This window comes from Pelophylax lessonae (genome assembly GCF_965119305.1).
Source record: "Pelophylax lessonae genome assembly, chromosome: 8".
Classification (NCBI taxonomy): domain Eukaryota; kingdom Metazoa; phylum Chordata; class Amphibia; order Anura; family Ranidae; genus Pelophylax; species Pelophylax lessonae.
Window position 1 is genome coordinate 39,969,046 of NC_138775.1, and position 71,882 is coordinate 40,040,927.

General features: G+C 46.5%; 2 protein-coding genes across 3 annotated transcripts; one reads left to right on the top strand and one right to left on the bottom strand.

Moving 5' to 3' along the window:
* Positions 1 to 1,148: 1,148 nt before the first annotated feature.
* GPR27 (G protein-coupled receptor 27) lies at positions 1,149 to 2,621 on the bottom strand. The gene has a single exon (XM_082264737.1). It carries the CDS (start codon positions 2,615 to 2,617, stop codon positions 1,523 to 1,525), a length of 1,095 nt encoding a protein of 364 aa, XP_082120863.1. The 5' UTR covers positions 2,618 to 2,621; the 3' UTR covers positions 1,149 to 1,522.
* An 81-nt stretch (positions 2,622 to 2,702) lies between these two features.
* Positions 2,703 to 60,007, top strand: EIF4E3 (eukaryotic translation initiation factor 4E family member 3). 2 transcript variants are annotated; one of them, XM_082264739.1, is made up of 7 exons: positions 2,703 to 2,851; positions 41,253 to 41,325; positions 46,284 to 46,378; positions 46,543 to 46,603; positions 49,236 to 49,302; positions 50,872 to 51,027; positions 59,106 to 60,007. In XM_082264739.1, exons 1-7 carry the CDS (start codon positions 2,772 to 2,774, stop codon positions 59,150 to 59,152), a joined length of 579 nt encoding a protein of 192 aa, XP_082120865.1. In that variant the 5' UTR covers positions 2,703 to 2,771; the 3' UTR covers positions 59,153 to 60,007. The 2 variants fall into 2 exon arrangements, with proteins under 2 accessions (XP_082120865.1, XP_082120864.1); XM_082264738.1 differs by lacking the exon at positions 2,703 to 2,851 and adding an exon at positions 21,322 to 21,548.
* The last annotated feature ends 11,875 nt before the right edge of the window (positions 60,008 to 71,882 follow it).

A 71,882-nucleotide genomic window follows, 5' to 3' on the forward strand; every position in this document is an offset into this window, starting at 1 on the left:
GTTAGGGACCCTAGATTGTAAGCCCCTTGAAGCTAGGGACTGATGTTACTGTACAATGTACAATATGTAAACTGTGTGAGTAAAATGTGGGTGCTATTTAAATACCCATAATAAATTAATAACAAGATAAGAAAGCCAACATGTTTCAGGGGTTCTCAAATTTCCCCTTATCAAGGTTTGTATGTTATGCCCTTCAGGAATGCCAAGTTGGAAAGTGTGTGTAAATGTTTTACATCCAATACTAGCACCAGCAGGTAATGCAGCAAGAGCTTATTGGATGTGAAATCCATAAACATGAGTACTAAAGGACATAACATACAAGCCCTGATGAAGGGGCAGTTTGCAAACCCCTGAAACGCGTTGACTTTTTAAAATGTTGATCCTCTAGTAATAAACAACTTAAGACTCTATCTCCATGGGTGTGGTGCCCTTACAGCTATCAACAGAAATAAAAATCTGACAGGGATTTTAGACTTTGCTTGTCTACTAACAAAAACAATTGCATATCTGTCTGTGCAGCCCTTGGAGATTTACCATTAGTTCCTGTCTGATTAAACAGTTATGAGAGGATATCTGGACAGCAGGAAAACCAGGCATGGGTTCTAATCCTTTTCAACTCTATTTGAAACAAGCAAAAAAGATGTCTGAACATACACTTTAATATCTCCCTTACCAGATTCACAACAGAGGCATGCGGGCATTAACGTGAGATGTTGCTGCCGCGTGCTACATTTTTACACGACATAAGGGACCTCATTCAACTGATTTGAATTGAATAATGCAGGCCAACGCATCAGAAATGCAAAAGATGTTTTTTTTTTTTTCTAATGCACAATATTGTAATGTGCTGTTGTTAATGCATGTCAATACATTCTACCTGTGTTGGAAAATACCACATACCACAATGCCACCATAGTGCATTGCAGCAAACATTTTGCGACATATTCGCTATCTGGGTCATTTTGGTTTGCCTGAAACAATTGACTTCAATGGGCTCCACTAATGCAATGCACTAACCTGTGACCTAATGCTCATTAAAGCATGTGCAATAATGTACAAATGTAAATAGGCCCTTAAACAATTACTTAAAATAAAAATAATTATGAACTTCAAATAAAATGCCTGGATAAATCTGGGACATGCATTAGATTTATGTGTCACTTTGCATCCAGTGCCTATTCTACATCATCTGGGTGACCCTGCCAGAAGAATATCTATGAATGACAGCTCAGCATCAGGAGGTGTCCAGCAGCAACACATACTATATATTAGCAACTTAAATTACTCTAAGGTAATTATGTTGGCTGATCTGCTCTACATTGAGACAATGCTGCTTGCATACAACACTGGCCACATTGCTAAAGAAAAGCACCCAATACATCATCAGTGCAAGATACAGTTGAATGTTGCTATTGTCTCACCTAAACCCTGGTTGCCTCTAATTGAAGAGGCATTCGATCTCCATGGCAACCAGAACTTTGCATATCCCAAGGTCCAGGTGTCTAAAAGGAGCTCCCAATAGTTAGGTGTCGATATAGGGCTCCCTTGGTGTCTGGGTGTTCCTGCAAGGCAGATGAGCCCTGAAAGACATCCTGAGCTCTTTGTTCAACATGAAGGACACAATAGGGTTCACACCTGCTTGAGCAAACGTCAGCCACACCGCAACAGTAAGGAAACCCTGAGGCAAGGAGGTTCTTGAGAAGATCCTCAGATAGCAAGTCACTAAGTAGGGGCCCCAAAAAAGGAGGAACAGAAAAGTGATGACATAGAACATCTTGCAGAGCCTCTTCTCCTGCTTAAATTCCTCCAACACCAGCAGCCTCTTGATCTGATGTTGGGTACTCTGCCTCATCCCCACCAAGGTGGGTGGTGTTGGTCCCCTTCCAAAACCTGCAATCCAGTTGGCAGCTGCTTGGCCAGCCGCCCCTGGCCCATGGAAGCTCCAGTTTTGGCTGATGGCTGGGGTCAACTGAGCTGGCTTCATTTTCCGGTGGTCATAGATGAAGAACAAAAGCTTCATGTAGATAAAATGGGTGGCAGCCACAATGAAGGCCAACATCAGCAGAAAGCCAAGGCTGTCGTTGGCTTTAACATAACGGTGCTCAAAGGTGCACTGGTCTTCTTCTCTGATGAACTTGTAGGTGCCCACCTCGAAGACAGGGGGCAAGGCCATAGCCATGGAGAGGATCCACGCCATGGAGATGACCAGGGCACATGCCCAGCCGTTCATCTTCTTGCAGTAGAACCTATGGTGGGCTATGGCCATGTACCTGGTCAGGCTGATGGACAGCAGCATAAAGGCGGCGTGGAAGCAGAGGAGCACCGTGCCAAATGCCATGACCCTGCAGCTCCTCTTGCTGTAGGTCCAATGGGAGCCGCTGCTGATGGATTTCAGCACCAGAGGGAAACAAAGCAATGAACGCATGAAGTCGCCTAGGCACACATCCAGCAAGAGATAATAGGGGGCTCTGTGCAGGCTTCGGTCTCGCAGGGTGATGAAGGCGAACAGGAGATTGCCAAGCAGGCTGACGCAGGCGATCATGCCCAGGGATGCCAACTTGATGAGGTCGGCGGGGAGAAGGGATGCGTTGCTTTTCTCCAGCTCCTGGCCAGCCATGGAGACAACAGCTGCTGCTGAAGCAGGATTCCCCTCCGACTCATGTGCAGATCAAGGATCTGATCAGACAGCAGCTCCAGTAATATATGCAAGGTGAAGGAACAGCAAGCTGCGTGCTACATGCACAGAGACCACGTCTGAATGCAGAGCTGCTATGACTTCCATCGCTGGTCTACGGAGAGCTGCAGTCTGTGCACTCATGAAGACAGTCTACAGGAGTCGGGCATACAGCAGGTACATAGATGACATATCAGGGATTTATCACCGATCGCTCAGGATGGGCGACTAATATCATTTATGGACAGTATATGCAAAGATTGGTGTGTACCAATCAAATCACAATATCTCATGTTAATTTATTCCTCTGTAAACCATACATATAAAAAATACTGAGCTAGAGATGACTAATAGGGCTAAACTGGGTTTGGTACTCAGGAGATTTCGGAAAAGATGGTTAAATAACATTCTTTCCTCTATTCAAAGCAGCCTTTCTCAACTAGGGGTCCTCCAGAAGTTGCTATAGGGGTTCCTTGAAAAATGAGCAATGCCTTCTGTAAAACAAATATATTTTTTAGGCTCCATAAGGAGGAATTTTTCCCACTGACCACCAATATAAGGGGCATTCTTCCCACTGACCACCAATGTAAGGGACGTTCTTCCGACTGACCACCAATGCAAGGAGCATTGTTTCAACTGACCACCAATGTAAGGAGCATTCTTCCCATTGACCACCAAAGTAAAGAGCATTCCCCCCCCCCCCCCCCACTACTAATGTAAGGAACATTCTTCCCAATGGCAACCAATGTAAGAGGCAGTCTCCCCACTGATGTAGGAAATATTCTTCCCGTTGATCAACATAAGGGGCATTCTCCCCCACTGACCACTAATGTAAGTACCATTCTTCCCACTGACCACCAATATAATGGGCATTTTTTCCCACTGACCACCAATGCAAGTGCCATTCTTTCCACTGACCACCAATGTAAGGGGCATTCTTCCCACTGACCACCAAAGTAAGGAAAATTCTTCTCATTGGCCACCAATGTAAGTGGCATTCTCTCCACTGACCACCAATCTAAGTGCCCTTCTTTCCACTGACTACCAATGGAAGGGGAATTCTTCCCAGTGACCAAAAATGAAAGGAACATTCTCCCCACTGACCACTAATGTAAGGAACATTCTAATTGAACAACAAAGTAAAGGGCATCCTTCCCAGTGACCGCCAATATAAGGGGCACTCTCCCCACAGACCACCAATGTAAGGTAAATTCTTCCCACTGGCCACCAATGTAAGAGGCATTCTTCTCACTGACCACCAATAAGGAGCATTGTTTCAACTTACCACCAATGTAAAAAGCATTGTTCCAACTGACCCAGTGACCACCAATGTAAGGAGCTTTCTTCCCATTGACCACCAATATAAGGATTATTCTTCCCACTGATCACCAATGTAAGGAATATTTGTCTTCCCAATAACCACCAATTTAAAGGGCAGTCTCCCCACTGATCTTCAATGTACAAAACATTCTTCCCATTGATCCACCTAAGGGATATTCTCCCCACTGACCACGAATATTAGTACTATTCTTCCCACTGACCACCAAAGTAAGGGGTATTCTTCTCACTGACCACCAATGTAAGGGGCATTTTCCCCACTGACCACCAATTTAAGTGACATTCTTCCCACTGACCACCAATGTAAGGGGCATTCATCCCACTGACCACCAATGTAAGTGCCATTCTTTCCACTGACTACCAATGTAAGGGGCATTCTTCTCTGTGACCATGAATGAAAGGAGCATTCTCCCCACTGACCACTAATGTAAGGAGCATTCTTCTAACCGACCACCAAAGTAAATGGCATGCTTCCCAGTGACCACCAATCTAAGGTTTATATTTCCCACTGGCTACCATTGTAAGGAACATTCTTCCCAATTTTTTAATAAACAGAAAATACATAAGAATATACATAAATTAATATATACATATTTACAACAAAAAAAAAGAAAAGAAATATAGCAAATTTTACTCTTAACAAAAGATGGCTTTACAGCAAAGGCAAAAATGACATAAATGAAGATATCATTACTGGGGTTACACCACTACATGAGACATCAAACCAGTGAGTTTAAGAAACAAACCCACCCCCATCATGCATGAAGCCCTTTTTTAAAAAGAAGATGCTAACTAACAAAAACGAGGGGAGTGAAAAGAACAGCATATAGAGCTCCCTGCCCAGAGATAGACTTTTCACCAAAGGCAGGTCTGTCTGATATTCCTTCATGCCCTTATCCAGACTGCCCTAAGCTCCCTGCCTTTCTCAAGACCATGAATCTTCCCAATCTTGCACAGAATATTGTGACCACCACCTCAATAGGGAGGACTTTCTTCTGCAGGGTAATCTGGCACCGTACATTCCACATGAGGTAACGGGCAACTATACTAACTAGAAAAAGTGTATGCAAATAAAACTCCCAGAGAGTCAGGAATGTCCCTGCATAACTCACGCGATAAAGGAAGGGGATGCTTATAACCCTACCTACCAATGTAAGGGGCATTCTTCCCACTGACCACCAATTTAAGGGGAATTCTTCTCATTGACCACCAATGCAAGGGGCATTCTCCTCTCTGGCCACCAATGTAAGGTGCATTCTTTCCAATGGCCACCAATATAAGGGGCATTATTCTCACCGGCCAACATTGTAAGAGGCATTCTCCCCACTAACCACCAATGTAAGGAACATTCTTCTCACTGATCACCAATGTAATGAACATTCTTCCCACTGACCACTAAAATAAGAAACATTCTTCCCACTGACCACCAATATAAAGGGCATTCTTCTCACTGACCACCAATGTAAGGGGCATTCTCCCCACTGACCCCCAATGTAAGTGCCATTCTTCCCACTGACCCCCAATGTAAGTGCCATTCTTCCCACTGACCCCCAATGTAAGTGCCATTCTTCTCACTGACCACCAATGTAAGGGACATTCTTCCCACTGCACGGGCACAGCAGCATATTCAATGGTCCATGTCCGAAATAGTGTGAACTGAGCCTCAATCTTTTTCAGTTTGACCTTTATGAATGGTATTCTCATTTATAATGTTGACAGTGTAAAACAAACACAAAGAAAGGGCGCACCAGCCTAGCGCATTATCCTCAGCAGGCTTTTTAATAACAGAAGTTAAAATCAACTACTCACAAACATGCATGGTTAATCAGCATATCAATTCCAAAGAACAGCATCAAATGGAAAAGTCCAATGTCTCATGTAGACGGAGGGCTGACGCGTTTCGAGGCCTTGCCTCTTCCTCAGAGCCTCTGATTTTAACTTCTGTTATTAAAAAGCCTGCTGAGGATAATGCGCTAGGCTGGTGCGCCCTTTCTTTGTGTTTGTTTTACAGTGTTTTTGACCACCCCGGTCATAGAGGGCAGCAAGGCGTACGGGATGCCAAGTGTGGGTTCCTAGATTGAAACAGCCTGAGGACCTGGTTTTGAGTGCAGGAGTAGGGTGCTTAGCATGACTCTTTTTTTCTGGATAATATTGACAGTGGCTAGGTAAACCCAAACTCATTTTAGGATGAACACTGTTTAGCTGGCAAATATTCAGATGCTGAACATTCCAGTGACCAGATATTTGTGCACACTTATTGCAAATACCGGGAGGATCTCCTGCAAGTGGTTTCCCTAGAAAATTTTATATATATATTTTTTTAAAAACAATATATGAATCATGTAAAAAGAAAAAAAAAATCATAAAAGCTTTGAGTTAATTTTAGAAGTTGTTTTTCATCAGCATGGTACTGCCAGCCTGGAGCACCTTAGATAATAGGCTGCATGGAGGAAGCCTGCTGGAGCGAGAAATAAGGTGAATATTACAGCTTACATCTCAACCCCCTAAGACCTAATAAGCAATTAACCCTTGCAGTGTGAAGAGCCCCCCCACAGCAAGGGTACTTTTTGTGAGTGCCTGGAGTCGGGCTGTAAAAAAGACCTGGTGATCCTGCTATTAAGTCTCTTGTTTAGGCACCTTCAGTTATATTATAATTATAATACATTTTCTGCTCTCTAAAAAAAATTAATTACCATTGAAATTTATAATAATTAACAAAGCCCCAGCTGATGCATTCAATGGTGCCAAGGCCTTTTGCAAAACAAGTAAAAATTTAAAATGATAAATGCAATGTTCTAATTCAACAGGGAAGCACAACCATCAAAATAGGAATATCCAATGTGTGTATCAAACTCTCCAATTTCAGAAATACATGTAACAAATGTGTTATATAAATAATATAAACTCCATATGTCAACAAATGCAGCCTTTATTGTATCCAGTGTATGTTTTGTTACAATTTTTGCAAAATGTATGAATCAGTCCTTCTGTTCAAGCAAGTCTTTTCCAATATCCAGTAAAGCTTCAATTTCTAGTGCCTTTTCCAATTACTCCACTCATAAGTGCTGGTTCACGCTGGTGCAATTTCTTATGTGACTTGAGTTGCACAGAATCACATGACAAGGGAAATCACATTATTTTCAATGGCGCTTCTTCACATAAATGAGACTTTTACTCTGTGTGATTTTGGAAAAGGTTCCTGTGTTACTTTGGTGCGATTTACAGTGCGATTTGGCCCCATAGAGCATGCAAATCATATCCAAATTGCAACCAAGGTTACATCAAAGTCACACTACATAATCGCATTGCATTATTGTTAACCATTGCTAAATAATGCTGATCCACCACCTATAATTGAAAACCACTCACCCCACTTTCTGTTTTAGCCTACGTTCACATTGTTGCACTTTCTCTGCAGCCACATTGGCGCGGGCACAACTTTGAATGGGCTGCTGTACCTAAGGAAAATGCATGTAATGCTCAAAATCGCAGCTGCATTGAAAGGTTTACAATGCTTAATGGGAATTGTAGTTCCTGAACAGCTGGAGGGCCATAGTTTGGACACTACTATGCAGCGCCCAGCATGGTAAAACTCACTGTAGGTTCCAGTGTGTGGGGGGCCATTAAGAAATGTTTTATTTTTATTTTTTGCTGCGGGAAAGTGGGCAATTACATGCAGTCCTGCACCTGCATATGCACTATATTACCAAAAGTTTTGGGGCGCGTAGGGTCCAATAGTGAGTTGGTCCACCCTTTGCAGCTATAGCAGCTTCAACTCTTGTTGGAAGGCTGTCCACAAAGTTTAGGAGTGTGTCTTTGGGAATGTTTGACCATTTTTTCAGAAGGAAGAATGTGAGGTTACGCACTGATGTTGGATGAGAAGGACTGGCTCGCAGTCTACGCTCTAATGCATCCCAAAGGTGTTCTGTCAGGTTTAGGTCAGGACTCTGTGCAGGCCAGTCAAGTTCCTCCACCCCAAACTTGCTCATCTATGTCTTTATGGACCTTGCTTTGTGCTCTGGGGCGCAGTCATGTTGGAACAGGAAGGGGCCATCCCCAAACTGTTCCTACAAGGTTGGGAGCATGAAATTGTCCAAATGTCTTGGTATGCAAATGCCTTAAAGTACATCTAAAGGCATCATATATTTTTTTAGTGAACCCAATAAAAGCTCATGAAAATGGTACATATTAACCACTTCAGCCCTGAAAGGTTTTACCCCCTTAATAACCAGGCCATTTTTTGTGATTCGGCACTGCATTGTTCTAACTGACAATTGTGTGGATGTGCGACGCTGTATCCAAATGAAAAGTATGTATTTTTTTCCCCACAAATAGGGATTTCTTTTGGTGGTAGTTGATCACCTCTGCGTTTTTTATTTTTTGCACTATAAACAAAAAAAAAGACCACAATTTTGAAAAAAAAAAAAAAAACAATATTATTTGGTTTCTGCTATAAAACATACCCAATAAAAAAACTTAAACTAAATAAAAAAATTTAAATCAATTTAGGGCAACATGCATTCTGCCACATATTTCTGTTTAAAAAAATCCTAATAAGTGTATATTGATTGGTATGCACAAAAGTTATAGCGTCTACAAAGGATAGATTTGGGATAAATTAGAGTGAAGACTGTAAGCCAGACCTTCTCATCCAACATCAGTGCCTGATCTCACAAATGCGTTTCTGGAAGATTGGTCAAACATTCCCATAGACGCACTCCTAAACCTTTTGGACAGCCTTCCCAGAAGAGCTGAAGCTGTTATAGCTGCAAAGGGTGGGCAAACTTAATATTGAACCCTACTGACTGAAGCTGGATACACACTATGCAACTTTTGTGGTTAGATTTCCTTTAGATTTACCTTCAACTATGTAGTGCAAGGGCCTGCCTGATTGCATACAAATGCTAAGTGTTTAGGTTTGACCTCATATTATATGGTTTTGGTAAATCTAAAGGAAAAAATCTAAAGACAATTGTATAGTGTGTATGGCCCATAAGACTGGGATGCCATTAAAGTTCATGTGCGTGCAAAGGCAGGCGTCCCAATACTTTTGGTAATAAAGTGAAGTGTGAACCTAGCCTAATGTAGAACTAAAGGCAAATTTTTTTTTTTTTTTTTTTCATTTTTGGATAGTCCCAAAGGGAAAACAGAAAGTGATAGGAAATCTCTCTAGAGTGAGGAAAACCTTTAATCCTTAAGGTCACCAGAACTAGTGTCTGCATTGGAAGATTTCTTCTCTGTTCCTGTTCTGGTGACAACCCAATGTTTGAGATTTTCTTTCACTTTAAAGTGGTTCTAAACCTAAACCATTTTTTGCCTTAACGCATTCCCTGCATTAAGATAAAAAAAGGCAGCCCTCCCCCACCTCCTTAAAGCGGAGTTCTACCCTAAAAATGATTTTTTGCTTGTCCGCTTGCTTTAAAGTACCTGAAAAAGAATTGGATAATGACAATTTTTTTTTTCTTTTCACTTACCTTGTTTTTAATGCAAATATACTTACCTTCCTCCCTCTTCCTCCCTCTGCGGACACGGCCCACGACGTCACTTCCTCCTTCGCATTGCGTCCTGGGAGATGAGCGTCATCAATCCCAGAATGTGATGGGAACGGCCGGCCGCTATTCATAATGCCGATCGCAATCTACAGTGAATGCGCGAAATTGCGATCGGCATTCTGGGTAGCCAGTTCCAGGAAGAAGGACACAGCGGCTTCAGACGCCCACAAAGGAGATGGCCACGCTCTCCAAGCTCAGTGGGCATAAGGAGATTATTTTATTTATTTACACTTGGGAATATTGTTACATGTGTTTCTGACATATGAGTGTTTTTTGCACACATTGGATATTTCTATTTTGATGGTGTGAAATGTGTTTCCCTGTTGAATTAGAGCATTGCGTTTATAATTTTAAGTTTCCCCTGTGTTGCAAAAGAGTTTGGCACCATTGAATGCACACATTGGATGTGCTGGCAAATATCAGCATTGTGGCTTTCTGATACAGTCTCCAGCTGGTGGTTGCTCCAGCATCCAAAACTCTAGAGCAGGGGTCTTCAAACTATGGTCCTCCAGTTGTTCAGGAACTACAATTCCCATCATGCCTAGTCATGTCTGTAAATGTCAGAGTTTTACAATGCCTCATAGGATGTGTAGTTCCACAACAGCTTGAAGGCCATAGTTTGAGGATCCCTTCTATAGAGCTTTCTCCAGGAATTTCTGCGATGGGAATATGGAGTACTATTTGGCTGAGGTTCCAGTTTGAATTTAAGTAAAAATTCACACCTGGATCGCACCTGAACCAGTGAAAAGAAACGACCTGGACTCCAGACTGCAAACTACATCCCCAGGAAGATGTCGTCTGTGACGAAATGCGTCGGGACCGGCGTGCTGACCTCACCACGCAACAACCCGGAAGGACGGGCGACGGTGTTTTCTTTTGCCAGCTGTTTTTTATAGCGCTTTTTATCTTCTCAAATGTGAGTTTACCTATATATTTTTTACAATAAACGGTGGTTTTTACTATATCATGCTTTTGGAGGCTGTGTTCCACATGGTAATCCTTGAGGACATCATTGTGGGCATACAATGCTTGAGGGCGATATACATATATACAGACCTCTCCAGCAATTGTTCCAGGTCCACCTATCCGATAGCCTTGACTAAGATTGATGTTATCAGGCTCTTTGTCTTATGATCTCTGGTAAGCGCATGAGTGTGTCTTTGTGTACTGAGCACCGTGGAAGAATATTCTACATCTTATTGGTGGAGGACACTCGTTATTCATTTCACTATCTTACACTCTGTCATGGTCTTACCTTCTTGCTGTTCTCCTTCGTTTGACATGTGCTGGCGGCCATCTTGGTTTCTGGGTTTCTTGTAGCCTACTGGGAGGAGCTGGATGCCTAGCTCATATATATAGGAGGTCTGTGGCTTCAGTTCCTTGCTTGGTCCTCCTGTGTTCACATGCTTCTAAGACTGCTGCTGCTTCTGGTCCCTGATCCTGGCTTCGTCTGACTACCCTGCTGGTTCCTGATCCTGGCTTCGTCTGACTACCCTGCTGGTTCCTGATCCTGGCTTCGTCTGACTACCCTGCTGGTTCCTGATCCTGGCTTTGTCTGACCACCCTGCTGGTTCCTGATCCCGGCTTCGTCTGACTACCCTCCTGGTTCCTGACCTCTGGCCTCGCAAGGACTCTGCCTCAGTTTCGCCATCCGTTTGGACTTTTGCTTTACAGCTTGATTTTCAATAAAGCCTTCTTATTTTCACTTATCTGTTGTTGTACGTCTGGTTCATGGTTCCGTGACATTAGGACCAAGCCATGAATTCTGACGGTACAGGGCCATCCTCGCTACCCACGCTGGTTGCCAGACTTGATCAGCAGGATCACCTGTTGGGTCGGTTCGCCGTGGCGTTGCAAACCCTGCTTGAACGCTCATTTCGCTCCCGTTGCCGATGGGTCGGTTGTTGCTCCTGGGCCCGCTCCTACTGTCGCTCCGGTTGTTGCGCCAGAGTCTACCCCGACACCTGTTGTTGCGCCTGCGGTGTTTCGGGGTATGACCGGTTCTGCCCCCCTTCCACAGCGCTTTGGGGGAGAGCCAACTCAGTGCCGAGGTTTCCTTAACCAGGTGGGCATTTATTTCGAGTTGCTGCCACATGCCTTTCCTACTGAGAGATCAAAGGTGGGCTTCTTAATTTCGCTGCTCTCGGACAAGGCCTTGGCCTGGGCCAGCCCTTTATGGGAGAACAACAATCCGGTGGTTGCCGAGTTTTCCGGTTTTGTTGCTTCTCTTCGGAGGGTATTCGATGTGCCGGCTCGTGCTGCCTCTGCTGCGAAGCTCCTTATGTCCATCAGACAGGGTTCACGATCCGTAGCTGAATACGCCATTGAGTTTCGTACCCTGGCAGCAGAGGTGGGCTGGAATAATGAGGCTCTGGTCGCTGCTTTCTCTCATGGTCTCTCGGATGCCTTGAAGAATGAGGTTGCAGCTAAGGACCTACCAGTGGAGCTCGAGTCTCTTATTTCTTTCTTGATTTTGATTGACACCAGACTCAGGGAGAGACCTTCCTTTAAGGAGAGTCTGCGGAGGCCTCCTAACAGATTGGCGCCTACCTTTGCTGTCCCACCCGTGCCTCCCTCTCCTCCCACGCCTCCTGGGGATGACTTGGCTGGGGGTGAACCCATGCAGCTGGGCTTTGCTCGCCTGTCCGAGGGGGAGAGGGTACTCCGAAGACGCGAGGGTCGATGCATGTACTGTGGTCTCGGTGGGCATTTTCGGTTGGCATGTCCGAACCGTCCGGGAAACGCTCGCACCTGAGATCCTGTCGGGGGCAGATCTTGGGTGGAGTCTCCTCGTCCCCGGTTTCCCGTGTTGACAAACCACTGATCACTGTTGTCCTCTCCTGGGTCGGGGGCTCAGTGACGACCCAGGCGTTGGTGGACTCTGGTGCTGGTGGTTTGTTCATTGATAGTGTGTTCGCTGCCGCCAATTCCATTCCTCTGCAGGCTCGAGGTTCTCCACTGGCTCTTGAGGCGATAAACGGCAGACCCCTTCTGCCGCCACACGTGACTCATGAGACCCTTCCAGTGGGGATAGCCATTGGTGCCGTTCACAGAGAGTCGGTCTGCTTCCAGGTTATTTCGTCTCCACACTACTCAGTGGTCTTGGGGTACCCCTGGCTCCAGAAGCATAATCCGACTTTCGATTGGAGATCGGCCGAGATCCTCTCGTGGTCACCGCAGTGTGGGGCTAGTTGCATCCATGGGCCTGTCAAGTTGCTGTGTACTTCCTCGGACTCTCTGTTGCCTCCTGAATACGAGGAGTACTGGGATGTATTCGATAAGGTGCGCGCGGTTGCCCTACCTCCGCACCGCCCATACGATTGTGCCATCGAGTTACAACCTGGTGCCGTTCCTCCTCGTGGCAAGGTCTATCCACTGTCGGTAGCGGAGAATGAGGCCATGGAGGAGTACGTGAAGGAGGCGCTTTCACGCGGACACATTCGCAAATCCTCGTCCCCGGCAGGGGCTGGATTTTTCTTTGTGAAAAAGAAGGGCGGTGAGTTGAGGCCTTGCATCGATTACAGGGGTCTCAATCGCATCACGATCAAGAACGCTTACCCGATACCCTTGATTTCCGAGCTGTTCGATCGCCTTAAAGGGGCCACGGTCTTTACCAAACTCGACCTGAGGGCGGCATATAACCTCGTAAGGATCAAGGCGGGCGATGAGTGGAAGACCGCGTTTAACACCAGGACCGGTCATTATGAATCCTTGGTTATGCCCTTTGGGCTGTGCAATGCGCCCGCAGTCTTTCAGGAATTCATCAACGATGTTTTCCGTGACCTGTTGCAGCAGTGTGTGGTGGTCTACCTGGATGACATCTTGGTATATTCTGAGTCCATGGAGACCCACATTCTGGATGTCAAACGAGTGTTGCAACGGTTACGAGAGAACAAGCTGTTCGGTAAGCTTGAGAAATGCGAATTTCACCGATCCCAGGTAACCTTCTTAGGTTACATCATTTCCGCTGAGGGGTTCTCCATGGATCCTGAGCAGGTTTCGGCTGTCTTACAGTGGCCCCAGCCCAGTGGTCTTCGCTCCCTGCAGCGCTTTTTGGGCTTCGCCAATTATTATCGGAAGTTCATCAGGGACTTTTCCATGCTAGCCAAGCCTCTCACGGATCTGACCAGGAAGGGCAGTAATTCCCAGTTCTGGCCGCTCGAGGCCATCCGAGCTTTTGAGGCTCTAAAGTCCGCCTTTGTGTCGGCTCCGATTCTGTCGCATCCCAACCCTGGGTTGCCCTTTGTCCTCGAGGTGGACGCGTCTGAGACGGGAGTAGGCGCCCTTCTGTCTCAGCGTAGAACACCAGAGGGTCCTCTGCTTCCTTGTGGGTTTTACTCCCGGAAACTGTCTTCCGCGGAGTGCAACTATCAGATTGGTGACAGGGAGTTATTGGCCATCGTGCAGGCCCTTAAAGAATGGAGGCACTTGCTCGAGGGTTCGGTGGTTCCGGTCCTCATCCTGACGGACCACAAGAATCTGACCTACCTTTCTGAGGCCAAGAGATTGACACCACGTCAGGCCAGATGGGCTCTGTTCTTGTCACGTTTTAATTACGTGGTCTCCTACCTACCCGGTTCCAAGAACATCAGGGCGGATGCCTTATCACGGCAGTACTCCGACCTGTCCAGGGAGGAGTCGATTCCGACTTCGGTCATACCTCCGAATCAGATCCTGGCCGCCATTCGCACCAGCCTGACCTCTCCCCTGGGTGAGCAGATTTTGGCGGCTCAATCTGGTGCTCCCTCTGGGAGACCCAACGGCAGATGTTTTGTGCCTGAGGAGTTGCGCACTCGGTTGTTGCGAACCTACCATAACTCCAAGACCGCGGGGCATCCTGGAAAGAATCAGCTGTCCTGGGCTGTTTCACGTCTGTTCTGGTGGCCTTCCCTACGTTCCGACATCGCCGCATATGTAGCGGCATGCTCCATTTGTGCCCAGAGTAAGTCCCCTCGGCACCTTCCGTTGGGCCTTCTGCAACCCATAGCCACCGGGGAGCGCCCATGGTCACACCTGGGGATGGATTTCATTGTGGACCTCCCTGCATCCCGAGGCCATACGGTCATTCTCATGATTGTGGATCGATTTTCCAAAATGTGCCACTGTGTTCCTCTCAAGAAGTTACCCTCTGCACAGGAGTTGGCCACGATTTTTGCCAGGGAGGTCTTCCGGTTGCACGGTTTGCCCAAGGAGATTGTGTCGGATCGGGGGAGTCAGTTTGTGTCCAGGTTCTGGCGCGCCTTTTGCTCCCAGTTGGGGATTCATCTCTCCTTCTCCTCGGCCTACCACCCTCAGTCCAATGGGGCCGCAGAACGATCCAATCAGGCCTTGGAGCAATTCCTTCGTTGCTATGTCTCCGATCACCAAGACAATTGGGTTGACCTCCTGCCTTGGGCTGAGTTTGCCAGGAACACGGCGGTGAACTCTTCCTCTGGGACGTCTCCCTTCATGGCCAATTATGGGTTCCAACCTGCCGTGTTACCGGAGGTATTCTCTCCCCAGGATATTCCGGCTGTGGAGGATCACCTTTCCGTCCTACGTGCTTCTTGGGTACAGATCCAGAAGTCCCTTGAGGTCTCTGCGCAGCGCCAGAGACTCCAGGCTGATCGCAGACGAGCGCCTGCTCCTTCCTACCAGGCCGGAGACCGTGTATGGTTGTCCACCCGCAACCTCAACCTTCGAGTGCCCACTCCCAAGCTGGCGCCTCGCTTTGTTGGTTCCTTTCCGAGTGCTTCGCAGGGTAAACCCGGTAGCCTATGCCCTTGCGCTTCCTCCTGGCATGCGGATCTCCAACGTGTTTCATGTCTCCCTGTTGAAGCCACTGGTGTGTAATCGTTTCACTTCCTCGGTTCCTCGGCCCCGTCTGGTCCAAGTGGGCAATCCTGAGGAGTATGAGGTGAGCAATATCCTGGACTCACGCCTGGTCCGCGGTCGGGTGCAGTTTTTGGTTCATTGGCGTGGTTATGGTCCAGAGGAGCGTTCCTGGGTTCCCTCGGCAGATGTCCATGCTCCTGCCTTGCTCCGAGCCTTCCACGCACGCTTCCCTCAGAAACCGTTCTTTACTCCGCGGAGGAGGGGCCCTTGAGGGGGAGGTACTGTCATGGTCTTACCTTCTTGCTGTTCTCCTTCGTTTGACATGTGCTGGCGGCCATCTTGGTTTCTGGGTTTCTTGTAGCCTCCCACCCTGCGGCTCCTCCTCCCCACTGGGAGGAGCTGGATGCCTAGCTCATATATATAGGAGGTCTGTGGCTTCAGTTCCTTGCTTGGTCCTCCTGTGTTCACATGCTTCTAAGACTGCTGCTGCTTCTGGTCCCTGATCCTGGCTTCGTCTGACTACCCTGCTGGTTCCTGATCCTGGCTTCGTCTGACTACCCTGCTGGTTCCTGATCCTGGCTTCGTCTGACTACCCTGCTGGTTCCTGATCCTGGCTTCGTCTGACCACCCTGCTGGTTCCTGATCCCGGCTTCGTCTGACTACCCTCCTGGTTCCTGACCTCTGGCCTCGCAAGGACTCTGCCTCGGTTTCGCCATCCGTTTGGACTTTTGCTTTACAGCTTGATTTTCAATAAAGCCTTCTTATTTTCACTTATCTGTTGTTGTACGTCTGGTTCATGGTTCCGTGACACACTCAGAGATTTGGGACTTTTATATTGTGTTATATTTTTTGCACATTTTCTCTATTGAGTATTTTTTTCATCTTCACTATATTTGGGATTAATTGTGTCACAATATTATTTGTACTCATTATTTATTGTCACTAATAATATTTTTTCAGTTTTTTTCATCCATATACACTGTTTCAATTTAGCGCAGCTTTATTTTTATTTGTCTATTTTTAGGTATTTCCCACATTTTAGCTGCAGCTTTGTTGTTGGTTGTATAGCGCAGTTATTTTATTTATACATTACAGCTGCATATGTGTGAACCCAGCCTTAAGCCTGGTACACACTAAAGTTTTTTTCCTGCAATCGAGCGGGGTTCCATGAAAAAATAAAACTGACATCTACAGTCGAAGGGAGTCACTGTACTAACCATGTGAGGTTAGTACAGCAATCTCCCCCTTTGACCTGTTGTGTTCTGACAGGGGGACAACTCCACCAGAATGCTCTGATCAGCGCTCTCTGCCATTGGCTGAGAGCAGGGGATGGCTGGGCCAGGGGGCAGGGGACAATTGCCCCCTGGGCCACTCTGATGCCCTTTAAACAGGCTGAACCACTTCTGCCACAGACATGCCTAAAGGATTCCTGGTGAAGAAAAGTAAAAAGTCTCCACTGCTGACCTACTGAGTGCAGGGTGAAGACAAGGACAGGACTCTCCCCAGCATGGATGGTGTAAACTGTGTCTGAGCAGAGGGCGGTTCCATGCCCCACTGGAGACTCTTCTCCCCCAGGCAGGCCGACTGAGCTGTCCTAGCTGTCCTAGCTCCCCCCAACTGCTTCCTGCTGGCCAGGTCGGGAACCCGGATTCTACCGGTGAGTAGAGAATACCTGCAGCCAAGCTTCAGCCTGGAACGGGGGTCAGGAGAAGACAGGGAAGAGGGAGAGTGGGAGGGGGGCTGACTTGCTGCACTGTGGGCCTCTGGTTTGTACTTGCCCCCGGGCCGAAAGTTGCCAGTCAGCCCCTGATCAGGAGTCGATCGGCTGCTGGTTTTCCGAACATCCGGCTTCTGTCGGACAGACCGACATACACACCAGCAGAAGGACGGACATTTTTTTTCGAACTGGCAAATGCCCATGTGTACGGGGCTTAAAGGGTTAGTTCACCTTTACCAAAAAACTGCCTATGTAGATAAGGGGTGTCTGTAGATAAAAATATACTGTGAAGCTCTGACTAAAACTGAATATTGCTTTTGCTATAGGTGTAGGCCATTTATGTACCTCATGAAGCCTAACTGGAAAACTTCTAGGATATTGCAAAGAGACTCCTAGCTGTTACTGTTACCCCCACAATCACTATAGGGAGTTCTTCTTTCTGATTCAGCCCTCTCATATGCTCCCTCTCCCCTGATGCAGCAGCTCTGAGCTCACCATTTGAGAGCTCATCCTGAAATGGTAAGCAGTAACAGCTGAGCATCTTTTAGCATGTCCTAGGATTTTTCCAGTCAGGCTTCATGAGATATGTAAGTGGCCTACACATACAGGAAGGGCATGATTCAGCTTTAGGCCCTTTCCTCACCAGTGGGCCGATTAGGTCTATGTAAAAGGGTGGGATGCGCCAACTCAAATTGGGGAGCAACAACTAGAACTACCTGAACTTGGGGAGAAGAAATTGGAATATATATGTGCTAGTGCGCTCTAAATAATGTTCACAACTTAACATATAATTAAAAAAAAAAACAGTAGGGAATGCAAGAACATTTGATTACAGTGAAATAAATAAAAATAAATATGGCATTGCATCAGTGTTAAGACTTTGTGCAAAAGTACAAAAAAATAAAAATAAATGCTGGGTGCTAAAGTGCTTGTGCACCAGTGCATATATTAATAATATTAAAAAGTGTCTGAATTCACAATTCTGCAGGAAACATGTGCAAGAAAAAGGTTCTATTTAATAAGACAGTCTTGAAGTCCTTATTCAATTAAATCTTGTGACAATGGTGATCTCTAAACTTGATCGGCTTCACACTCCATGCAATATGCGGTGCTGCATGCAACCCCAGGTGTTCACACATAAGACAGGTGGCTGCTTACCAGAAGGCGTCTTATAATCAGCATATATAACATAGGTCCCTTTCACACACTCCGTCCGTTGGACGGAGTCCGTTTTTCTCAGCGGGGGATCGAGCCGCCGATCCCCCGCTGAGCAGCAGGAGGACAGCTGTGTCTCCGCGCTGTGTGCGGAGACACAGCTGTCAGTTCCCCATGCATCTCTATGGGGGAAATCGGGTGAGAACGGACCGTCAGTCCGTTCTCACCCGATCCGATCCGCTGGACGGATGGAAAATAGGGTTTCCATCCGTCCAGATTTGACGGATCGGATCGGATCGGATTGGGTGTCAGCGGACATGTCTCCGCTGACATCCGATCCCCCATAGAGATGCATGGGGGGACCGTTCAGATCCGCCAAAAAAACGGACAGGCGGATCTGAACGGTCCGCCTGTGTGAAAGGGGCCAAAGAGAAACACCCAAATTGGGAGAAATCTTCACACAACAAGGAAACTCTCCAAAATAGTAGATTGCAGCGTGGACCGTGCAGAGTGACAATGCGGCTATTCCTCCATCGTCACACTGCATGATAGAGATTGACCGATTATCGACTAAACCGATATATATCGAGGGCCAATATGCACTTTCCCTGATATAGGTTACCGATATTACCGATATTTCGAAAAGTGCTTGTACCGGAGTGATGCCTGCAGCTAGAGGCATCACCCCGGTACCGGCGTCCATAGCCGACGGTCGGCTGTCTTGTAATGACAACCGATGCGCTGAGAAGCCGCTCGGCTGTCATTACAAGGAGCAGGAGGGGACGTCCCCCCCCCTCCCACCACCTTCAGCAGCTCTCCCATCCCTGCGGGGCTGCCTAAGACCTGATCAAGGCCGCATTCGGCTCTGATCGGGTCTCCATGCAAAAACCTGGAAGACGGAAGTGATGTCATGACATCACTTCCAGGTACTGGCACCAGATTCAAAAAAATGACAGCATTTAAAACAGCCAAATTTGGCGTTTTGAATGCTTTTAAGTGCAGAGGAGGGGTTTGGGGTCTTTTAGACCCCCAGATCCCTCCACAAGAGTACCTGTCAAGTAAAAAAAAATGAAAAAAATTTTTTTTTTAAGTGTACGAAAATATCGGCCCATATTGGCTGATACCCATACGCGATGACCAAAATATCGGTATCAGCAATGAAAAAACAATATCGGTCTGTCCCTACTGCACGGTCCACGCTGCAGGCGGCCGTGCACATATGTAACAAGCTGGATTTTTTGATCTTTTATGTAAGTGGAACCTTTTATCTTCAATAAACAGTTTTTAAGGGTAATACACTATCCAGCTTTCATTTCATCCACATGTAAATCATTACCCTATGGAATATACCGAGGATCTATAGAAGACGGGGATTATATGCCATTTGCATCAACCTATTTGAAAGCTCCTGCATTGATCTTGAATCTTGTGTCCTGATCAAGCGACTATTTTGGAGAGTTTCCTTGTTGTGTGAAGATTCCTCCCAATTTGGGTGTTTCTCTTTGCTATATTTGCTGATTATAAGCCACCTTCTGGTAAGCAGCCACCTGTCTTATGTGTGGACACCTGGGGTTGCATGCAGCACCGCATATTGCATGGAGTGTGAAGCCGGTCAAAATTAGAGATCACTGTTGTCTCAAGATTTAATTGAATAAGGACTTCAAGACTGTCTAATTAAATAGAACCTTTCTCATGCACGTTTCCTGCAGAATTATGAATTCAGACACTTTTTTAATATTATTAATATATGCACTGGTGCACAAGCACTTTAGCACTCAGCATTTTTTTTTTTTTTTTGTACTTTTGCACAGAGCCTGAACACTGATGCAAGGCCGATTAGGTCTGCCTGTCTGTTTTTCAGGCGGACCTGACTGCCCATTGATCTCTATGGCGAGGTGGATATAAACTGACACATGTCACATGCCTGCATCCGATCCGGGCCCCCAAAAACAGACAGATCTGGGATCTGTTCCCTATCGGTTAAGCAAATTGGATGCCAGTCGGATGGAAAGTTTCCATTCGACCGCCCAATAGAGAACAGCTGTGTCCGTATAAGTGGTTTAGACTTGTCATCTATCATGGATCAGCGGACAGATCCCATACTAAAGCCCCGTACACACGTACTGATTGTCGGCCAAACGGTCGGCCGTCTTTTGTCCAGGGCTGTCGTGTCTGTTGAAAACTGCAAAAGACTGCACATGAATTTTGTCGGCCAACAACAGCCGACTGCAGAAGTGATGTCATGTGATGGTAAACTTTCCGTGTGTTTTTTCTTTTCTGAGCATGCCCAGTCTTGCAAATCTGCTGTCTGTCGGCCGAAATCTGTACTGATTGGCGAACAATCGGCCGTTCTGGTGTCGGCCAACAAAAGTTTTAATGCCTGCACGACAGATTCTGTTCGGCCAAAAATGCGCTGTCGGCTGTCGGAAGCATCATACTAACAAGCCTACAATCGGCCGATCGGTCGTCGGCCGAATATTTGCGGCCGACAATCGGTACGTGTGTACGGGGCTTAAGCGGGGTGATCCGCTTGACGGAGTTGCACAATTTGTCTTTACCTACAGATGTCCCTTATCTGCATAAGCAGTTTGTTGGTAAATGTGACCCAATGTATCTCAACTCCGGTCCTCAGGACCCATTAACAGGCCAGATTTTAAGTATCACCTTGGGGAGATGCAGACTAGAATACTGCAATCACTGAGCAGCAAATGATATCACCTGGGAGGTATTTCAGTTTTCTTGCAAACCTGGCCTGTTACTGGGCCCTGAGGACCGGAGTTGAGAAACACTGAACTAACCCTTTATGTCTTAAAGTGGGATTATTGGGACAACACTCCACAGTTTGTGTTTACATTTATGTATTGGACTTTGTCCATGTTTATTTAGCCTAATTCCATTCCATGTTCACTGCTCCTTTAAATATGACATTCAGGCAGCCAAAGCAATGATGAGCAAATTTGCAGGTGACGTCAGAGCTCCTCCCGTCCAATCGTTAAGCGCCGGTGACGTCACGCGCCCGTGTTGCTATAGCTGCCGGGGCCGCGCGCGGCGTCAGGTTAATGAGTCAGCACGCGGCGGCCGGGTTGATGACGATGCCAGCGAGGGCGGAGCTGAAGCGGCGCGTCCACAGGAAGATGGCGCTCCCCGCGGCTGCGGACCGGCGGCTCAAGTCTGACACCGACGAGCAGCAGCTGCACCTCAACAACCACCGGAGCGAGCTGGGGGACCTGGAGCTGCCGCAGGAGGCCGAGAGCGAGGGCATCCCGCTACACACAACGTGGACCTTCTGGTTGGACAGGTAGCCGGGAGAGGCCGGAGGATTTCTTCCTCCAGTGACGTGTGTGAGCTCTGTTATGTCTGAGAGACAAGGCTGCTGTTCTACTCTCCTCACTGTGCTACCCCCCTAATGTTCCCCGGTATCCCCCCTCCCCCACTGTGCTACCCCCCCCCCCCCTGTGTGCCGGTATCCCCCTCCCCCACTGTGCTACCCCCCCCTGTGCCGGTATCCCCCTCCCCCACTGTGCTACCCCCCCTGTGTGCCGGTATCCCCCTCCCCCACTGTGCTACCCCCCCTGTGTGCCGGTATCCCCCTCCCCCACTGTGCTACCCCCCCCTGTGCCGGTATCCCCCTCCCCCACTGTGCTACCCCCCCTGTGTGCCGGTATCCCCCTCCCCCACTGTGCTACCCCCCCTGTGTGCCGGTATCCCCCTCCCCCACTGTGCTACCCCCCCTGTGTGCTGGTATCCCCCTCCCCCACTGTGCTACCCCTCTAATGTGTCCTGGTATCCCCTCCCCCACTGTGCTACCCCCCTAATGTTCCCCGTTATCCCCCTCCCCCACTGTGCTACCCCTCCTGTGTGCCGGTATCCCCCCTCCCCCACGGTGTTACCCCCCTAATGTTCCCCGGTATCCCCCCTCCCCCACTGTGCTACCCCACTAACGTGTGCCGGTATCCCCTCCCCCACTGTGCTACCCCTCCTGTGTGCCGGTATCCCCTCCCCCACTGTGCTACCCCCCCTGTGTGCCGGTATCCCCTCCCCCACTGTGCTACCCCTCCTGTGTGCCGGTATCCCCTCCCCCACTGTGCTACCCCCCCTGTGTGCCGGTATCCCCTCCCCCACTGTGCTACCCCCCCTGTGTGCCGGTATCCCCTCCCCCACTGTGCTACCCCCCCTGTGTGCCGGTATCCCCCCTCCCCCACTGTGCTACCCCCCCTGTGTGCCGGTATCCCCCTCCCCCACTGTGCTACCCCTCTAATGTGTCCTGGTATCCCCTCCCCCACTGTGCTACCCCCACTGTGCGCCGGTATCCCCCCTCCCCCACTGTGCTACCCCCCTAATGTTCCCCGTTATCCCCCCTCCCCCACTGTGCTACCCCCCCTGTGTGTCGGTATCCCCTCCCCCACTGTGCTACCCCCACTGTGTGTCGGTATCCCCTCCCCCACTGTGCTACCCCCACTGTGCGCCGGTATCCCCCCCTCCCCCACTGTGCTACCCCCCCCCCTGTGTGCTGGTATCCCCCTCCCCCACTGTGCTACCCCTCTAATGTGTCCTGGTATCCCCTCCCCCACTGTGCTACCCCCCCCTGTGTGCTGGTATCCCCTCCCCCACTGTGCTACCCCCCCCTGTGTGCCGGTATCCCCCCTCCCCCACTGTGCTACCCCCCCCTGTGTGCCGGTATCCCCCCTCCCCCACTGTGCTACCCCCCCTGTGTGCCGGTATCCCCCCTCCCCCACTGTGCTACCCCCCCCTGTGTGCCGGTATCCCCCCTCCCCCACTGTGCTACCCCCCCTGTGTGCCGGTATCCCCCCTCCCCCACTGTGCTACCCCCCCTGTGTGCCGGTATCCCCCCTCCCCCACTGTGCTACCCCCCCTGTGTGCCGGTATCCCCCCTCCCCCACTGTGCTACCCCCCCCTGTGTGCCGGTATCCCCCCTCCCCCACTGTGCTACCCCCCCCTGTGTGCCGGTATCCCCCCTCCCCCACTGTGCTACCCCCCCCTGTGTGCCGGTATCCCCCCTCCCCCACTGTGCTACCCCCCCTGTGTGCCGGTATCCCCCCTCCCCCACTGTGCTACCCTCCTAATGTGCCCCGGTATCCCCCCTCCCCCACTGTGCTACCCCCCCTAATGTGCCCCGGTATCCCCCTCCCCCACTGTGCTACCCCCCTAATGTGTCCCGGTATCCCCCTCCCCCACTGTGCTACCCCCCTAATGTGTCCCGGTATCCCCCTCCCCCACTGTGCTACTCCTGTGTCCCGGTATCCCCTCCTCCACTGTGCTACCCCGTTAATGTGTCCCCTCTGTCCTGAAATCCCCTCCCCCCCACTTTGCTACCACTTTTTGTGTCCTCACATCCTCCAGCCCCACTGTGCAGCCCCTTAATTTGTTCCCTCTGTGTCCTGACACCCCTTTCTTCCCCCTACCCATACCAGTTTCTGTGACTTGTCCCCCCCCCCCCCAATATCGAGCACTGTGTCCTGAAATCCCTCCATTTTTGTTCATGCCCCCTCCCCCTTGCTTCCTGTGCCCCGCTGTCTTTTTCTCTGCACGGTCCCCTTTCATGCTGACCCCCTTCCCATCCCCTTTGCGTGCTCCTTCCAGCGCTCGTCTTACTGCGCACCTATATTTGTTCCCTTTGCTGCTTATTTGCCCCCCCCCCCCCCCCCCGTGTGACCTCCTTATTCTGTCCCCCCTGTCACAGCCTGGTTATTTACCATCTTGTCTCTGGCCCTTTTTCCGATCACAGCTAGTTTTTCATATTTCCCATTCTATGCTGTTAATGAGCGCACACACAAATATCTGAGGTTATATTGTATATAAATGTCCAGCAAATTAGAAGTTTCTTGGAACAGACTCATAATTCTCACATTCCTGACACGGGCACTCAGCATCAACCCAGTAGAGCAGGAAAGTTGAGTTGGCTGCGGTGTGCAGAACTTTGCCGTTCTGCCAGCTGACGTGCCAGGCTGGCCGTAGATCATGCAATCTTCTCAACCTATGCACCGGCTCTGAGTACTGAAAATCAGTCCCAGTTCTGATTTGATCAGAGGGATTTTCCAGCATACTGTAAAATGGTTTACAGAATGTTCTGTCCCTCTACACTGCAACGTGTCACATCAGTCATATGCAGTAGCTGTGCTTTTTTTATAGGTGTTAAAAAGTGAAACTTTACTGTATCTGTGCACCATAACCTGAAAGCCATTTAATTCATTTTTTATTTTCATAGCAAACTCTCCATCCATCCATGTCTCTATTTTGTTATCACTTTTAAAAAATGTCAACCTAACATTTCTAGTCACAACCATCTTGAGTAAGGGCAGATGATTCATGTAGCATTTACTACTTGGAATCCATCTGCTCTTAGCTCAGGGACGCAGATGAGGTTATGCTTAGCTGAGCCCCTCTTCCAGGTGAAAAAACAATTGTATATGCAGGCTGGGTTCACATTGGTGCGATGCGGGAACCCTGTGAATCCACTGCTGGTTCCTGCATCGCATCCAACTCGCAGGCAGTTTACGCTGCTATATATGGGTGCTGGGAGTAGCAATACAAAGGTAATGACACCCCCAGATCGGTTCGCATATTGCAGTGCGAAATGTCATTTTGGACAGGAATCGGTTCACATAGTTGTGAACGCCCATACAATCAGTTTCTGGTGCGGACCAAAAAGGGTCCTGCACGTGTTTGGTGCGAATGTGATGAAAATTCAGCCAATCTGACTGAATTTGCATTGCATGTGATTTGCACAGCAGTGCGATATCAAATGTGATGTCATGCATCGCACCCATGTGAACCGAGCCGAAGACTCCTGGAATGTGACATTTTGACCTAGTCCAGAAACCAGGAAGTAGCTGAAGAAATGTAAATAGCATTTTTAAACCAATAAATATATTATATTTTCCTATCTTTTTTTACTAAGGCTAGCAATGTAAGGATTAAAATAGTTAATGCTGATTGAGAGTTTTTAGTTCAGCTTTAAAACCTAAATGAACTCACTAAGAAATGTAAAAACTGCTCTTGACCAGTTAAAAAATAAAAATCTCCCTGGCCTCCATATTTCCTAAAGTGATATTAAACCCACAGTGTTTTTAGTGTAACACACGGAGCACAAAAAAGCGTTCTTCAGTAAAACGATTTGTTAAAAGCGTTTACCCCAGCTCTTGCAAATCTCCACGCTGCTGGCTCCTGCTCTCCCAGTGCGGCTTCCCTGAACTTCCAGCCTTCACAGGAAAGAATAACTGGACAGTGCAGTGTCCAGTCAGCTTGAAGGAGGGATGAGCAGGGGAATGTGTCCGTATCCCAGTCTTTAGTTTAGTGTGTTAATGCGCAGTGAATACATGGGTGGGTCTATAGCAGTTGTCTCCAAACCGGGGCCTTTGCTTGCTCCTTTTTATCTGGCCCATGGGGCCATGGTTACCCCCCCCCCGTACCACCAGCGCAATGGGGCCACGGCTCCCCCCTCCACCAGGGATGCCAGTGCAATGGGGCCACTGCTCCCCCTCTCCCCCCCCCCCTCAGTGACTACCGCGTAATGGGCATTGTGTACTCCCAATGGCCAGTCTTGTCCCCCAAAAGTCTGCAGGGACAGTAAATGACCCTTTATTTAGGTTTGGAGACCCCTGCTGTAGGACTCTGCAGGAGAGGATCCATCCTGAAACCGGAAACTTGGGGCAGCCGTTATGGCACTGGCTTAAACTGGAACGTAGATAAGTATTAAAAGATAAAGAAGCTGCATACTCTGTGATTAAATCAGCTGCTTGACTTAAAAACAGAACATTTATTACTTTAAAGGCTAACCCCACCTTAAGGCCATGTTGCACCACTGTTTAGCAGATTTGCCAAAACTGCGAGCACCTACCTGAACAATTTTTCTTTCGTTCTTTCGTTCATTGACGGACACAACTCCTGCCATTCTTGACCATTGGGTTATGCTGCACCCTATAGGAGTAGGACACTAGGCAGAAAGAACTTCTGGCTACACCAATGGGCAGTCCCAGGGGCTATACTCCCTCTCCCTGCTATAGTCACTTGTTTTTTTTTTTTTCTGCCTGGTCAGGCATATGTCCCTTTTTCCTTGCTGGGATCTCTGGTCCTGGCAAAAAAATTTTAGATGGCAATTTTTTTTTGCCTATGAGATCTACAATCAACTGCAGGGACTAGGCAATGTGCTGGATAATCTAGATCCAGTTGTCACCCCAGTCTGGCTAGGGAGCACGCAGACGCCTCAGCTCTGTGCTAGGTCAGCCGTGACATGGCCGAACTGGATGGGGGCTGGCCCTGTGAGTAACAGTTACATAGTAGTTGAGGTTGAATAAAGAAAATTGTCCATCCAGTTTAACCTGTGTAGGCGCGTGTGGCCGTAATCACCTCTCATACCCCTTAATGTTCTGATCCTTGAGATGTATGTCCAAGAGTCTTTTGAAAGTAGCCATACTTCCTGCAGAAACCACCTCTTGTGGTAGAGAATTCCACAATCTTGTAGCCCTAACAGTAAAAAAACCCCTCTGTTGCCTGAGGTCAAAATGCTTCTCTATTCGCATTGTATGTCCTTGAGTCCGCATGCAATCCTTGCGACTGAATAGCTTTTTTTCTATGCTGAGATCACCATTGAGGTATTTGTAAATTGCTATCATGTCCCCTCAGGCGTCTCTTCTCCAGGGAAAATAGTTAAATGTCATGCGAGGTCGCATAAGACCGGGTCTCGGCCTGAGTTGCTGCGTTCCTCCTGGCCGACAGCCCCCCATTTAAATGGAGAGGGGCTCTGTCTGAAACGGTGCCCACCTGGTTCCTGGTATGGGTAGTAGCTGTCTTCCCCTCTACCTCTGGAGGGTTTTGGGGTGGACGTGGGCTGGAAGAGTCTAGATCAGGGGTTTTCAAACAATGGCCCCTCCAGTTCAGGAACTACAATTCCCATCACGCCTAGTCATGTCTGTGAATGTCAGTTTTGCAATGCCTCATAGGATGTGTAGTAGAGCTGCACAATTAATCGTTAAAAAAATCGCGATCTCGATTCACCCCCCTGACTATCTTAAACTGCATGTCCTCGATTCTTACTGAGCTGTTTTCTGCTCACTCACAGCTGTAAAAAAAAAAAGTCTTCGCAAATGTTTATCAACATTGTTAAAGCTGCTAGATAAGTATAAACAAAATGCTTTACAATGTATCTTTTCGTTCTTTAGATCAAAGGAATGAACTTCCGGCTGTAAGGGAGAGCAGTTTAACCTCTTAAAGTATTTTTTGCTAGAAAATTACTTAGAAGCCCCAAACATTATATATATTTTTTAGCAGAGACTCTAGAGAATAAAATGGCGATCATTGCAATCTTTTAAGTCACATGGTATTTGTGCAGAAGTCTTTCAAACGCAGTTTTTTGGGGAAAAAATACAAGTTGGCCCAATTGTTTTTTTATATAATGTAAAAGATGATGTTGCGCCGAGAATCGTGAGAGAATCGTGATCTTTATTCTAAGCAAAAAAATCGTGATTCTCATTTTAGCCAGAATCGTGCAGCTCTAATGTGTAGTTCTGCAACAGCTGGAGGGCCGTAGTTTGAGGATCCCTGGTCTAGATTAACAAGCAATGTCCTGGAACTCCGAGGGAATCAGACTGTGCCTGGATCATTGGAATGATCGTCTTCAGGGTTGTCCAGTGCGCATTCAATTGGACAATGACGTGGCTTATGTCAATCACCAAGGGGGCACAAGTGCCCTGGAGGTAGCCGGCATTCTGAGGTTGGTAGAACGGTTCGTTCAAGCCGTCCAACGTACACCTTCCCGGGGTTGAAAATTGGCAGGTGGACTACCTCAGTCGACAGGCGTTGGACTATGGGGAGTGGTCCATTCATGTGGAGGGGTTTCATCAGCTGTCTCTGGTGGGGCACTCCTGAGGTGGATCTGTTGGCGTCTCGATTTGGGGCTCTGTCAAGGGATCCGCTGGCAGATGCCACAGACGCACTAGTGGCCCCGTGGGGTCAGTATAGTTTGATTTGCACCTTCCTTCAGCTTCTTTCCGGACTTCTACGCAGGATCAAGGCAGAAGGGATTCTTGGTGGCCCTGGACTGGGCTCGCGGGTACGCTGATCTGGTGCGGCTGGTCACTGATATTCCTTGGAAGCTTCCCCTCAGGGAGGATCTGCAGTCCCAAGACTGATTTTCCATCCTGCTTTAGTCGCTGGCTTTGACGGTTTGTCTGTTGAACGCCAGGTGCTGAAGGTTAGGGTTTATCTAAGTCGGTGATTCCAACATTGATGAAAGCTAGGAAATCTATTTCGAGGAAGATCTACCATTGTACGTGGAAGACATACATTGCGTGATGTATGTTGTTTGGGGTGCATCTTCGCTCCTCGGATCTTAACCTCCCTTCAGTGGGGGGGTTGAACAGAAATTTGCATTGAGTACCATCAAGGGCCAGGTATCAGCCTTGGTGGTCTTATTTTTTTTCAAGGACCTTTGGCCACACACTACCTGGTGCGTACTTTTCTTCAGGGTGTCCGACATTTTGCTTCCTCCAGTGCTGCTCCGTTGCCACCATGGGATTTTTTTTTGGTGCTTTCAGCTCTACAGAAGCCTCCCTTTGAAAATATTCGGGAGATTCCCCTGCTTATGCTGTACCAGAAGGTGGCCTTTTTGGCGATCACCTCTGCGTGCATGGTGTCGGAACTGGCAGCGTTATCCTGTCCACCTTATCTGGTGATTCACAAGAATAAGGTGGCGCTTTGCCCCTGTCATTCCATACTAAGGTGGTCTTTGACTTTCATTTGTATGAAGACATTGTGTTGCCTTCCCTGTGTCCCAGTCCTAAACATCCGAAGGAAATTGCCTTGCATGTCTTGGATGCATTTTCGGGCAATTAAGGTGTACCTGGCAACTACGGAGTCTTTCAGGAAGTCATTCTTTGTGCTCACGGATGGACCTCGCAAAGGGTTGTCCACTTCCTCTGACCATTTCAGGCGTCAGTAACGCAGGATTGCAAGGGGGCCACCTGGTCGTCTGTGCAGTTGCACAATGTTTTATAAAGTGGATGTGTTGGCAACTGCTGCTTTTGGCCGCAAGGTTTTGCAGGCTGCTGTTTAAGAGGACCTGATCCTCTGAGGGTGAGGTTTTTTTTTTTTTTTTTTGGGCTCCAGTATGTTTAAGCTCCTGTTGCCTTAATGGCTAATGTTTAGCTTTGTGGAATTTTTTGTTCCCACCCCTCATGTTTAGAAAGGCATAGGACTAGTTGGCTGTATTGCCTGCAGCTTCTCTTTTCTTGATTTTACCATGTCTTATTCCACATCTTAAACTCTGTGGGATGATTAGTGAGGAGCACCTAGTACAATAATGTATATTGCCGAAAGTCTTTAAGAAACACTGGTTAAAGCATTTAATAAAACCAATTTATTTTAGGGGGGGGGGGTGGGCTCCCCCCTCCCCCTTCAGGGCTTGAACAGTAGATGTTCGACTCATGAGATGCAATAAAAACCTTGCTTTTTGTTTATTTTTGAGGCAGTGTCAACGACAACCGAAAGTACAATCCATACAATGCACCTATTGGCACGAAATACAAATTGTCTTTTATGGCAATAGGAATTGTCGACTGGGTTCCACACGGTCCTTGTGGTGTGGCAGACATCTTGGTAGCGGCGCATGCCTTTTTTTTTTTTTTGACATCCTCATGACTAATGGGATAATAAAGTATCCCCAAAGTGAGTGAAGCAGAACCTGGTAAATTTTTATCTAGAGGTGTTTTTCGTTTCCCTTCCAGTATGGATAACCAGGAGCAGCATAGTAGTGACTGCCTCTAATCTTACTCCAGTCAGTGGGGGAGATTTACTGAAACTGGTGCACAAAGAATCTTGTGCAGCTGTGCATGGTAGCCGGCTGGCTTCTAACTGGGTGCAATTAAGAATTTTAGAGGTTCCATAGAAGATAGCAAATCATTCCTTTTGGTTTAATGCCCACTTTAAAACCGATGGAAAGGTTTAAAATATTCCAGTGGTTACTAGCTATGTCTGCAATTTCAAGTTAGTCAGGAAGTGATTTCTGCACTTTTTCTGGCTGAGCCTTGGCTGGCTTTCTGTTTATTTGCACAATTATTTTGCCTTAGATCTTTGGTATTCCGGGCGATTTCATCACCTGACTGACATTCCATACTCATGTGTAAGCTTCAGTTTCTTGCGCTAATTTTACAAAACATTCCTTTATTTTATGTAATATCACATTTATATGTATATATATATATCTTTTTAGATGCCATTACCATGCCTGCTCCTGAGGAAGTGAAAAATGTAATTCACGAAACGCGTCGAGCCTATGAGGCAAACAATATACCCACAAGTTTCACCTGGCATACACAAATGTTTTGTAGTACCTCCTTGAATGTTTATTTATGTTGTTACAGTTTTTTACCAAACCTTATATATACATACCCCTTTTACCCTCATTGTACTGTATTTTTATATTATTATCAACTGCCATTTATACAATATTAAAAACACATGATGTTAATTGATTCTATACTTGTTTTGTGCTTACCAGCCCAGGTATATGCAATATCATATATAACACCATGTGCCCAGTGGCCACATCTCATACAAAGTCCCAAACATTTTTTGAGCACTATGTGCTCTACATGTAATAGTAGACATAGGGATGGAGACCCAAGGCAGGAGTCTCATTCAAAGTCCCACCAATCCTCTAATACCTTTCCTTTGTCCTTCATTTTTCCCTTCCCTCCCCCCTTCCCTTCTTCCCTTCCCTTTCCCCCCACCCCATGTTTTCCTCCCTTTTCCCTTTAATAATATTGATCCAGGGATGGAGATGTGAAACCAGTGGTTTTATCATTGTAATATAATGATGTATTATCCCAAATTGGCACCATATATACGAATTACATATGCATTGGGTATTGTATATTGATTTTGTATGTTTATTTAATACTGGTTCTCATTGTTTTACTTTTTTCACCCATGTCATTGGGTTGTGTGTCTCCCGTGTGGTCCCTTTTGGGAACTGCGATGCGCCCCGTCCGCGTCCGTCCTTCTCTCCCCCCTTCAGCCAGATACCGAGATGGGGGCGGGATCTTCGGCTGTGGGCGCGACGCATCGGCGTCACACCTCTCCGTGCAGGGTATTACGTCACACGCTTGTTGGCGTCCCTGCACGTGACTCCATCAGCGTTCATTTGAGGGAGACCGTCTTGGGCAACACCGGCTTGCCCGATGGACTCCCTCCGTACTGAACAGCTTTGTGACGCTGAGAGCTGCCTCCCGCCCGGTCCCAGCGTAGGTTCCATGACTCACTTTATTTAATTGTCCCAGCCTCACTATCATCCTCCTTTTCGTCACATTTTTTCAATATCCTCACCCTTGGGACTCTCCTTCCCTAATAATTGTGATTCTCACTTTATTTTTCATTTTTTAGCACTGTTTTCTTTGATGTTTTAGGGATGTCACTGGTCTTTATAGTTCAAACACTTTTCATGCATGTCCCACCCCTTTTTTTCTCTCTGCCTTGGTATGTCCATATAGTCACATACTTCTACCTCACACTTTGGTATACTGACTTGGATTCTTTTTTCATATGGTTTGGGCTCATCCTTCTTTACCATTCTATGCTTATGTATTTTATGTATGGATCACTGGTTTGATTTATGCATATATGCATATTTATATCCCTTTGTACAGTGTCATGCTATTACCAAATCGAGCCCTTCAATACCTCTTCCTGATTCCTTTACCACACCATGGATCTTGCGCCTTGGCTGTGTTTGTGGAGGCCGCTTTCTCAGTTCCCTTTGGGGACTCAATTCCGGGCGATTTCATCACCTGACTGACATTCCATACTCATGTGTAAGCTTCAGTTTCTTGCGCTAATTTTACAAAACATTCCTTTATTTTATGTAATATCACATTTATATGTATATATATATATCTTTTTAGATGCCATTACCATGCCTGCTCCTGAGGAAGTGAAAAATGTAATTCACGAAACGCGTCGAGCCTATGAGGCAAACAATATACCCACAAGTTTCACCTGGCATACACGAATGTTTTGTAGTACCTCCTTGAATGTTTATTTATGTTGTTACAGTTTTTTACCAAACCTTATATATACATACCCCTTTTACCCTCATTGTACTGTATTTTTATATTATTATCAACTGCCATTTATACAATATTAAAAACACATGATGTTAATTGATTCTATACTTGTTTTGTGCTTACCAGCCCAGGTATATGCAATATCATATATAACACCATGTGCCCAGTGGCCACATCTCATACAAAGTCCCAAACATTTTTTGAGCACTATGTGCTCTACATGTAATAGTAGACATAGGGATGGAGACCCAAGGCAGGAGTCTCATTCAAAGTCCCACCAATCCTCTAATACCTTTCCTTTGTCCTTCATTTTTCCCTTCCCTCCCCCCTTCCCTTCTTCCCTTCCCTTTCCCCCCACCCCATGTTTTCCTCCCTTTTCCCTTTAATAACTCCGCTTTTGTTGAATCATTCCCCTCTGGATGATCGCTGTACATTGCAATAATTATAACCTTTGTTGCAGATTCCTACCCTTTTTTTTTTTTTTTTTTTTTTTTTTTTTTGTTTTTTTTTTTTTTTTTTTTGTTTTGAAGAAATCCCAGTTTCTCTGCGCAAAATGAATCTTATTTGAGAATTATGAAACCACTCCATCAGCTGTGGCTCCTGCGGAACACTGAGAAAATCTGCTGGGCCTGCATCCCTTTAGGGTCTATTCACACTAGCACGACTTGTCAGGCGACTTGGTCGCCTGACAAGTCGCGGTAGGTCGCTCGCCATTCAATAGTACAGGACCCGTTCTAATAGGAGCGACACAAGTCACTCCGACTTAGAAAAAGGGTCCTGTACTACTTTGGGGCGACCTGGAGGCGACTTGCATTGACTTCAATTATATGAAGTCCGTGCAAGTCGCGCCGAGGTCGCCCCACAAAATCCTGTCGCGGCAGTGTGAATGGGTTGTTAAATGTGTTCCTATTGAGTATCTCACAAAAGTGACATTTGTGTTCTAGGGGATGCCTGAAATCTGACTTTTATCTTAGTGAAGACTTCTGGGTAAATCGGTGAGCCAATCACACAAGCAGGAAATGTTTCTGGGGTGTTTCTCTACTACCCCCCCCCCCAACCCATGAATGCAGGAAAGAAAATAATTCTGTCCATGGTAGGCCTTAGAGGGTGGCTATTTTTGTTCTTCATGGTCCCACTGTATGTAGCCACCCTTTTTTGCTGAGATGGACTATGTAGTGTGAATAGAGCAGTGTACATGACCACAACAAAAGCACGCTACTCGTTCCAAGCACATGGGGGGTGTTTGGGTGTTGCCTGAGAACATTACAAGGAGGCATAAAATCACAGTATCTATTTAAAACAGATCACATGACCAGAAAGTAGTGGGTTTGTTATGTATAGATTATTTTGGAGACAATAGTTTAATGTCACTTAAACCCTGCTCCCTTTCATTTACCGTAGTTGTGACATGCCGTAGCCTCTACTACCCATTGAGGGTCTGACGTTTGATGAGTGGAAAGGGGCAAGACTTGGCTTCAAGTTGAAACCTGGGCCTTTAATCCCAATGGGGCTCAAGGAAATCTGGTGGAGGCTGAACTCTTCCATAGGATTAAATGAGCGTGCATAGCACATGTGCAAGTCCAGTTCAGAAGATTTTGACATGCATCTGTGTGCTCTTGAGACCCTCATCCAGGTGCTTGGTGTTGCAAGGTAACAGAATTCTGGTGTTATCTTTAGTTTTTTTGCCGGGTCAGGTTTACTTTTAAGTGGTTAGCTTTGTGGTCTAGCAGCTAACGTGCCCTGGGTGCAAATTGCACTGGAGACATTGTTTGCTTGGACCAGCTATACCCAGTTTGAATCTCGGCTGATGCAGCAGGAACCGGCAGAGATCTGAACAATTAGTAGGCAGGCTGACTGTACTAGATTGATGGATCAGCTTTGGTACAACCAGCCTGCTGGATTCACTTGCAGTTATTGCAAGTGGCTGCTATAGCCGCTAGTGATCACTCTTCTCCCAGCGGGGGTGGCTTCCCCTTCCAAGAGAAGACAATTGCTCAGCAGGAGGGATTCCCTGGTAAACATGGTCTGTTGCTGGGGGAATCATGCTAATTTCTTTCCTGCAACCTGTGGTAGAATATTTGTTTTTATTCCAAGTATAGCTGGTGTTATATACAGGTCCATCTCAAAAAATTAGCATATTGTGATAAAGTTAATTATTTTCTGTAATGTACTGATAAACATTAGACTTTCATATATTTTAGATTCATTACACACAACTGAAGTAGTGCAAGCCTTTTATTTTAATATTGATGATTTTGGCATACAGCTCATGAAAACCCAAAAATTCCTATCTCAAAAAATTAGCATATTTCATCCAACCAATAAAAGTGTTTTTAATACAAAAAAAGTCAACCTTCAAATAATTATGTTCAATTATGCACTCAATACTTGGTCGGGAATCCTTTTGCAGAAATGACTGCTTCAATGCGGCGTGGCATGGAGGCAATCAGCCTGTGGCACTGCTGAGGTGTTATGGAGGCCCAGGATGCTTCGATAGCGGCCTTGAGCTCATCCAGAGTGTTGGGTCTTGCGTCTCTCAACTTTCTCTTCACAACATCCCACAGATTCTCTATGGGGTTCAGGTCAGGAGAGTTGGCAGGCCAATTGAGCACAGTAATACCATGGTCAGTAAATCATTTACCAGTGGTTTTGGCACTGTGAGCAGGTGCCAGGTCGTGCTGAAAAATGGAATCTTCATCTCCATAAAGCTTTTCAGCAGATGGAAGCATGAAGTGCTCCCAAATCTCCTGATAGCTAGCTGCATTAACCCTGCCCTTGATAAAACAGTGGACCAACACCAGCAGCTGATATGGCACCCCAGACCATCACTGACTATGGGTACTTGACACTGGACTTCAGGCATTTTGGCATTTCCCTCTCCCCAGTCTTCCTCAGGGTCCGGTCACCTCTTTCGTTGTGCAGCATTTTCTGCCACACTTTTTCCTTCCCATAGACTTCCCACTGAGGTGCCTTGATACAGCACTCTGGGAACAGCCTATTCGTTCAGAAATGTATTTCTGTGTCTTACCCTCTTGCTTGAGGGTGTCACAATATGCTAATTTTTTGAGGGACCTGTACATTCTTTAGGGATGGATCACCCAATAGTCCATAACAGATACTCTGGTTTGGTCCCAGGCTGACATGCTAGTGGTGGCTTCAAATTTGTAGGATTGGTAGTGAACACCGGAATCCCCATAGTAAGTCTATGGGTGAAATCCTTTCCAGTCATTTTCCCAGCTGTTGGCTTTCTCTTGCACACAGGGTGCTGCTGGATGGGGGTGGCTGTAGAATAGTAAACTATGGTGTGTGTTTTTTTTTTTGAGGGGAGAGTGTCTTTGAAATATCAGTAGACTAAACAGACCCCTAATGTCCCTTTTGAGACAGAAAATGCATTAGCTGCACAAATAGAACAGAAATGGCTTTGTACAGAGCTCCCTCTTAAAGAAGTCCACCATAACACTAAAATCCCTGCATCTATAGACCTCCACTATCTAGCTCTGGAAAGAAGAAATCTGTAGACATACCTGAGCTGTCAGCCATAGCTTTGCTGTGGAGGTGGTCGCAGAGGACCCAACCGATAACGGAAGCCCCATAGTAAGTCTATGGGTGACGTCCTTTCCCATTCATTTCACAGCCTTTGTCGGCTCTGTCCTGCAGAGCTTCTGCCGCTGGAGATAGGGTCAGATCTGCTTAAAAAAAAATCATGTATACTGATTTCTTTACAGGGCTATATAGGGAAGTGTTGGATCGTGCAGGTCTATAGATGCAGGGATAGTTTTGGGATGGACTTATCCTTTAATAAACAAACATTGTAAGCACAGTTCACTATTCAGTTAGGATTTAACAGTGATCAGTACTGTTCACGTAAACGTTTTTACCATCTCATTCTGCTTTCTTCTGCCTGAGAATCCCCCGCAGCAGCCAGGTGGATAGGGGGAGAAGGGTTGCCAACCCCTGCTTTGGACTTCTCTGGCCTTTTGCTCTGTATGCTTGTTGTATCATGTGTCGGTGTATTGAAATGGGGGCATCACCACAGCAACTAGCTTTTTGAAAATAATTTTTAAACAGTCTGTAGATGAGCTTTTGTCTATGGAGGCAGCAGACTTCACCTGGACAAATGCACTGGAGGAGTCATCAGTTGAACAGGTTTGGATACTTTATACTCAGAGTCAGACTGAACAGGTCTCCCTGTCCTATTTGGCATAAGCCTGTACTCCTGTGTGAGGCTACCAGACCGGTTTAGGGCACACGTAGACTTGTTGTGCTGACATTTGACACAAGCCAAGCGAAGAGCAGCAAATCTCCATTGACCTAAATGGAGTAATGTAGATGAGCGTTCACAGGCTGGGCTGAGTTTTACCTGCTTTTTTCTTTAGATGCAGCCTTTCCTATTGAGAAGTATATGTGCTGCAGAGAAAGCTGGTCATACATTGGTTATTTGCTCTGCACCTTTTGTTTTACATGTTACCGAGGTGTTTTTTGTCTTTGTAGTGTTCAGCTTGCATTTCTATTTTATCTGCGCTGAATATTTTCTCCACTGATATTTACCTATATTAGCACCCAAACCCTCTGGACTTCATCCAAGGGTATTTTTAGTTTTGGGTGGAGTGCTTAAATTGCCCGCCTGCCTTCAATTACAGTGCTAAATTAGTTTCTAAATGCCTATGTAATTTAGGTTTGCTCATTTTGAATGTATGATTCAGACAGCTGTAGGATCTGGGATGACACGTCTGTTATCAGATTAGTTCTTTGAAACGTAATCATTGTATACATGTGGGAATTGGTTTTAAAGCAGAAGTAATGTCTTTCAAAGAGTATTGAGTTTTTTAATGACTAGAGACTTTTTAAGGTTCCTTTCACATATGCATTTTGATCAGGTTCATCTGGCGGTCTTTCAGGCAGGCCTGATCAGAAGGTTAACTTGTTATCGTTTCACCCCACCTATCTCTGGGTCCAGTAACAGCAAAAGGACTGCATCATTTTTATTTTGGCAAACCGAATTGGAGGTAGCCTGATGTGAACTGACAGCAGTCTGTTTACACCCAGCCACCCTTAGAGTGCAGCCAGGTCTGCCCATGTCCACTTTGCATAGACTGGGTGGGCACAGATGTGGTGCATAGACAGGGTGGGCACAGGTGTGGTGCATAGACAGGGTGGGCACAGGTGTGGTGCATAGACAGGGTGGGCACAGGTGTGGTGCATAGACAGGGTGGGCACAGGTGTGGTGCATAGACAGGGTGGGCACAGGTGTGGTGCATAGACAGGGTGGGCACAGGTGTGGTGCATAGACAGGGTGGGCACAGGTGTGGTGCATAGACAGGGTGGGCACAGGTGTGGTGCATAGACAGGGTGGGCACAGGTGTGGTGCATAGACAGGGTGGGCACAGGTGTGGTGCATAGACAGGGTGGGCACAGGTGTGGTGCATAGACAGGGTGGGCACAGGTGTGGTGCATAGACAGGGTGGGCACAGGTGTGGTGCATAGACAGGGTGGGCACAGGTGTGGTGCATAGACAGGGTGGGCACAGGTGTGGTGCATAGACAGGGTGGGCACAGGTGTGGTGCATAGACAGGGTGGGCACAGGTGTGGTGCATAGACAGGGTGGGCACAGGTGTGGTGCATAGACAGGGTGGGCACAGGTGTGGTGCATAGACAGGGTGGGCACAGGTGTGGTGCATAGACAGGGTGGGCACAGGTGTGGTGCATAGACAGGGTGGGCACAGGTGTGGTGCATAGACAGGGTGGGCACAGGTGTGGTGCATAGACAGGGTGGGCACAGGTGTGGTGCATAGACAGGGTGGGCACAGGTGTGGTGCATAGACAGGGTGGGCACAGGTGTGGTGCATAGACAGGGTGGGCACAGGTGTGGTGCATAGACAGGGTGGGCACAGGTGTGGTGCACAGACAGGGTGGGCACAGGTGTGGTGCACAGACAGGGTGGGCACAGGTGTGGTGCACAGACAGGGTGGGCACAGGTGTGGTGCACAGACAGGGTGGGCACAGGTGTGGTGCACAGACAGGGTGGGCACAGGTGTGGTGCACAGACAGGGTGGGCACAGGTGTGGTGCACAGACAGGGTGGGCACAGGTGTGGTGCACAGACAGGGTGGGCACAGGTGTGGTGCACAGACAGGGTGGGCACAGGTGTGGTGCACAGACAGGGTGGGCACAGGTGTGGTGCACAGACAGGGTGGGCACAGGTGTGGTGCACAGACAGGGTGGGCACAGGTGTGGTGCACAGACAGGGTGGGCACAGGTGTGGTGCACAGACAGGGTGGGCACAGGTGTGGTGCACAGACAGGGTGGGCACAGGTGTGGTGCACAGACAGGGTGGGCACAGGTGTGGTGCACAGACAGGGTGGGCACAGGTGTGGTGCACAGACAGGGTGGGCACAGGTGTGGTGCACAGACAGGGTGGGCACAGGTGTGGTGCACAGACAGGGTGGGCACAGGTGTGGTGCACAGACAGGGTGGGCACAGGTGTGGTGCACAGACAGGGTGGGCACAGGTGTGGTGCACAGACAGGGTGGGCACAGGTGTGGTGCACAGACAGGGTGGGCACAGGTGTGGTGCACAGACAGGGTGGGCACAGGTGTGGTGCACAGACAGGGTGGGCACAGGTGTGGTGCACAGACAGGGTGGGCACAGGTGTGGTGCACAGACAGGGTGGGCACAGGTGTGGTGCACAGACAGGGTGGGCACAGGTGTGGTGCACAGACAGGGTGGGCACAGGTGTGGTGCACAGACAGGGTGGGCACAGGTGTGGTGCACAGACAGGGTGGGCACAGGTGTGGTGCACAGACAGGGTGGGCACAGGTGTGGTGCACAGACAGGGTGGGCACAGGTGTGGTGCACAGACAGGGTGGGCACAGGTGTGGTGCACAGACAGGGTGGGCACAGGTGTGGTGCACAGACAGGGTGGGCACAGGTGTGGTGCACAGACAGGGTGGGCACAGGTGTGGTGCACAGACAGGGTGGGCACAGGTGTGGTGCACAGACAGGGTGGGCACAGGTGTGGTGCACAGACCGGGTGGGCACAGGTGTGGTGCCTGTCCCTCTTGGCTCTGATCAGCAGGGGATATGTAAGCAGATTCCCTGCTGATCAGAGCGGACTCTGCTCCGTGTAAAAGGGACTAAAGTGACATAGATACTTCCTCTGCCTGTCAGCCTTCTCATTGGCTTGTATATACTGAGCCAGGTGTGTGCAGCCCAATGTTCAGTCAAGGCGCGGTTCTGTGCGGAGACAAAGTAACTCTGGTGTGCACATATTTGGCTGTTGTGAACCGGGTCTGGCCAGTCAAACAGTTTAAATCGGGGAGGTGGAAGTGTTGCTGACAGCACATCGCTGCAGGGGATCACCTTGGTCAGTAAGTCTTCTGTAATGTTCTACATGAAAAGGGGAAATTTTTGGCAAAAAGCTTCAAGGGGTCCGTTTTTTGTTGGGTTTTTTTTTTTTTTTTTTTTTTGCAGTTTGCTTCTGACCATTCAAAAAAAGCAATACTTGGAACACAATTCAGCCACTTCAGCAGGGACTGTTGAATTTCAATCCATGCATGGCCAATGTGATTGTACAGAAGTCTATTTACTGATCCTCTTCTGTACTACCGCCCTGTTTTTCCCTGCTTGATCAGTGCCACAAGCTATAGCTGCCTGAGCTGATCCCTGATAGCAGGGCAGTTGTCGCACTGTCAGAATATAAAAGCTCAGCGGGAGGATTCCCTTGAAAGTGTGGTTGGGGCAATCAAGTTCTATTTGTTTAAACCCATTGACTGAAAGACGGTATATGAGCTGCTTAAATTTGACATATTTTGTAATTGTATCGTTTTTTCATTTGGAGAGTCTCTCATTTCCTGTCTGAACACCCCATGGGTGGGGTATTTACTAGGACAGGAATGCAGACATCAATAAAAACACAAGTTCCAATTTGCTGGTCTTCTAAAAGTCTGTTTGCGCTGTTCTTGTAGCCATCCCATCCTTTTCTAGTCCCATATTCTACAAACACAAAGAATCATTGCCCAAGGGACTTTAATGAGTAACACCCCAACACAAAGAAAAGGGAAAAGTATATAAAATATACAAAGTTTGATTTGTCTAAACCAACGGTGTAAAATACATTTCAAAACATGGTCATTTACTTTTGCAAAACATATAGAACTCAAGAGTAGCCAACACCAGAACAATGAGACCTTTTACATCAAGAAGTAGTCCTCTGTGCTGAAAATTTGTTTCGTGTGATCTTGGCTCGCTTCCTTGGGAGAAGCACAGAAGAGGATCTTAAAATGACAAATTGGAAGCCAAAAGAAAAGGGGCGGGGGGAACTCTGAATCCGGACTTATAAATACTTGTGAAAGCTCTTAAAACCATGGAGAATCCTAAACATTGGGTCATGCTGGACAGAGCCAACCAAAGGTCAATCATTTCCCTCCTGGAGTTTTAGAAGGGGGGGGGATCCGTTGGATTCAGTCTCAGGGATTCCCAGTTGGAACCAGTGGAAAGTTTTTGGGAATCCTAGAATGGAGATGGTTTACTATGCAAGGGTGAAGAGCTTTCGCAAGTATTTGTAATGAAAGTCCGGATTCAGGGTTTTTTCTTTTCTTCTTGCTTCTAATTTGTCATTTTTAGATCCCCTTCTGTGCTTCTCCTGAGGAAGCGAGCTGTGACCTCACAAAATGCGGAGAGTTTTTTTTCAACACAGATTACTAGATGGAAAATGTCTGATCTCATTGTTTACTCTTGCATTCATTATGGTTGGCAATTGTAAATGACTGTTTTTAAATGCGTTGCACAATTGGTTTAGACAAATGGATTTTTCATATGTTGTATACAATACAGTATTTTCTCTTTTCTTTGTGTTACTCATTAAAGTCCCTTGGGCAATGATTTTTTTTTTGTGTTCTATGCTAACATCTCTCTCATTTTCTTTAGGTCTCTTCCTGGGACAACTGCTGCAGAATGTGAATCAAACCTGAAGAAGATATACACTGTGCAAACGGTGCAGGTGGGTATTAATAGGAAAATCTTGTACCACTGTCTCGCCACTGTGGTGTTTTTTTTTTTTTTTATATTGCATTCATCTTTTGGTGTTTTTGGGTGTCTGACTTTTCCTGAAATTTTGTTTTTCAAAAATACTACTTTTCTGGTACACTTCTGTCCAAGTTTGTAACTTTCCTTTCACATGAACAATTATCTTTTGGCCAGATTTATAGTCCAATTGGACCTTTGTTTTAATAGGCAGGTGCTGGTGTCTGGTGGGGTTCTTGCCCTCCCTGCTGAGGATCGCGTGGTGCTGCCAGCGCGGTGGGGGTTTTCCCTTTTGCAGTGTTAAAATTTTTGTGGGGTCCCCCTGGTGACTCATGGAGTTTTTAAAGCACATCTCCCCACCCGATCCCCTCTGAGGCTGCGGGGCCCCCTGGGTCCCAACCATCAGTCGATGCATTAATGGCGGTCCTGGAGCCCCTTGTGTACCAGATGGAGGTGGCTTTTGGGTGACGGGATAGCAAAAGGCCCCCTGCCTCGGTCTCCTCAGATCCTTTAATCTGATTCAGCTGCTGCAGATCTGGGTCACCCTGCTGGGTCTGCAACCAGGCGCCCGGGATCCTTTGATGGCTAGAATGATTCCTCCATCTGCAACCGTGCACGAAAAGCCGCGCTGGTGGAAGTACTGATTGTATCTGTGCGTGAGACCTGGAAGATGGGAGGATGCAGCTGTGACGGAGGCGCAAGTTCCCTTTGGCACTCCACAAGCCATCCAGAGTGGCAAAGGTGTTTCCTTTCCCTCGCCTATTTTGACAGAATTATCACTAAAGAGTGGGGCCGACCAAAGCATCCCCGTGGGGTCCCTAAGTGATTTTCTAGGCATTGCCTATAAGGAGTACCATGTTAAGAAGTGGACTGTTCCACCGGTGGTGGACCCTCTGGTCCAGATTGAACAAGGCAACCATGATTCCAGTTGAAGAGTCCCCAGCCTTTAAGGATCAGGCTGAGGCAGTGGCCCACGATATGTGCACTCTGGCTGGTTCGGCAGTGAGGCCGGTATTCACCATTGTGCCCTGGTGTCGCAAATTCTAACCGAGTGGGCTAAGCTTTTACGCCGTGGCCTGGAGGGAGAGCAGCTCCTTACTGCCTTTTCTGAGCTGGTGGACCAGCTGCTCCAGGGGCTGCAGTTTCTGTGATGCCGCTTTTTTTTTGGGATGCAGCTCCCCTAGTGGTTCGTCTCTGTTTTGGCAGTGGTCCTTTGGCATGTCTTTTAAATCAAATGCTGGTCTGTGCACCAGGCTTCAAAAAAAGGCCTCGACTATCTTCCCTTTCAAGGAGATTGCCGGTTTGGAGCTACCCTGGATGACATTAAAGGTCTCACAGGGGGAAGAGGACCTTTCTTCTGCAGGCTACTAAGGGCAAGGAACCTCGTAAACGTGGGCCCTCAGGGTCAACTGACAAGGGCTCATAGCCTTTCTGGAAGATCCAAATAAACCTAGTCTGGCAAGCCGAGAGCGGGCTTCTCCAGACCTGCAGACAAGGCTCCTTCAGCATGAAGGTGTGCCCTCACCCGTATTGGGGGTGGGGGGGACATCTTCGCTGGTTCCAGGACCTGTGAACTTCCCTGGTACAAGACAAGTGAATCCACAAAGTAATTTGGTCTAGCTAAAAGATCAAATTTCCCTCTTGTCCCCCGGCAAGGTTTTTTCCTCCCAATCTGCGCCTGTCCCCAGACCGCTTACAGGGTCTGTTTTGGGGCAGTACAAGACCTGTTGCTTCAAGGGGTGGGTGATCCGACTTCAGAACATTTTCAGGGTTTTTATTCAAACCTGTTTACAGTTCCCAGTAAGGCAACGTTCGTCCAATCCTGGACATCAAGGCGCTAAACTAAGTTCAGAATGGAGTGCGTTCGCACGGTGGTGGCATCCCTGTCAAAGGGATTTTCTTGCCTTTTCTTGGACATCAAGGATGCTTACCTTTTTCACATTCCAATATTTGCCGGTCACCAGTGCTTCCTCCCTATTGTTGTGGGAGAGAAGCAGCATCAGTTTGAAGTGTTACCTTTGGTCTTGCCTCTGCTCCACGGGTCTTCACAAAAGTGTTAGCCCCAGCGCTAGCTTTGTTACTGACGGGGAATCGCGGTACTGGCATCTATTTGACCACAATGAATTCTCTCTTCTGTCCGTTGTCTTTTTGGAGATTTCTCCTACATCCTACTCTTCCACATCGGAAACCTTCTCTACTTGACTTTTCTTTTTGTCAGGAAGTGGAACATCCTGCACCTTCTGTTGAATATCTTCGGTCAGCCATTGTTTTGCCTTGGCCAATAAATCATCAGAAGAGAGGATGGTTTTTATTGAGGATCCAAAAGACATGCAAGCACAACATTTTTATTCTCCTTATGCTTCTCAATGTTTGGCGAGGCTGTCCCTCATGGCCTGCCTACATGCTTTAATGCCACGTGTGTTGGGTCCTTCATTCTGTTGAAGCATCTTCAGCACTCACACTTGGAATGACAGAGGACACAGATAAGTTGTAATGACTAAACTCTAGTGTCACTTCCTCAATCGCTAGGAGGGTCTCAATGATGGCTACTATGTCCCACTGATCAGCAGTGGAACAACAATGTCCTCCATATTCCATAAGTCCATATTCACCAGAATATATGGTGAGAGCTCGCTTCTGTTCCAGCAACCTTTGCAGCATGTGTAGCGTTGAGTTCCATCATGTTGGAACGGCCTGTATCAAGTTGTTTTTGGGTAGGCCCAAAAACTGAATGCACCTCAGTGGCTGCTGGGCAAGGATAGAATGGTGGAAATGGCCTGCGCACTTCTTCATCATGCTAATGTCAAGCAAAGTTTCTGGTTTGACAGACCATCTATCACAAGTTGGAGGGTGTGTTCCATGCAACTGAGGTCTGACACTTTAAGTGTCATACCTTTAACCATGTTCTCTCCGCTTGTCTCGAATCTCAAACATCACTCGGTCTTTGGTGATTCCCCATTCTTCTAGCATGCCTAGAAACATTTCTCCAATGTACTCCCCAGTGTGGGATCCTTGCATCACTTTTGTATTCAACACTAAATGCCTTCTTGTCCATCCGCTGTCAATGAAGTGGCATATAAGACTCAGTGATTTTGTCCTGACCAGCAGTCAGTCGTGAATGAGTTGCCAGCATTCTCTGGTTGCAGCATAGCCTTTGCTTTCTCAACGACCTTTTGATGAATCTTTTCTAGCATTTCAGTTTGCTAAAATTTGTCACTCTTCAGTGACTCTTTGGCTCAAGGATGGACATCAACAGCTTAAAGTGGAGTTCCACCCATAAGTGGAACTTCCGCTTTAGGTAGTGCTAACCCCCTGACATGCCACATTTGGATTTTTTTGGGGGGGGGGGGGGGAAGCGGGTACCTAGTTTTGACAGGTACCCGCTCCCACTTCCGCTCGGAGCGCCGAGGCAGGTGTGTACTAACTCCTATTTAACAGGCGTTTGAATAGGATTTCTTCTGAACACAGCTACACCCCTTGGTTTGAGGGTGTGCACACTTATGCATCCATTTTATTTTTTTGTTTTTTGAGTTGGATGGTTTTGCAGTAATCAGTGTGTACACCTTCCCCCCTCACTTTACCTGAGCTTTATAATCACAAGAAAAAAAATCACAGCTGGGTGTCTCCACTCTCCATCCTCCCTCCCCATGTGCTTGCATAAGGAAAGATTTGAACACTGGGTGATAATTAAGAAGAAAGTTAGATATTGAGGGAGGTGTGATCTAGAGGTAATGCACTCCCTAGTCTGATGCAGTAAAGCATGGCATGATGTGAAATTACGTTTTCTGGATATCCTAGGAAGTCAGGGCTTACAAAGTATTTTCAATAAAACGCCTACCTGAGCCTGTCAGCGATCAAGTGCTGTCCCGGTTGCTGTCTTCCTGACTCGGCGTCCTATGACGTCCAGCAGGATAGGCTTCTCTGCACACCCCCAGGGGGCGCGCAGAGCGGCGATCGGTGGTGCGGTGTCACTCTGACACACCGCATCTCTGATCCCAGTAAAGAGCCTATGACATAGGCTCTTTACCATGTGATCAGCTGTGTCCAATCACAGCTGGTCACATAGTAAATAAGTGCCGTTGATCGGCTTTCTTCAGTTCGCGCCTGACAGTCGCGAGTAGAGGAGAGACGATCGGCGGCTCGCCTGACGGAGGGGGGGGAGGTCTGTGCTGGTAATCAAAGTGTTAATTACCAGTGCAGACCCTTGGGGATGCCAATCAGTGCTCTGGGATCCTGTCAGTGCTGTCCATCATTGCCATCTATCAGTGCCGCTCACTAGTGCCCATCATTGCCATCTGTCAGTGCCTCATCAGTGCTCATCATTGCAGGAAAAAAATGTATTATTTTCTAAATTTTATGACGTAAACTTTTTTTCACTTTTTAGGTCTTTGTTTAGCAAAGCAGAAACCTTGCGGTGATCAAATACCATCAAAAGAGCTCTATTTGTGGGAAAAAAAGGACATAAATTTGGTTTAGGTACAGTGTTGCATGACGCACAATTGTCATTCAAAATGCAACAGCGTTAAAAGCTGAAAATTGGCCTGGGCAGGAAGGGGGGGGGGGAGTGCCTGGTATTGAAGCTGTTAAGTCTCTTAAGCAAGCCTGCAAATGTAACACACATCCTTATTGTGCTACACAAGCAGTGTCGGGACATGGTCATCCAGCGCCAAGCGCAAGGATGCCAAACTGCGCCCCCCCTTCTCTTAGGGTTAGGGTCAGGGCGCCCCCACACCCCTGCAATAAACCATTGGGCCCTGGGCAACCGCCCCTCCTGCCCAGCCCTTCTCCAGGCCCTGTACGCAAGTCTACAAAAGTAGCATAATCTGGTAACTTCATTCTCATGTCAGTTTTTGGTGTTTTTTAAGATGGTTTGGTTTTTTTTTTTTTTTTTTTTTTTTGGTATTAAGATCATGAGTTATCTTTGTTCTGTTGCAGAGTTTCTGGGGTGTGTACAACAACATCCCTCCTGTGACAAACCTACCTCTAAGATGTAGCTACCACTTAATGAGGGGAGAAAGGAAACCACTATGGTAAGTGTTTACTGTTTTGTCACTTTGTCTTTGTCTGCACAGGACAGGTCTGGAGTTTAAAGAATTTATTTTACAAAGTGATGTCATTGTAGTTGGCAAATTAACTTTGGTTCCCTGCTTTGTTTGCTGCCTGGTGTCCCATCTCAATTTCACCTTTTTTTCAGGGAGGAAGAAAGCAACGCTAAGGGAGGGGTATGGAAAATGAAAATCCCTAAAGAAAGCTCAGTATGTATGATCTGTTTATCAAAATAGTTTGATTTCCAGTAAAGCCACGTTACTGTGAGTAAAATGATCTACAGAGCTTGTAGTTCAAAGGGGTCCAATTTTAACATGTTTTGTCATTGAATAAGAAACTCCTGCTACAGACATGCAACACCTAAGAAATATTAAAGGAATCCCAGAATGAGATGCATAAAGGCTGCCACTGATAACTTATTTTTATCTTTACCTGGATGTCTTTCTTGTTTTAGCTAGAAATCTGACGCCAAAACCATTTTATAGTCTTGGTTAAAAGCTCAGTTTTTATTTTTTCTCTGCTAGGTAGTTTCTTCGTAAAGGTGACTATTATCACTGGGCAGCCAGTGAAGGGAAATCTTAAAGGTTGTAAACCTCAGAATTTTTTTTTTTTTTTTAAAGTACACCTGTAAGGCAAACACATGAGCTAGTGTGCATCGCATACTAGCTCATTATGATATACTTACCTTAGAACGAAGCGCAGACCGCTCACCTCTTCCATGGGTGACCTGTTCTGTCACCCTTCTTCCGGGTTCGCGGCATCCGGCCATCTGATTGGCTGGACCCGCGATTGTCACTCCCGCGCATGCGCTGATGGTCACGGCACGGGGCTCTGAAGGAACGGCACCAGCGGCCGTTCCTTCAGCGCGCATGTGCCAGTGATGTCACTGGCTGCATTTAAAGCGGAGTTCCACCAGTGGAACTTCTGCTTTAGGGAGACCTGACCCCCCGACATGCCACATTTGGCATGTCATTTTTTGGGGGGGGGGAGCGGGTACCTAGTTTTGACAGGTACCCGCTTCCGCTCGGAGCGCCGCGGCGCCCTGAACGGAAGTTCTCCTCTCCCCCTCCCTCCCTGCAATCTTCTGGGACACGTCAGAGGTCCCAGAAGATTGCCGGCCAATCACGGCGCGCATTGCGACTCGCGCATGCGCAGTGGGTACCCGGCTGTGAAGCCGCAAACTGTCACAGCCGGGTGCCCACAGCAGTGATGCCGGCGCCGAGGGAGAGGATCGAGGCTTCGGGCGGCCGCATCGCTGGACCGTTGGACAGGTGAGTAAATGGCTGGAACTCCGCTTTAAGGTAAATATCTCCTAAATGGTACATGTTTAGGAGATATTTACAGTACCTATAGGTAAGCCTTATCATAGGCTTACCTATAGGTACAACTTGCAGAGGAGGGTTTACTTCCTCTTTGAGAGCTGCAAGTTCAATCTAGTTTTTGAAAATGCAAGTTTTAACATGCAAAATAACTAAACACCACACATTCCCTGACAATCTGGGGCAAGTATAAAAGAAAAAAAATGGCACCGATAACAGACCAATTAAGTGGATTGTACAAAAAATAAGAAATAAAAATATTCCAAAACGAGGACCCTTCCAAGGGGCTGTAAGAATGGTACAAAAGATAAAATGGGCCAGCATATAGGAGCTTGAACAGGAACATGACAAGTGTCAAAATGCGATTTTGACCCGGAGAAATAAAGTCTACAGACTGTCAGAAACCAGAAAGCATATAAGGCAGATATAGCTGTATCAAACTAGGCAAAGCCCCACTAAGGTCAATAAAAGGGCAGGGGGAGTTTTCTGCAAGAAATTGCAGGAGGGCGCTCTCATGCGCAGAAGAGATCGAAAACCGTTTAAAAGTAGAAAAGCTGCGTGCTCCAATGTTTACAAACTGAGCGGCCAGAATCTTCTGCAGCACTGATCACACCTGCAGAATAAGCCCTCATAGTTGTAGATCTATACTAAGTCCCCAAGGCTGAGGGCGCTCGGCACAGGTACAGCCAGCACCGATGAGGATTCATATGGAGTGGCTGTTACTGAGGGAAGCAAGATGTTGGTAATGGGAAGTTCTAGTACATTTTTTTCAGAGATGTGTAATGCAAATCAGTGTAAACATTACAGCTGGGAAACTAGATTTTTCAAAAAGGTTGAAGGCAGTCTCAACTTCATTCACGACAAGATTTGTTGAAGTTGACCCAAAACCAACTAACCCTAAACTTACAGCCACAATCTAAAAGAATCTATCTTGTCCTGTAAATAAGAAATCACTATACATTTTATTCTGAAACCAATCAGGTCTCCAGCAATGCTGTGTGCAGGAGAGAACGAACAGCTGGGAAGTGACGTCACCCATAGTTATTATGGGGCTTCCGCTGCTGGCTGCCTCTCCTGCACACACCTACACACTGAAGCCGCCGCTGACAACTCAGTGTGTGACCAGAGTGGCTGCAGAACCTGGGAACGTATAGCGATTTCTTCTTTACAGGGCTAGATTGTTATAATGTTGCTGCAAGTAGGTTTATAGTTGGGTTTTGGGTGAACTTCTACTTTAGGGTAATTTCTGCATATAGAATTTGATTTTTTTCTTTTTCCCGTAATGCAGTCCATGTTAAAGGAGTTTATCAACTTCAGCCTTTAAATCATTGCAGAGACTGTGGAAGCCACTGAAGGACCATTAGATAAAGTTGCTGTATAAGTTTATAATTTTTCCTTGGAGACCATGCAGCAATGAGCTCATATGGAATGTCAGCTGTTAGCACTATGCATCCTCTGTAATGTTTTTCCTCTATTTGCATATAGGTCTTCCTGGTTTTACTTCTACTCATTTGTTTTGCAGGCAGTGGTTTGGAAAGAACTGTTGCTAGCTACCATTGGAGAGCAGTTTACAGATCGCTGTTCAGCAGGTAAATAAGACTCGATTCTTGCTATGTATCTTAAATTATGACCATGTTTTGACACTACTGTTACTAAACCCACAACAGTAAGATCAGTCTCTTCATATTAAAGAATGCTTGTTATATTCACTGTAAAACCTGGGGGGGGGGATTAATCCTATGCATTGTGCAAAAAGGCTGTTTGATCTCGTCTTCTCTTAACCTCCCCTTCCACTGTCCCCACTCTCTCCGGGATCTGGGGGGGCCACCCTTGTTAAAGGGGGCTTCCAGATACCGAGAAGCCCCCCTGCCCGCAGACCCCCACAACCACCGGCCAGGGTTGTGGGGATGAGGCCCTTGTCCTCATCAACATGGGGGCAAGGTGCTTTGGGGTTGGGGGTGCAGAGCTCCCCCTGCCCCAAATCACCAACACCCCCCTCATGTTGAGGGCATGTGGCCTGGTATGGTCCAGGGGGGGTGGGACCGCTCGCTCATCCCATCCCCCTTCATGCCCTACCAGGCTGCATGCTCGGATAAGGGTTTGGTATGGATTTTGGGAGGGCCTGGTTTGGAACCTGGGGGGGACCCACACGCAGTTTTTATTCCCATTTTGGCGTGGAGTTCCCCCTCAAGATTCTCACAGTGAAAGTTGCACCACAAGTCAGATCATCCTGATCCGACTTGTGGTGCGCCTTCCATTCTAAACGTGGGTCGTCGCGTTTCGGTCGCGTTCGACCGCGTTTTTGCGTTTGAAACGCTGGGAAACACACGTTCGAACGCAAATAATTGCTTTACAAAAAACGTCACTGAACTCCACTGCCTGTAAATGACTGTAAACGACCCTGTGTACATGGACAGATAAGATAACATTGAGGTGGGTTCAGGGGCTTCTGAAAAAAACGCCCAAATGCTCCTAAACGGCCGTTTACAAGTTGCAGTGTACATGGACCCTAACAGTTTATATTAACTAAAATTTGCATTTTCGTGTTCTGTGGGAGAATAGATATAGTGAATGCGGGGTTTTGGGTTTAGTAACACCTTAAGCCAAAGCCACCTATTCCCAATGTCAGTACAGAAGTGACAGCACTACCTGCTTGTTCTTTGCAGATGACTTATTTCAGTAAGTATAGAGCAACATCTGTATCTGGGCATGCATTGCTAAACGGAATAACTGCTTTATCTGTAAAGTATACTTGCCTCTCCTGCAGAACTCCATGAATTTAGTCAGTCTGTAAATTGTGCTGGCATACTGTGAGTTAAGTCCAACGAGATGCATGCCATCTTGAGAACTTATTTAGTTTAACTTACATTTTACAGCTGAGCTCCAGGCACTTCAAATAACAATCGCTTCATTCCCAGAGCTCTTACAGGAGAGGCACATTCTTCTGAGAAGAGGGAGCGTGGCACGAATAGCATTCACTGAAAAGTTGAGCTGGTTCACGATTTGGTAGTATACAGTTCAAGAGTCATGATGGCACTTTAATTTTTGGAGGCTTCTGATGCATGTATCTTTGTGAACGATAACCTGTAAATTGCTCCCCGTGTAATCACTTTTTGTAATCTGCTTTTTTTTTTCGTTTTTGTGATTCTGCCTTTTAGAAGATGAGGTGATTGGTGTCAGTGTGAGTGTACGTGACCGTGAAGATGTCGTCCAGGTGTGGAATGGAAATGCTTCCGTAGTTGGTGAAGCCACAGTCCTAGAAAAGATCTACGAGCTTCTGCCAAACACGCCTTTTAAAGCTGTATTTTATAAGCGTAAGTGTGGTCTTCTAAGTTGGAAGATCGAATTTATTTGGCTGACAACCTGCTGTTCAGGTGTCCTGTTTTCAGTGACTGACCCATGTTCCACAAAAAATATAATGTATACACACATTTGGGATGGTGACTCACACTTCAGTTAAGTTGCAGGGGCAATGCAATCAAGCCATCCCAAGGCCATATACAAAACTATCCAGATGGGATTGCTGCACTCCAAAATGTATTGAAAAATGACATAACTACATGTTTCATAGAAGCGTCCTGATTTGTATGTAACATGTTTTTAGGTTTTCTTTTGTTTTTGAGTGCAGCAATCCCATCTGGATTTGGGTATGGTTGTTGTGGTGGTCACTGTAAAGGAAAGGGGGGAAAAAAGTGTGAAATTTTCAATATTGGGTTTTCTGCAGTAATTTGCCAAGTGTGATCTCATTGTGTCTGTTGTGACTTGAATGAGGATCAGGATGGTTTACTAAAACGAGATCTGGTGCAACTCTGCATAGAAACAATCCGCTTCTTTTTATTTTTTTGGTCAAAGCTTAATTGAACAAGCTGGCTACCATGCACAGCTGCATCTGATTGTGTGCACTGTCCTGAATCACCTAACTACTAATCTTTAGCTAGCAGACAGCCATCCTCACATTATCCTGTAGGATATTTTAGTAAACTTGGGAATTCATTTTCCCCTCTGGCAAGTGGTCCAGGCACTGTGGCAGCGAAGGAAGCCCAAATTATGATAATCCCTCTACCATACTTCCAACAATGAGATGTTTTCACTTTAAGCTGTGCCCTTGTCATACATTCTTCCTGAACAATTCAGCTTTCATCAGTCCACAATGTTTTCCCAGTAGTGTTGCAGTTTGCCAAGGTGCTCGTTGGCAAACTTCAGGCGTGCATTTTTTTTTTTTCTGGAGAGCGTTTTCCTCTGGTGTCTTTGCCATGGACACCTGCCTGTTCCACGGCTTATTAATGGTAGACTCATGAAGAGGGATATTTGCCAGTTCCAATGATGTCTTTAAGCCTTTAGCTGTTACTCATGTGTGATTTTTACCTCATTTAGGATTTTGCCTTGGGAGCCATTCTGGCTGGGCACCCACTTCTAGGAGAGTAGCCACTGCACTAAACTCTCCATTTATAGACAATATGTCGACTGAATGTCAAAACGCTTTTAAGATTTGCTTTGTATCCCTATCCAGCCTTATGCAGATCAATTACTCTTAACTTATCAAATCCTGTTAAGACATCTTAAAATTCTCATCACAGTAGCTCTAAACCACACCTCCAAACTCATTTCATTTTTTTTTAGATTAGATTTGTAAACTGCACCCGGTTGGCTTTCAATGAAGTAATTGGTCTATGGGTTCACTTTTTCCTCTAGCACTGTCAGTGATTGGTGTGTTCCAAAAAAAAAAACCCAAGAAATTAGAATCGTTTATCACCTAAAGCATGTTGTGGGTTATTTACTAAAACCGCGTGGTGCAAAGTCTGCTGCAGCTCTGCATAGAAACAAATCCGCTTTCAGGTTTTGCCAAATCCTAAATGAACAAGGTGAAGTTAGAAGCTGGCTATAATGTACAGCTGCACCAGATTCTGAGTGCAACCGTTTGGCTTCATGCAAAGGTTTTAGCGTCCTTGCTGTCATTTAGCACGTGTAAGTTATGTTTTAGTAGCTTCATCGTTAAGGAACGGGACTTCGGCATTCTTAACAAGTGGATAGCTGATTAAGAAATGGGCTGGGAAGCTGCCCGCTGTGTCTTTAATGGATGAGTCATCAGCTGAATGTAAAAAAATATTGCTGGAAAAAAGAAAAAAAAAAAAGCGTAGATCCCCTACCAGGCAATTTGAGATGTATGAGCAAGCCATACCAGGCCCTCAACATGGAGGGGGAGGACGTCTTGATGGGGATAAGGGCCTCTTCCCCCCACAACCCTGGCTGGTGGCTAATCTGAATCTGGAAGCCCCCTTTAACATGGGGGCCCTGATCCTAGCCCCCCTTAATGAAAAAAGTAAAAACTCAACACAAGTTTTTGACAAGTGCTTTATTAAAAAAGAAAAAAATCCCCAGGGTAGATCGAATAGTGCCGGGTCACACTTGTGCGATGCGGAAGGCTGCGAATTCGCAGCCTGTTCCCGCATCGCAAACGCACATTTGGCAGTTCACACTGCCATATGGGATACGCTGGGGGTGTCAATGAAATGTTAACACCCCCAGTTTGATCGCATATCGCAGTGCGATCTGACAGTTCACACAGGATCGGATCGCACAAGTGTGAACCACTGTACAATCCGATCCTGATGTGGCTAAAATAATGCCTCATGTGCGACTTTTGTGCGGGTGCAGTGCGAATTTAGCCATACAAAGTGTATGGCTGAATTCGCACTGCACATCCGATCGCATGTAATGAAGGAGCAGTGCGCTCCGATATTACATGTGATCGCTGCACACGCGGAAGTGTGAACCGGCATTCAATCACGATGCCCACCGCCGACCAGAAAAACCTTCCATTTTTTACCAGTAATGGCGGCGATCTGCGAATTTGTTTTTGTGGGACTGTGACATTGCGGCGGACAGATCAGACCCCTGACTTACATTTTTGACACTTTTGGGGGGGACCAGTGACATTACCACAGTAATCGGTGCTAAAAATATGCACTTACTGTAATGACACTGGCAGGGAAGGGGTTAAATGTGTAACTAGGGGCATGTTTCTAACTGTGGGGGGGGCGTGGCTTGTGAAATGATCAGAGACCTGTGTTCCTATATAGAAGGATCACAGGAGCTCTGTTATCATTCCAGGGAGAACGGTTGGCTTGGTTTACAACATCGGAGTCCCCGCTGCCTATTTCGGACACTTTTTGTTTACAAGTTAAAAGCAGTATTTTTTCCTAGAAAACTACTTGGAACCCCCAAACATTATTTATATTTTCTTAGCAAAGACTCTGGAGAATAAAATGGCGGTCATTGCAATATTTTTTGTCACGCGGTATTTGCACAGCGGTCTTTAAAACGCCATTTTTTTGGAAAAATTTTGAAAAATCACATTTCACTGCATTTAAAAAATACTAAACAGTAAAGTTAGCCCATTTTTTTTTTTTGTATATTGTGAAAGATGTCACCCCGAGTAAATAGATACCCAACATGTTATGGTTTAAAATTGCACCCCCCCGTGGAATGGCGACAAACTACGGTCAATAGAGATCTCAATAGGCGCTTTAAATTTATTTAACGGTTACCAGTTTAGAGTTGGAGTGTAGCTCTTTTTTTTTTAAATTATTGCTCACGCTCTGGCGATCGCGGCTATACCTCACATGTGTGGTTTGAACAGCGATTTAATTTGCGGCTCGACTTCCGTATACGTTTTTTTTGTGCGCGAGCTGACGGGGGCGGCTAAATTTTTTTTTTTTTCTTTTCCATTTATTTTATTTATTTAACTTTAACAGTTTAAAAAAAAAAAAATCTGATCACTTTTATTGCTGTCACAAGCAATTTTAACATCCCTTGTGACAGCCATATGCAGTGACAGGTGCACTTTATGGAGGGATCGAGGGTCTAAAAGACCCTCGACCCCTCCACTACACTTCCTTGTATGCAAAACGCCGAAAACTGCGTTTTTGCATACAGTCGTTTTTCAAATTTGGCGCCTTTTGCAGCACAGTAACCGGCGGACGCTGGGTGCTCGGGGCTCCTGGTGGGACGGGAGCCCCGGTAAAAGCCACGGAAGGCGGCGGGAGGGGGGGGGGGGGGGGATGTCCCCTCCCGCCCCCCCCGGGTAACGATCGAGCGGCTCCCGAGCCGCATCGGTCGGTACCGACGGAAAGCCAACCGTTGGCTCCAAACCACGGTACCGGGATGGCATCATCCCGGTATACCCCCGCAATGTTACGGACGTCCGCCCAGGGAGAAGTGGTTAAGCGCTTAAAGCCGCAGATATTTTTTCAATGGACTCAAAACTCAAGCAGACTGTGTTTAGAAGGTATTAAGAGAGGTTGGTAAAATGACTGGCGTTTTTGAGGCTCTTATTAACGTCATTGTACATGAGGCTCACTCAGACTGGTGCCACCTGATTGGTTGTGTGGTGTTGCAGAATTCCAGCTGAACAGAAATGTGGAATTACTTTGGCTAATCTAAAAAGGGGAAAAAAAGCAGGCAGCTCTGTTGCATGTTAACCACTTGCCGACTGCTCACAGTAATACTGTGGCAGTGTGGCTCCCCTGCGTCCAGTCAGGTAGTACTAAGTGACTGGAGTGCACGTGATTCCAGAGCCGCGCTCCTGCTGTTTAGACACAGCTGGAGGCGGGCCACGGGAGAAGAGGCGGTGATTGCGGTTATGTAAAAGCAGGCGGATCTTTTCACTGACAGGCAGGGACAGATCAGCAGTTTCAGCTATGCTGAAACTGCGAACCCTGTGCCTGTCACAGAACCCCCCCCCCCCACACGTCAGTAAGCATTAGGCATACATTTAACCTCTTGATCACCCCCAGTATTAACACCTTCCCTGCCAGTGTCATTACAGTAACAGTGCATATTTTTAGCACTGATTACTGTAGTATTGTCACTGGTCCCCCCAAAAGTGTCAAATGTCAGTTAGGGGTCCAATCTGTCAGCTGCCATGTCGCAGTCCCGCAAAAGATCGCTGCCATTACTAGTAAAAAAAACAATAAAAATGACAAATCTTTCCAGTAGTTAGTAGACGCAATAACTTTTGCGCAAACCAATCAAAATACGCCTATTGTGGTTTTTTTACCAAAAATATGTAGCAGAAAACAAAATGGCCTAAAATGTTCAAATTTTTTTGGAGAATGTCTCTTATAGCAAAATGTGAAAAATACATTTTTTTTTTTCTCAAGTGTCGCTTTTTTGGTTTATAGCACAAAAAATCGCACATGTGATCAAATATCTATTTGTGGGGAAAAAAAGGACGTCCATTTTATTTGGGTACAGTGTCGCACGACCTTGCAATTGTCCATTAAAGTAACGCAGTGTGAATTGCAAAATAAAGCCTGGTCAGAAAGGGGGCAAATCCTTCCAGGGCTAAAGTGGTTAAAGTATAGCCAAAGTTTGTTTGCCTGTACTTCTATGTCACAGGAGTGCAGTTAGTTTTGCACTCACTCATTTTCAGCAGAGAGCAGACAAGTCCGCTGTCTTCTGACGTCAGACATCGGTGCACGCTCTGTGTCATCATGACTACGGAGTTGGGATCCGCCAGATCCCGGGACAGACAGCCAGCTCAGCCTCAGCGAGCCGCAGGGGCTGAGCCGGGTGCTCTGCCCTCTACACAGCCCACCACTCCAGTGAGTAAGGAGGGGGCCGAGCAAAGTTATGAGAACTGAGCGATCGGTGTTCGATCGCTCGGTTCTCAGTGTAGAGGTACCCTGGGACGCATGCAGCATCGGACCGACTGCATCCACCAAGTACAAATCTAAAAAAACAAACCCATACTTATACGTTCAGTAATGTTTGTTTTTTAGCTAAAACATTCAAAACGGTAATAGAAACGTGGCAGTATGAAAACGCAGTAATGATAAAAAGTAGTTATTCGCAAGTTGCAGGGCACGTGGAAACAGTGCATCAAATAACTTAAACGGCAGTGTAACCAACATTTCAATTTCAACCCACCCCAGGGTCGTCAAAAGGAGCAAAGCTGCCACGCCCGACCGAGCCACCTTAACTGGGAACAACCTACGGCACGAATCCCCCCCAGGCAGGACCCCAGAGCAAGTCAGCCAGCTTATAAATAACTTCAGCTAAATGTGCCATGCCCCTGGAGGTTCAATCGCAGGAGAGCTACTGCGAAAAAGCTGTGAATGGAAGGAGGGGAAGAGGGGAACGAGATGAGAAAAAGTAAGGTGATAGGGAAATAAGGGGTCGATAGAGAGAAAAGGCAATAGGAAAAAATACATCAACCACAGTAAGGCCCGTCATCACAACCCTTAGTGATTATTGTACCAGGATTTCCAAGGTTCCCATCTAGCCGCCATCTTGCCTAGACTGTCATTAGCCGAAGCAAACATCAATTCGTAAGTTGCGTGCATGTGCACAGTGTCACGACCTCCTGCAGTCTCAGGAGAGGGATCCTTCCAGTGCCTCACCAGTGTCAGTCATGAACATGTGCATGTATACCGTGCGTAGCAGGAAGGAAAATTTTGTCAATGCCCAGGGAGCACAAGGCCATGTCTGGGGAGCTATAGTAACCTTGAAGCCTGTTGCTTTACTGGCCAAATCAAAGATATCCAACCAGAAGCCAACCAGGCGGGGGCAAGACCACAACGTGTGGAACAGGGACCCTTCCCATCCGCTGCCCCGCCGACTTTCGAGGAAGCTGTTGGGGAAAATTTAGCAATCCTCTGCTGCGTAAGATACCACCGTAAAAGGATCTTTTGGATAAGTTCCCATAAATGTAATATGCATTGCTTTGCGGCAAAAAACGCTGTAAAAAAATTGCATGATTTTGAGCTCACAAGTGTGAAAGGGGGCCTTCAGTAATCAAGGTATAGTGTGCCCCCTTTCAATGCAGAGTGACCACAGCGTGCCCCCAACGCACCAGCCACCACTGGTGGGTAGTAACCGCTTCCAGGTTTTGTTAAATCTTAACTGAAAAAGCTGAAGTAAGAAGCTGATTGGCTACTATGCACAACTGCACCAAATTCTGTGTGCACCAGTTTGAGCAAATCTCTTCAACAATGCTTAGCTGCTCTGTCTGCACACTGAGCTGTTCAGCGCAGCTCATGATACATTCCCAGCACTCTGGCTGTGCTGGCATGACTTTCTCCTGTCAAGGACAATGTCATTCCCTGGCCAGCCAGTAAGTCTGCAAACCCGGCACTGGGAAGCTAAGGACAGTGGCTGCATTGTTGGGATGAGTATTTCTGAGTTTAGTTCTGATTTAAGAATTATTAGGTAAAACCCTTTACATATGTATTTTGCCTGTATAATTTGTGTACCACGAAGTCTATTTTAACCACTTAAGCCCCGGAGGATTTGACCGCTCAAAGACCAGGCCCTATTTTGCGATTCGGCACTGCGTGACTTCAACGGACAATTTTGCGGTCATGCCATGCTGTACCCAAATTAAATTGATGTCCTTTTTTTTCCCCACAAACAGAGCTTTCTTTTGGTGGTATTTGATCACCTGTGTGATTTTTATATTTTGCACTGTAAACAAAGAGCGACCATTTTGAAAAATAACATTTTTCAAATTTTTTATATATGAAATTCTCAAAAAAAATGTAAAAATCCATATTTAACATTTTAGGCCAATTTGTTTTCTGCTACATATTTTTGGTAAAAAAAAAACGCAAAAAAAGTAAGCGTATTTTGATTGGTTTACGCAAAAGTTATTGCGTTTACTAACTACGGGAAAGAGTTATGTCATTTTTTATTGTAGCTAGTAATGGCGGCGATCTGTGTTTTTTTTTTTTTTTTTTTTTTTTTGCGGGACTGCGACATTGCGGCGGACAGATTGGACCCCTGACTTGACATTTTTGACACTTTTGGGAGTACCAGTGACATTTCTACAGTAATCAGTGCTATAAATATGCACTGTTACTGTAAAAATTAGACTGGCAGGGAAGGGGTTATCTTTGTGATCAGTGGGTTAAATGTATCCCTAGGGGCGTGATTCTAACTGTGGGGGGGTGTGGCTTGTGATGTAACCACAGACATACGATCCTACATAGCAGGATCGTATAGTCTCTGCACTTCAGGGAGAATGAGACGGTTGTGTTTACATCAGCCGTCTACCTTTCTCCCTCTCCTGCGGGAGATCACGAGTGGCCGGCGGACATCGGAGACGCCGGTCACACGCGCGGGGATCCCTGTGAACGAGCTGGGGCGGGAGCGCGCGCTCGCCCCCCCCCCCCAGGCTCCTGGGCGAGCGATGTGACCCCGCCACAGTAAATAGTCATGCAGCGGTCGGCAAGTGGTTAAATGTATTTACAGTCCTAACATTAAGTTGGTTTTTTCTTTCTGAAATGTATAAATGTATATGTAAACTTTTATAGTTAGATTTAAAGCCTGATGTGTTATAAAAATACCTGTATTCAAACCAGCCTGTTTTTTTTTTTTTTTTTTTTTGCAGCTCATGAAGAGCACCATGCATTCGAAGGTGGCCGTTCAAGACACTAGCAGTGACCTGGCAACATCGCAACCCTTCATTTAACTACCAGATGGGGAAACCACAAATCAGTGTTGCTGGTACACCAACGTACAGTAAAGAGGGTTGGAATACAGCAAGAAAGGCCATGAACTGGTTTTAATGCTGAACTACACTGGTCGTTTTTTTAGAAAAGCTTAACTGCTTGAGTGGGCAATAGTACTCAAAGTCCAATATTCTCATTTTTTGCCTTTTTTTTTTTTTTTCCCTCTTTTGTTTACTTGCTTTGGAAACTGTATGATGGCTTTGCTGCTATAAAACAAATCTTGCTGCCCTATGAATCTTTAAACGGACTCCGATCCGTTAAGTAACTCAGGGCTATTTCTGTGAAGTTTGTAGAGCTGTCTTTTCCTTTTAAAAACAAAAAATGGGTTATTTTGGAACTCTTCCTGCACATAAAGTTTCCAAGAAGAATGAACCAGTTTTCTCTACAAAGTACTGTGATAACCCAGCACTTTTCTTTTTCCTATAATGCTTTGCAGTAATAGATGGAACTCCTTTTAGACATGGATTTTTGATCATGCAGAGGTCTGTATGCACAAACATGTTGTAGTAATTGGAAGTTTCCGTCTCTGACATTCCTGTGATGGTCCCACCCTACTTTTTCCCCTTCAACCCAATAGATCACTGCACTGTAATTTAATGAAATGATCTCATCTTGCTTGGACTGCATTGCACTAAAGTGCCCAATTTAACGTCTCAGTCAGTAGTTGAGCTTTTATCTGTTGTGTATCCTGGCCTATGTAATTTAAGATGGTGTCCTTGTTGGAAGAAGATCTCTGGAATCTGTAGCTATTTAACATTTCCTTTTTAACTCCTTGGTTTATTTAAATTCTTTCTAGCTGCTAGAATTTTACAAAGCCAAGGCATTACCATGTGCCCATTTTGCCTGCTTATTTGAGGACCTGTCACTGCAGGAAGCCCCCAGCAGCATGGATGCTTGCAGAAAGCCATCAGCGCCATTGAAAACATTGATTCTGTGGCACACTCCCTTGGTAATCCTCACTTGCTGCCTTGTGGGACATGTTGGTGGCATTTTCCAGAGCGAACACTTCTCTGGTTAGGAAGTTATACACTGCTGACCCCCAGGATGGGTTCCAGGTGCTCGAGATGCAGTGACTGGGGCTTTGGTAGTGCTTGGCCTTAATCTATAAAGTTCTATTCTAACAGTTTTCAGATTTAAGAAAAGGTTCTTAAAGTTAAATGTCCACTTTCAGGAAGCCTGTCATGAGAAAAATATGTGAAGTTTCTTTGACTCTTTCTGACAATGATTTTCCAGATCGCCAGACCTTGGTATTAATAAGGAATTCTAATTCTGACTTTCATTTGTTGTCTTCTTGGTCTGACTTGGATGTGTTGAAGCCATACTGTCTGGCAACTTATATTTGAGTGGAGAAATGGAACCCCACAATTTTCACTCATGACATTCATTGATTTACAGCCACCCACTCATTAGCTTCCACTAGTTAAAAGCTGTGTAGCAATAAGCACTTACCTGAATCTAGCCAAGCTTAAAGTGACTTATTGAAGGACATCCTGACCTGGTACTAAAATATTGAATTGGAGAGTTTTAATAGCAGTCCAATTGCATCCAGCTCTTCTCAATATAGATTTTTTCATAGAAGTACCCAGGTTTTACACAGCCCCCCCAGCTCTTCTTCAGTGGTTAATAAGCTTGGAACTGTAAATCATTTGAATCTTTTCTGTATTTATAAAGTAGCTAACCTATTTTCTGGAGAAGCTCTTCAATGTAGTGTTCGAAGCGGCAGTGTGCAGGATATCATTGCAGCCAATCCTACTGTTAACTGCAATGAATTCCAGTGATATTTCATATACTGTTTTTTTTGTCCTATTAGAAGTTAATTTTGTAGTAATTTATATGGTATGATTGTAACCTAGCAGATGAATAATGTAACCTCACAGAAGGCAGCCAATGTACAAGCCCAACAATTTTATGCAGTAAAAAGTCACTTTGTCTTTACACACATTCTTCGATTTGCAATATAACCTATTATATCCATGTCATTTTTTCTTAACACTTATCTATTGAGACCATTGGCTTTCCTTGGATATAGTCCGACTTGATAATTTAAGTGTCACCATGATTACCCTTTAATGTCAGTCTTAACAATTCAGACATGGCTAACTGTACATGTTAAACTTTGCGTTCAATTTTTGTCCACCTCATCAGGATTCAAACTATTTTAATCTTGTAGAACCAAAGATTTAGTAATCAAGAAAGTTTAGCAGCGAGTACAGTAATTCAATCACTTTAGGTGGACCTATCCTAGATCATAGGAGTCATTTTGCTTTTATTTTTAAACTGGCTCCTTTGGTTTACTAGCACATGGGGAGATGTGTAAAACTTGGAACTGGCAATCTGTTTATGCAAAATAGCTATCATTGGCTATGTGACAGGTCCACATAGCTTTACATTATCCTAGTATGGCTTCTAAAATGATCCCTTTCTCATGTTTCTGGCTATACCTGCATCCAGCTGTGTAAAAGACTGTTCTGTTCTCAGTATGGAAAAGATTGCACTGACATCCACCGTATCCAGCCATCAGATCTTAATTTATCTTTTTTTTTTTTTTCTTTAAACCCTTTTTATGCTTTCCATCTGTATTTATATAAACTGCTTATGTGTTTTCAGTTGTATTGTGAATAAAGATTTTTCTTAATTCATCATCACTTGTAATCCTTTAATACATCTCACATTGGGGGCCATGTAGATGAACTATGTTAAATGCTGCTTTTGCATTCAAACGCAGCCTTGTTGGAATGCTAAATGCTGGTTGACTTTCAAAGCAAATGCATCTCATTAGGACTTGCTGCATCTAAATTGCAGTGTAAGGCAGGTCAAATGCTACTAGGGAACTTCAATCCATGTTACACAGTTTAAAGTAAATGGTTTTCAAAATGCATGAAAACTACTCTCTACAGAAGTCCATAGGGTTACTAGGCCCGGAGCTTTTACTCCACCTGTTGTGGACACTGTTGGACTGGATAGACTACAGAGTTGTAAGGATGGGGGCCCATGACTGAAGCCTGGTACACACAGTAATTTTCTTTTCTTATTGGCCTATCTCAACAAACTGGGGCGCTTGCAACAATACGATGTTGGAACACAATAGCTCAGCCGGAGATCGCTGTACAGACAGGAATCATTGACGGACACAGCTTTTCATCTTCATGACCGTGGGGGTTATACTGCCCCCTACAGGAGTAGGACACTTAGCAAAAAGCTTGCGCATTCCTTTTGAGGCAGTACCTGGGGGTATACTCCCACTTCCTGCTATAGGTATTACATTTTTTTTTTTTCTGCCTAGTCAGAAGTAACGAACTAGTTCCTTGCTGGGATCTCTGGTTCTAGCATTTTTTTCTTTTTAAATGTAATTTTCTCTATCGTTCGACAGACGCAGCCTCATCTCCATAAGCTGAGTGGGTTTATGCTCCTCCCATCAGGAGTAGTCTAGGCAGTAAATTTGAATACACGCCCAGGGGGCTATCCCTCCAGGCATAAACCCCTACTGCACAATCCAGCATATAATTTTTTCTACCGTGAGTAGGACCTAGGTTTCCTGCTGGGACTCGGTCTGTTTTTTTTTATTATTTTCAGAATATTTTCTTTATCTTTACTTATTTGCTACCTAGTGTTCAGGGAATAATTTTCCTGGCGATCTACAAGCAACGGTGCCAGCTGGGTTTTCGCACTGGATAATCTAGATCCTCTTGGACCCCCCAGTCTGGCCTACGAGCGTGAGCAGGTTATAGTTCTGACCTAGGCCTAGCCATGACGGTGCCCCCTGATCCGGAGGGACGAGCATGCGAACAGATGCATCGCCGGGACGCATCAACATGGAACGCCCTGAGTTGCAGCGTACCCCCACTTCGAGTGAGAGGCAGTCTGCCTAGAATGGAGCCCATCCGGTCCATGGTATGGTGAGTAAAGTGCCCTCCTTGCCCCTGCTGACCTTGGGGGGGGGGGGGGGATGTGGACCCTCCCTTGGGGATAATTGGATCAGGGTTCGTACGGTCATGAAAATCCTGGAAAAGTCATGGGATTTTGACATGACCCTTTCCAGGACTGGAATAGTTATGGAAGATGAGTAAACCCCACTAAGTTTTGGAAAAGTCATGGAATTTTGTGCAACCATTTCATTTAGAAAATGTATTGTACTGTATTCTGTGGGGGCGGGGAATAGTAAGTGGACTATTTTCTGTTTCGGGTTTAGGTGGATTAATCAGCCGCACTGCACAGCTGAAACCTGGTCACTGGCCTCTTCAATATGAATAGACCGTGACAGGCTGGGAACTCTGCGGCGGATTGATCTGCTGAAACTGAGAAGTGCACTTACTGTCCCGCTCCCAGGGACGTACCAGCGGGGGGGGGGGGGGGGAGGGAGGAGGCACGCTCACTGAGCGGTGTCAACCGGGCCACTCGGATTGCCGCACTGGGGGCTGTCAGGCCGCATGGGGGGGGGTGTCCGCCGGGCCGCCTGCATCGCTGCACTGGGGTGTGTCCGAAGGGCCGCCCGCATCGCCGCACTGGGGAGGGGGTGTCAGGCCGGTGTCCGCCGGGCCGCCCGCATCACCGCTCTGATGGGTGTCAGGCAGGTGTCCGCATCTCCGTGTGAAGAACTTCTTAGAAGGCAGTGGCAGGAAGAAGGTCAGTGCCTGAGGAGTCTCGTTTTGTGTGCTGGATAAGGAGGGGGATGGGATGGGGCAGCTGCATAGAGATGAATTGAACTTTCCATATTACTCATGCTGTCGCTGAATGCTTGTTACTCCTCCTCAGCGGCTGCAGGAGGAATATGGAAAGTTTAATTCATCTATATGCAGCTGCCCCATCCCCCTCCTATACAACTTCCTTTGCTGGCCCCCCTCAGTGCTCTTTAGCCCCCCCTCAGTGCTAATAACCCACCAGTGCTATTAACCCCCCCTCAGTGCTCTTTAGCCCCCCCAGTTTTCTTTAGCCCCCCCGTGCTCTTGGCTCCCCCCCAGTGCTTTTCAGCTCCCCGCAGTGCTTTTCATCCCCCCATGCTCTCTGGCTCCCCCAGTGCTCTCCACCCCCCTGTGCTCCCTGCCTCCCCCCCCTCAGTTATTTCCAGTTTCCCCCCAAGTAGTGCGCTCCAGTTCCCCCCCCCCTCCCCCTGTGCTATCCATCCCCCTGGTTTTCCCTGCTTCCAACCCTCCTGCAATGCTTTACAAACCCCCCCCTTAATGCTCTCCAGTCCCCCCCCATGCCATTCAGCTCCTCCAGTGCCCTCTGCTTCCCCTGTGCTCTCCGGCCTCCCTAGTGCTCTTCTATCATGTCCAGTCTCTGACCATCTCTTGCATCATGTCCGCACTCTCTGACCATCTCTTCTACCATGTCCGCAACCTCTAACCATCTCCTGTACCATGTCTGCAGCCTTTGACCACCTCCTGTATCATGTCCACAGTCCCACTTTTTTTTCCCAGGACTTGACCCCTGAGTATAGACGAGAGTAAGCACCGCTTTTGTGCATCTGTGCCATCCATACCAGTCCACCTGCACCTCCATGACTGTGGCTTGGACCTGAAGAGTAAGCGCCGCATTTTGTGCATCTGACTGTGCCATCCATACCAGTCTGGGTGCACCTCCATCATGACTGCCTAAACTGAAGCTTTTTCCCCAAGCAGGAGTGGCCATTAATTTTCAGTTACAGTATATTGGTCAAATTACAAGTTAACTTTATGGGGGTAACACAGTTTCAGCTAAAGTTAGTGTGTTCACAGGGTAGCAATGCCAGGGAAATGCTGCTTTAAAATGTATGGCTTCATGATGAAAAGTATGAGAGGTGGCTGGAGAAAGATCAGGACCTGGGACGTGCTAAATGTACACTGTCGTAAAACGTTTGACATTTCGAACATGGGAGAGGCAGCGCTGTCTAGCCACGCTAAAGGTGCAAAGCACCAGTCTGCAGCTGCGTGCTCGACAGCTTCCAATCCGCTCGCTGGCTTTTTCACCGGTGCGCCTGAAGTGACCCCGGCTCCCAGCTGCGGCAGCGGTGCTTCCATCTCATCCACTGTAAAACAAGGGACCATTTTGAGTCGCGCTGTATCCAGAAACGAAACCCTAACTGCAGAGGTACTGTACACTACAAAGATTGTCATTTATTTTAGTAAAAATATGCTGGGTGTGACATGGATTTTCTTCTTATTTAACATGTATACTTAGAAATTTCATGAAACTTTAGGTCATGAATATTTGTGAAGTCTTGGAAAAGTCATGGAATTGGTAAAAATGTGTATGAACCCTGTGGATTTGTGCCTCCCAAGAGACCCCTTGGTCTGCCTGGTACTCAGTCTGTGTCCTTCCCTGTCCCTGCAGGGACTGTCTGGTGTGCTCTGGCGCTATGGTGGGGGGAGTGGCATGATACTTTAGGCTTGCTGGTCCCTGTTGTGGTTCCAGAGGCCTCTTCGGTCCCTAGCCGCATGGTGGAGCTGTGGGCGCCGCCATCTTGGATGTGAGCAATGTGACTTTTTTTTTTATTTCCCCATACTTGTATGGGGCAGCCATTTTCCCTGCAGTTTCCTAAGGGCGTCCCATCTTTGTGTAGTCCTGGTGCTATACTCGGCAGTGTTTCCCTATCAGGCGACATCACTTCCTGTGTGGTAGATTCAGGAGGAAGTGTTTCTGAGGTGGTAATGTATTGCGGGGTCTCTGCAGGCATATCCTTACGCTTACTGCTATGTTTGGTTTAAAGGTGTTCCCTGCAGAATGCTGCGATCGGTGGTAGATACCGCTATCGGCACTCTTAAAGCGACAGTATTCCGTTTTGTGATTTGCACTATGGAGTCTCAAACTGGAAAATCGCCTTCAGACCCACTTCTAGACAGTCCGCATCGTAGTCGCTGGCCTCAATTTCATCTGCCCTGGAAAGCTTGGTGACAATAGTTGATTTAGTCATGAAAAAGGTTGATAGCCCAGAACAGCCACTGCCTTCTATGGAGGTGTCCTCTGATTCAGAGGCTGATGGGGTTGCTCCTGACGCCCCCCTAACTGATGGGTTACTGTCCTCGTAGTTGAAGAGGACCTGTCTTCGGCTGCACCGCGGGAACGTGCCTTAGTGGAAGCTCTGATTATTTCAGTGCGGGATATGTTAAAATTGGCTGAGCTTACGCTGGCAGGGACGCAGTTGGCTTTTGGCTCCCAAAAGTCTCAAATCTGGCAAGGTTTTCCCTTGTTTCGACACCTTTCACAATATTGTGAATGACAAATGGCTGCGCATTAAGCACAAGTGTTAGTGATGCCTAAACGCTTTAAACGCTGGTATCCTTTTGCTGAAAAGGTTTCCAACCGTTGGATGGTGCCACCTAAAGTGGACCATCCTTTATCCATATTGAAAAAAATCTACCCTTGTGCCTGTGGAGGATCCCCCAGTTTTTACGGATCCAGTGGACAGGCGGGTAGAATCCTTTTCCTGCCATCTTTATGTGCTGGCGGGTTCCATTTTGAAACCGGTTTTTGTGTCTTGTGTTTGTTTCATAGATGGTGATGGAATGGATTATGGGGTTGCGGGAGTCTTTAAACCCCGAGACTTTTCCTCGAACAGCTGGAACTGTTGGACCAGGTGATCCAGGCTCTGGTATTCCTGTGTGAGTCCGTGAATGCGGCTCCCCTTGTGGCCAGGGTCTTGGCTGTGGGCGTTTGGTTGAACTTGGTCAGCTGATCTCCCCTTTCTGGGAGACGGGTTATTTGGCGACTCATTGGATGAGTTGATCAAGGGACTGACTGGCAGGAAGAATACTCTTCTTCCTCAATCTTCCAAGAGTAAGACACCCCGTCCTAAGCGGGGTCCTTTTTCTGCTGAGCTTTTTCGTGCCTCCGGGGCGTGAGAAAAAGGTAAGCCATTAAATTCTGGAGATGCTAAAAATCCCTGCAGACAAGTCCTCTTCAGCATGAAGGAGCGCCCTCTCCTGGCTCAGGGGTGGGGGGTGGGGGTGGGGTTTGACGTCTACGCTTCTTTCAGGAACCCTGGACTTCATTCATTCAGGACTATTGGGTTCGCGAACTGGTATGTTCCGGGTACTGTTGTGGAAATTTTATGTGGACGTTTTTGTTAGGCTGTATTTTTAGTTAAATTGCCATTGTCTCCCAGTGTCATTGAGTCATGAGACGCCATTCTTGACAGAAAGTGACATGAGGGGTATGCATCCATAAGATTTTAGTTTCTTTCCAAAGCTTAGGTCAGAAGGTTATCTTTGAGGAAATAGTTGAATTAAATTCAATCTCCCAAACCTTTATACAGGCAAAGAGTGCCCCCCTCTTTGGGTAATGGTCAGATGAGGTATTTATAAACCCCTATCTGATGTGTTTTCACGTGGAAAATGAAATCCACGCCCACATTCCCATAGAATAAATGTTTAGTGTAAATGAGAGACGGGAGAACTGAACAGACCATGAATAAAGTAAAATGCTCATAGGAGATTCTCACACTGAAGGGAAGCATTTGAAGGTGAGGCTACTAGTCAAACGGGACCTCCCAGGCAACAGACATAGAATTTTTTTTTTTTTTTGGGCAAAGTATACATTTCTATATTTGCTATAGGCCATTTGCTTGCCATATACATCGGACTGAACCATTGTTATCCTTTATAGCATCAAGATTTGAATTTGGATCATTCTAACTGCAGTATGACTGGTCTGATTTTTATCTTGGGAAATTTAGGCTGATTTTAGCCCATAGTAAATGGGGAAGTTGTGATGTATTAAAATAGATTAACTTAATATTTTGGTAAAAAAACTTCTATCTCGACTTCTAGCAAGTCTTGGTGCATGGTGTAACAATTTTTTTGTCCATGCATTTTCTTTAACATTGAGTTGTGAACATCTGTTGGCTGAGAAGTTGCGTGTCAAATCTGTTAGATTTTGTTTCCATCTTTTGTGAGCTCATGGAAAGCTATTAACCATATTCCAGAAGTTATGGGTCTTGGTTACCTTGATATTCTGTAATATCCTTTTGGATTTCTCACATTACCGGTGTGATACAGATTTTTGAATTTTGTTACTCATTTTGTGTTTATTACCAGTTATCTTTTTGACATTCTGAACTGCGTTTATTTATATTTTTGCACATAAATTGTATTCCTCTTATCCTCAGGTTAGTCTAACTAAAACGTTATCGAATTTTTGTTGATTTATGTAAATAAGTTGAATCTCCCTACTTACAGATCCTTGCTTGTTTGCATAAATACACGGTTTATCAGAGCAGTGTAAACATTCTGACATAATTGGAGGCCCAAGGGTGAGATGGTGCCTAGTGAAATGAGGGTTAAAATTGTGCAAAATATTAGTGATCGACCGATATTGTTTTTTCGTTGCCAATACCAATATTTTGCCGATCGGTATCGGCCGATATTTTCACATGTAAAATTTTCCCAAAAAACAAAATTCGACACCTCTATAAATGTGTGTATCTTAACATTTGAATTGCTCGTTCTTCACACCTTAACTGGATAAAAACTGATAGGAAAACTTATATTGCAGGGACATTTGCTTTGCATTTCATTCTGCATTGATTTTATTTAACAAATATATATATTTTTGCATAAAATTGTATTCCTCTTCAGGTTAGTGCCACTAAAATTTTGTTCTTTAGGAAATAAGTTGAATCTCCTTACTTGCAGACCCTTGCTTATTTGCATAAATAGACACGGTTTATCAGATCAGTATAAACATTCGGACATAACTGGAGGCCCAAGCGCTAGATAGTGCCTAGTGAAATAAGGGTTAAAATTGTGCAAAATATATTTTGTTGCCTTTTTCATTGATTGCTATAAAATATATATTTTGTTGCCATTTTCATTGATTATTGCTATTGTTGGATACTATATTGAACATGGCTGATTCCAACTGTATTCTTGATGAATTTGGTCAAATTGATGCAGACCCAGAGCCGGGTATGTGCAATAAATGGGCTAGAGAAATGTTCAAATTTTAAGGTGATATGTTAAAGATTGGCTATTAAAGAATGAGCTCAATGATTGGGTAACTGAAAAGAAATAGAATTGCAGGATATGTAAATATTTGGCCTGAAAAGTCCTGGGTTGCTGCTTATCTTTGTTACATTGTTGAAGCTAAAACAAATGATGGATTTACTGAGATTTAGATCATGGCCAGAATTTCTTTATACAATTGTTGCATTAACAGAACAATTTGTATAAACTTGAAATATGTAAGGCTAATCATGTTAAGGTAAAACAGTTTGTGAGATTGAAAGTCAATCTGAAGTGTTTGTTGGTGAAAGGAAACCGTTGTCAGCTCAAATATCAGCTTATCTTGATAAAGATCACCAGAACAAAAATGATTGCTTCGCTTAAAAGGGAACTGGATCAAAAATATCATGAATTGTTAGAATGTGACAGATGTGTTCTAGAAACAGAATATGAAAGGTTAAAGTTTACTAATAAAACACTTCAACAGGAGTTCGATGATTCGGCCTATCAAAAGTCTTTGCAGGAAAAACATGCTAGCAGTGTGAAGGTTAAACCTTCTGTATGGGAGGGAAAATGTCACTGCAAGTGTTAGCCGAACATCTGTTGAACCAAATACTTTTAAACGGCCTATAAAAAAACAGATGACCGATTATTGAAAGTAATTACTGTCCTATCAGAGGAAGAAGAATTTAATTCTAAGGAACGTTCTTTTCCATAAACACTCTCATAGGAGTGAGAGGATAGGCCATCAACCTGTTTGACAGCACAAAGTTGATAACATTTTTAAAAGAAATTGTGGGTCTGTTTACTAAGAAAGGATTGCCTTTTATAATTGTATAGAAGCTTGAGGAGGCGATGATGACCCTGAACTTAAAATATGACAAGCAGAAGAGCGCATGCGCAGCAGCTCTGCATGGACGGACGCTCAACCTCATAGCTCTGTCCCGGTCTGGCATTTAAGTGCTCCTGAAGCCATGATTAAGGCACACATCGCACCACCAACGCTGCCCCCTGCCTCCAGAACCCCCTGGGCACACTTTTGCCAGGCACAGCAGTAAGGAGGAACATCTTGCAGTCCTTAACCTCGGACTTTGCACGGTCTACCTACGCCACAATGGCGGCTTCCCCTCCCATCCGGAGACCGCGTCGGGAGGACTGAGTCAGAGGACATTGCTGACCCCAATGATGCCACATGGCTGCCCCAGGACCCCATTGGCTTGCCTGTGAGTACCTCTCCTGCCCCCCCCCTACTCGCCAGCCTCCACTGAATCCTACATAGGCCGCACTTTAGAGGACCTCCTGCTACCCCCTATGGAAGATGTTACATCCAGCCCAGGCCTCATGTCCGGGCTACAGCCGGAAGCCCCCAATAGCCCCTCTAACTTACAGGGCGTGATGGCTATGTTAAGATGCCTGCCAGGGGTCTATCCCATACTGCTGCTCAAATCACCTCCACTATACAAGGATACTTGCACAACCTAGGGGCCCGCATTGAAGCTATTGAGCAAAAGTCAGATCATACCATTGCCAGGACAAATCAGAATACTGCATGGATCCAGAACATTCAGGATCAACTTGAAATGGCGCTATCTAAAATTGATGACCTGGAGAATGGGTCCCGGCGCTACAACTTAAGGATCCGGGGGCTCCGGAAATCCATCTCTGATGTAAAAGCTGCAGTACAGTCCTTTTTTTATCTCTGGCATTATTCTTGACATACCAACCCACCGACTTGAATTGGATCGGGCCCACAGGTCCTTGCAACCCCCACGCAAAGATGGCTTACCCAGGGATATAATTGTAAAGCCCCACTACTATTCAGTCAGAGGACATTATGAAGCACTCAAGGTCCTCCCCTCAACTTTCCTTAATGGGGGACACTGTCCAAATTTTCGTGGATCTCACCTGCTACTATTCAGCGGAGGCGTTCCCTCAAGCCCCTTCTCTCGGTTCTCACACAGAACATCAAATATTGGTGGTCCTTCCCCTTTCGTCTGAGTTTTGCATTTCAGCAGAAAACCCACGGCTTCTCCTCCCTTGTGGATGGCGAGAGGCTGCTACTTCAACTGGGCATTATAAGTCAGGAAGCACCCCTCCCCTCAACGGTTGGCACCCTCCAAGCGCCCTACACCTACAAGTCCTCTGGTCCCCCTGTGGCAAAAGCAGCAACATGGAGATCTAAGGAATCTAGGCCACCTTGAACTTCCAGATTTCCCCCCCCCCCCACTGGGGGTATTCACCCTTTTCACCGCTAACCCCAATTTTGGTTAGCTGGTTCTGGCGATTGCCGGTTTTGTTGGACTTCAGTTTGGACTTGGTCCTCTACCTTTTTTTTCAATTTTTTTACAGGTGCCCTTTTCATAGTTCATTTGTAATCCCCTTCCTGATCCCCCCCCCTCCCTCCCCCTTCTCTGCTTGGAGGGGGTCCCTTTGGTGCCAGGGTCCCACGGGATCTCCCGGTGGTCTTTTCCCACCTCTGTACGGTGCAGCGGGAGACATTGTGCTTTTTTTTTCATTTTGTTTTACATGTATATTATCTGGTTCATATATACACATAATTTTTTCTTATGTATATGCATGTTCTCTGATGTGCATTTTGTATGCATTGTGCCTTAACATCTGCTGTGATAGCCCAGTGGGGGGCGTTTCTCCCCATTGTGCTATCTCTATTCATGATTGAGCCTTTGCCGGAGTGGCTATCTTGCTGCTACTCCTGCTCCAGTGGACTCACGAGATGGT

Bases quoted from the DNA above. Each gene is read 5' to 3' on its own strand.
- GPR27 (XM_082264737.1), bottom strand. From the start codon at position 2,617: ATGGCTGGCCAGGAGCTGGAGAAAAGCAACGCATCCCTTCTCCCCGCC.
- EIF4E3 (XM_082264738.1), top strand. From the start codon at position 21,337: ATGACGATGCCAGCGAGGGCGGAGCTGAAGCGGCGCGTCCACAGGAAG. The intron at 41,326-46,283 runs GTGGGTATTAAT...GTTCTGTTGCAG, and splicing joins ACACTGTGCAAACGGTGCAG to AGTTTCTGGGGTGTGTACAA. The intron at 46,604-49,235 runs GTATGTATGATC...TTTGTTTTGCAG, and splicing joins AAATCCCTAAAGAAAGCTCA to GCAGTGGTTTGGAAAGAACT.